Source organism: Dreissena polymorpha, unplaced genomic scaffold (assembly GCF_020536995.1).
Source record: "Dreissena polymorpha isolate Duluth1 unplaced genomic scaffold, UMN_Dpol_1.0 chrUn131, whole genome shotgun sequence".
Classification (NCBI taxonomy): domain Eukaryota; kingdom Metazoa; phylum Mollusca; class Bivalvia; order Myida; family Dreissenidae; genus Dreissena; species Dreissena polymorpha.
The window spans coordinates 1-53,916 of record NW_026273445.1 but is presented as its reverse complement, the minus strand read 5'-3'; the positions used below and the strand labels follow the sequence as shown (position 1 = coordinate 53,916).

The 53,916-nt window shown below is 36.0% G+C and overlaps 3 protein-coding genes and 2 long non-coding RNA genes across 18 annotated transcripts; 4 read left to right on the top strand and 1 right to left on the bottom strand.

Moving 5' to 3' along the window:
• The first annotated feature begins 112 nt into the window (after nt 1-112).
• On the top strand, nt 113-1,998 carry LOC127864125 (uncharacterized). Its single transcript, XR_008041499.1, has 3 exons — nt 113-324; nt 806-906; nt 1,414-1,998. It is a non-coding gene; the product is annotated as an uncharacterized LOC127864125 (long non-coding RNA).
• A 214-nt stretch (nt 1,999-2,212) lies between these two features.
• On the top strand, nt 2,213-6,051 carry LOC127864124 (uncharacterized). The gene is made up of 3 exons (XR_008041498.1): nt 2,213-3,299; nt 3,781-3,881; nt 4,389-6,051. It is a non-coding gene; the product is annotated as an uncharacterized LOC127864124 (long non-coding RNA).
• Nucleotides 6,052-8,402: 2,351 nt separating this feature from the next.
• Nucleotides 8,403-14,354, top strand: LOC127864122 (uncharacterized). Of its 3 annotated transcripts, none has more exons than XR_008041496.1 (5): nt 8,403-8,777; nt 9,603-9,776; nt 10,377-10,667; nt 11,529-13,377; nt 13,690-14,354. XR_008041496.1 is itself a non-coding variant. In XM_052403819.1 (4 exons), the coding sequence occupies exons 1-4, from the start codon at nt 8,554-8,556 to the stop codon at nt 12,283-12,285; spliced, it is 1,446 nt and encodes a 481-aa protein (XP_052259779.1). In that variant the 5' UTR covers nt 8,403-8,553; the 3' UTR covers nt 12,286-14,354. The 3 variants fall into 3 exon arrangements, 1 of the variants encoding a protein (XP_052259779.1); XR_008041495.1 differs by having other exon boundaries at nt 13,534-14,354; XM_052403819.1 differs by having other exon boundaries at nt 11,529-14,354.
• A 2,231-nt stretch (nt 14,355-16,585) lies between these two features.
• Nucleotides 16,586-34,051, bottom strand: LOC127864123 (uncharacterized). Its single transcript, XM_052403820.1, has 6 exons — nt 33,444-34,051; nt 20,690-20,782; nt 19,901-20,172; nt 19,113-19,324; nt 18,220-18,406; nt 16,586-17,811 (listed from the first exon to the last, which is right to left on the bottom strand). The coding sequence occupies exons 3-6, from the start codon at nt 20,118-20,120 to the stop codon at nt 17,375-17,377; spliced, it is 1,056 nt and encodes a 351-aa protein (XP_052259780.1). The 5' UTR covers nt 20,121-20,172; nt 20,690-20,782; nt 33,444-34,051; the 3' UTR covers nt 16,586-17,374.
• Nucleotides 34,052-38,998: 4,947 nt separating this feature from the next.
• Nucleotides 38,999-48,199, top strand: LOC127864120 (uncharacterized). Of its 12 annotated transcripts, none has more exons than XR_008041489.1 (8): nt 39,117-39,132; nt 39,915-40,060; nt 40,924-41,233; nt 41,352-41,530; nt 41,829-42,128; nt 42,527-42,756; nt 46,195-46,343; nt 48,078-48,199. XR_008041489.1 is itself a non-coding variant. In XM_052403818.1 (6 exons), exons 1-4 carry the CDS (start codon nt 39,079-39,081, stop codon nt 41,396-41,398), a joined length of 522 nt encoding a protein of 173 aa, XP_052259778.1. In that variant the 5' UTR covers nt 39,064-39,078; the 3' UTR covers nt 41,399-41,530; nt 41,829-42,128; nt 42,527-42,620. The 12 variants fall into 12 exon arrangements, 4 of the variants coding, with proteins under 4 accessions (XP_052259778.1, XP_052259777.1, XP_052259776.1 ...); XR_008041492.1 differs by having other exon boundaries at nt 39,118-39,132; nt 39,915-40,039; XR_008041494.1 differs by lacking the exon at nt 39,117-39,132 and adding an exon at nt 39,141-39,155 and having other exon boundaries at nt 39,915-40,039.
• Nucleotides 48,200-53,916: the final 5,717 nt, after the last annotated feature.

Sequence of the window (53,916 nt, the reverse complement as noted above, 5' to 3'; positions counted from 1 at the left end):
GCTAAAATAGATGAGAGGTGTCAATATTTTGGTCCAAATGGATGTTTTAGGTGGTTTTTAGACGGTTTCCGGATGGGTGGGGGACCTGGTATGGACAAGTAAGGGTAACATTTCCAACAAATCTTAAATGTAAATATTATTATGTCCATAGATTGAAGTTTCAGGTGGAGAGCAAGATGAAAAATATGCAAAATTACATGCATGCAACCCATTTATGCCATTTTTCTCTTTGTTTGTAGGCCTGACCGTTTGTCCTTGAGCCGTAGATGGTCAACAATCCGCTAGCTGTCTTGCTCTGACTGGTGCACTGGACATGATTTCAATGTGAGTCATCATACTGATTGTTTAATTAACACATGAATTTCAGTTTGTTCGTTAAAGTACTAACTTAGCTGTGTATTTTTACAGTGGACGTAGTGGTGCGGTGCAGGTGGTAGACTAGGTATTTCCATATATACACTATGTTTACAGAATTGCGGCCAGTGGAGCAACATAGCTGATGAGTTAATAGTACTAGTTCTTCAGACAAATAACTTTATTTTCAACCTATAAAGCATATTTAGCTGTAGGTGGGGCCAATTAGCTGTAAGATCTGGCTTTTGTTCTGTTAAGCCCTTAGAGTAATGAATTTCAGAGTGAAGACCATAGCGCCTTTTCCTAGTCAAGTATCGGGCAGCTGTATGTCTTTTCAGAAATGCACATGTCTTTTTAAGCATGTCATTGTGTTTGCTTTTAATAAGATAGGCAATAAACTCATAACCTTTAGACAAATGAGCATCTGTAAATTCAGATTTCACTATTTCAGAGTCAGCCAGACCATGATTGAGCTTAAGGATTGTGCTGCGGATGCAGCCTGTGCAGTTCCGGGAGAAAGTCACTGTCTCGGGCAATGCGGTCTGGTATCAGGTAAGCACTATTGAAAGCCTCACACTTTTGGGGGGTCTGAAGCCTTGTGCTGTCAATGCGATCTGGTTCAAGTACAATAAGAATGCATTCTCAAAGCAGTACTTCATCAGATATGGTTATCTCAAGCTTACAGTTCGCGGGCAGATATGACTTCGATTTGTTCTTGCTAGCAGAACCCCTACAGGCCAAACTATGCGTTAAGCACTACTTTCCACAGCAACCCTTGCAGACAGAAAAAACAATACTTAAAATTACTTCTGGCATTTAATTTCTAATTTCCTACATATCTCTTTTGTATGTTTGTTTGCCCTTTTAACTCTGACATGCCATCTTGCTCACATTGATGGAGCATACCTGTTTTTGTTTAGAGCCAAGTCCCCGGCTGCTCGAGTTTGCCGTGTCAATAATGAGAAAGCCATGGCATGATGTCTCCTCTATGTGTATCCTTATCTCAGTGTTGAACATAATTGCCAGTTTCAGGGGCCTAAACATTTTATTTTATTAAAGGTCTGGATGATCCTTGCCTGACTGCGGGTTTGTGTACACCTCAATCCGACTCTGTGTCCTGAACAGAGGCCGCAGTGGGTGCAGCGCTTGTGGACGATCCATCAACATCCTGAAAGGTCAACACTACACCAAGCTGGGAAAATTGATCCTGATAGTCATCCCCAGGTAGTGGAATGAATGTTCACTGAACTACAGAGGAATCACATCCAAATGACTTTCCTGCCACGACATTAGTGTGGCCACTCGCGTAGGAATTCCTTAGCAAACATGCTCTTTTGCATGGTGACTGTGGACATTTTTGCAAAACTTACGCTTTCAACACTGGATTTTAAAGAGAATACTTAATAAAATGTCGCTAACAGGACTTATTTATATGAGAGAGACTATCTGGATGCGCATTAAGTGTCACTTTGTGTCGTAAGCTGTTGAAGGAGCGATTTGCGCCTTTTTAAGTGTTAATTTTGGGTAGCCGGCTTGTATCAGCTTGAAAGCTGAAAATTATGCCTCTCATCATAATAGCATTAATTTTTGTAATTGCAGTGTGTATGTTTAGATTGTAAGTGAAGCTTTTAATAATAATTTTCTTAAAAACATGATTTTATATGCTGTCAGTGAGTTTTTTATTGAAAAAAGTGCTTAAAATTAAAAAAAAGTCTCCTATTTCATCAAGAAAAGTACACTGATTCACAATAAATACATTTATATGGGCCTTTTGCTGATATATTGGTGAATTTCGCATGCAATGATACCAGTTTTTGCCATGAAAGTTACGCGTAACAATAATTGGAGACGCAAATCAGCTGTCGTCACTTAGACTAAAAATCATGCATTCCGACTTGACTGCGGCCAATATAGTCACCGCTTTAAATGGCCATTTTAAGGCCTTTACCCCCATCCGAATGCACTGAAATTGCATATTCATTGTGGAAATAGTTGAAATCTCATGTGGAGAAAGTTTGAAAAAGATAGGACAAAGTTGAGTTCCCTTAAAGGTTACATTACACTAAATCATTGTGTATCCCTCCGTGGTCCATTCGAAAGTAGTGCCTATTTCTAAAGAGTTCCTTTTCTCTTCTTGAATATAAGCCATTTAACAATGTGAGACATGACTTTTGTGGTTATTTGTAATATCCTGTATGTGTCTGGAGTACTTTGATGCCTTGGATTGGAAGCTAACTTAAAAGATGAACTTTTGAGGGTGTGTTTTCTATTGTGTGGGGCTTTTGTCGAAATTAGGATTCCGAAACACGTTTTTCTACGGTGGGTTCATTCGACAGCGATTTACTTTCTTAGAAGTTGCGAGACGGTATGTTTTTGATTGCAATTATTGGAAGATGACAGATCCATCTTTAAAATGATACCAGGTTCGGAAAAATTGATACGTCGGAAAGGCAAGAAAAATGCTGTGAAAGTTGTCAGTTTATAATGGGACCCTATGGGAATCGGAATTAGTGTAATATAACCTTAAAAAAGCACATTTACTGCAATGTCAAGGTCACATGGATTCGTCTGCAAGCGAGACAAGTAGAAAATGAATTTTAATGAATGTTTTGATGATTTGGGTGCTAAAATAGATGAGAGGTGTCAATATTTTGGTCCAAATGGATGTTTTAGGTGGTTTTAGACGGTTCCGGATGGGTGGGGGACCTGGTATGGACAAGTAAGGGTAACATTTCCAACAAATCTTAAATGTAAATATTATTATGTCCATAGATTGAAGTTTCAGGTGGAGAGCAAGATGAAAAATATGCAAAATTACATGCATGCAACCCATTTATGCCATTTTTCTCTTTGTTTGTAGGCCTGACCGTTTGTCCTTGAGCCGTAGATGGTCAACAATCCGCTAGCTGTCTTGCTCTGACTGGTGCACTGGACATGATTTCAATGTGAGTCATCATACTGATTGTTTAATTAACACATGAATTTCAGTTTGTTCGTTAAAGTACTAACTTAGCTGTGTATTTTTACAGTGGACGTAGTGGTGCGGTGCAGGTGGTAGACTAGGTATTTCCATATATACACTATGTTTACAGAATTGCGGCCAGTGGAGCAACATAGCTGATGAGTTAATAGTACTAGTTCTTCAGACAAATAACTTTATTTTCAACCTATAAAGCATATTTAGCTGTAGGTGGGGCCAATTAGCTGTAAGATCTGGCTTTTGTTCTGTTAAGCCCTTAGAGTAATGAATTTCAGAGTGAAGACCATAGCGCCTTTTCCTAGTCAAGTATCGGGCAGCTGTATGTCTTTTCAGAAATGCACATGTCTTTTTAAGCATGTCATTGTGTTTGCTTTTAATAAGATAGGCAATAAACTCATAACCTTTAGACAAATGAGCATCTGTAAATTCAGATTTCACTATTTCAGAGTCAGCCAGACCATGATTGAGCTTAAGGATTGTGCTGCGGATGCAGCCTGTGCAGTTCCGGGAGAAAGTCACTGTCTCGGGCAATGCGGTCTGGTATCAGGTAAGCACTATTGAAAGCCTCACACTTTTGGGGGGTCTGAAGCCTTGTGCTGTCAATGCGATCTGGTTCAAGTACAATAAGAATGCATTCTCAAAGCAGTACTTCATCAGATATGGTTATCTCAAGCTTACAGTTCGCGGGCAGATATGACTTCGATTTGTTCTTGCTAGCAGAACCCCTACAGGCCAAACTATGCGTTAAGCACTACTTTCCACAGCAACCCTTGCAGACAGAAAAACAATACTTAAAATTACTTCTGGCATTTAATTTCTAATTTCCTACATATCTCTTTTGTATGTTTGTTTGCCCTTTTTAACTCTGACATGCCATCTTGCTCACATTGATGGAGCATACCTGTTTTTGTTTAGAGCCAAGTCCCCGGCTGCTCGAGTTTGCCGTGTCAATAATGAGAAAGCCATGGCATGATGTCTCCTCTATGTGTATCCTTATCTCAGTGTTGAACATAATTGCCAGTTTCAGGGGCCTAAACATTTTATTTTATTAAAGGTCTGGATGATCCTTGCCTGACTGCGGGTTTGTGTACACCTCAATCCGACTCTGTGTCCTGAACAGAGGCCGCAGTGGTGCAGCGCTTGTGGACGATCCATCAACATCCTGAAAGGTCAACACTACACCAAGCTGGGAAAATTGATCCTGATAGTCATCCCCAGGTAGTGGAATGAATGTTCACTGAACTACAGAGGAATCACATCCAAATGACTTTCCTGCCACGACATTAGTGTGGCCACTCGCGTAGGAATTCCTTAGCAAACATGCTCTTTTGCATGGTGACTGTGGACATTTTTGCAAAACTTACGCTTTCAACACTGGATTTTAAAGAGAATACTTAATAAAATGTCGCTAACAGGACTTATTTATATGAGAGAGACTATCTGGATGCGCATTAAGTGTCACTTTGTGTCGTAAGCTGTTGAAGGAGCGATTTGCGCCTTTTTAAGTGTTAATTTTGGGTAGCCGGCTTGTATCAGCTTGAAAGCTGAAAATTATGCCTCTCATCATAATAGCATTAATTTTTGTAATTGCAGTGTGTATGTTTAGATTGTAAGTGAAGCTTTTAATAATAATTTTCTTAAAAAACATGATTTTATATGCTGTCAGTGAGTTTTTTATTGAAAAAAGTGCTTAAAATTTTAAAAAAGTCTCCTATTTCATCAAGAAAAGTACACTGATTCACAATCAATACATTTATATGGGCCTTTTGCTGATATATTGGTGAATTTCGCATGCAATGATACCAGTTTTTGCCATGAAAGTTACGCGTAACAATAATTGGAGACGCAAAATCAGCTGTCGTCACTTAGACTAAAAATCATGCATTCCGACTTGACTGCGGCCAATATAGTCACCGCTTTAAATGGCCATTTTAAGGCCTTTACCCCCATCCGAATGCACTGAAATTGCATATTCATTGTGGAAATAGTTGAAATCTCATGTGGAGAAAGTTTGAAAAAGATAGGACAAAGTTGAGTTCCCTTAAAGGTTACATTACACTAAATCATTGTGTATCCCTCCGTGGTCCATTCGAAAGTAGTGCCTATTTCTAAAGAGTTCCTTTTCTCTTCTTGAATATAAGCCATTTAACAATGTGAGACATGACTTTTGTGGTTATTTGTAATATCCTGTATGTGTCTGGAGTACTTTGATGCCTTGGATTGGAAGCTAACTTAAAAGATGAACTTTTGAGGGTGTGTTTTCTATTGTGTGGGGCTTTTGTCGAAATTAGGATTCCGAAACACGTTTTTCTACGGTGGGTTCATTCGACAGCGATTTACTTTCTTAGAAGTTGCGAGACGGTATGTTTTTGATTGCAATTATTGGAAGATGACAGATCCATCTTTAAAATGATACCAGGTTCGGAAAAATTGATACGTCGGAAAGGCAAGAAAAATGCTGTGAAAGTTGTCAGTTTTATAATGGGACCCTATGGGAATCGGAATTAGTGTAATATAACCTTAAACCGTTCCATAATTTAGTAATTACCCAATTATCTCCCCTGAATACTCTCCGCGTCCGCCATTACACTACTGCCAAACAACCGGTAACATATATAAGAGAGCACCGATTATTCAACGGGTGAATTTCTTTCTTTTTGTAAAACTTTTTTGTTTGTCATGCAAATTGTATGAAATAAAGTTTTTCTGCTAGAGGAGATGTTAAGCTAGTGTTATAACAGAAAAATGTTTGAAAAACGTGCATTTTTTAGGCATTTGTCTAGGAAAATAAACACGTTGAAACATAAAAAAAAAACATTTAATTAAACTAAATGCAATATTTATCATTTGATTATATGCATCAATCTTAAAATCGCGTAATCCTTTGCATTCCAGTGTTGAATTGCCCGTTTGTTCTGCATAATCCGATTATCTCGTTTTGATCAGATATTATCCAGACTAAACTAACAACATGGCGTCATCCCGGGGTGTCATAAACCACACTGGGTGGCAGATGACAGTCTGGTCATTAAACACAATTGATGATGCCACCATGTCTTCTATTTCTGGTAGTATTAAGCAGTCCTTTGGTTTAATATTTTACCCCCGACATACTTAACAGTTGCGTTCATTAGATATGTTACATATTGTACAAATTAAAAGTTATGTCCAATATAGAATATCAGAAATTGTACACCGTACTAGCCCGTTTAATCCCTGGTTTAATTTATGAAAAAAAAGTATTTGATAATTATAAAATTTACCTAAAAACAACATTTAACGTATTTAGCGGGTATCGGTTAATTAAAAATACGTCATTTCGTATGAAGATTTAATGTTACGGCAATGCACGAACGACATCATAAAAACAAGAAATTACATTTGACATGAACGGAGGTAAATAATGTTTAAAAAAATATTAATATAGATATATGTGTGTTAAAATGTTAGATATTTGCCACTCATACTCACTTGTAACGAGTTTTCAATATACATGAATACACAGTTCAAATTGCATCATGTAAAGTTGTGTTTTTCAGTTGTATGTTAATATTCCTCAATAGCGTCATTCTCTGTACAAAACCCATCAAATTAAAATTACATGTAAATACTTCCATGCACTTTGTAGTACGTTTATTTTCAATGCACCCCTTACACTTTCTATTACTCACGTGTTTATCACACTAACGTACTCATGCCATTCATAATTATATTTTTTATAATAAGATGTATTACTATTGTAATTTATTGAAGCTTTTCTGCAAAAAATATTACGGCTTATGCATAGAGCCCTTTGTTGTGTCAAATTGTTGGCCTTTCAGTCTTCAGATAATCTTTAATTTGATGCTTATGCCGCGTTTTTAAAGTTGCAAATAAATGTATTAATAAATTCGTTTGGCGCTTAATAATATATTTTTGAAATATTATTTAGGTGTTTTTTTCGGAGTTTTTTTGTATGGATTAATTGACTAAACATTTGGTGTCGTTATCCATATGTTTTGCGTTACTTCAAAGACCTATAAAATACATTTTTTAGTATTTTTTAGCTTTATAGCTGTTAAATGATTCACAGATGAAAATATAGATATATCACATAGACCTCATTCTCTTCATCTTCCGAATAATCACATAAAAGGTCGTCAAGATCAATATCACTCTCTCATGATAAAAAGCTCGTTTTTTAACGTGACAAAATTTCATCTAAAAAAAAATAAATATAAATCCAAACCACAATTTTTTTATCTTTGATATCAGTTAGAACAAGAAAAATAATGGAAGGCGTATCCAAAATATCATTCCGTACCTAATATAATAATTTTATGTTATGATTTTGGAATGTAGATTTTTACCAAATGAGACCCATTACAAACAATTAGCGGTAATTAATTGCGCGAGAATCTTTAATAAGTATTAATTAAAATATAAATTGCTTGATGTTGCGGCTATTAACATCAACACAACAATACATGCGTGAATTGTTTGTGAAACGTTAAAAGTAACAAGTCTAATCAAAGACATAGTATGAGCGACTGAACCGGCACATTTTCGCCGATGATTACCACTTGATTACAGATATAAAAAAAAAACAAATACACGAAAGCATTTTAAAATTTTATTTGTAACAATCAATCTCAACTTCAAACAATCATTTAAACAACAAAAATGTGATAATCGCCTCACATTAATTCATTAAGTTATTTATTTATCCGACAACGGTAAAGCGGGTATTCTCTACGTCTTTGGTATGGCGTACCATTTGGGTCAAAAGTCAACAAGACCAACTAGGTTAAATGAAAATGTACGTCGACGTACAATATGTACGTCGACGTACATTTTTTTGTACGTCGACGTACAAAATTGTACGTCGACGTACAATTTGTACGTCGACGTACAATATGTACGTCGACGTACAAAAAATGTACGTCGACGTACATATTGTACGTCGACGCACATATTGTACGTCGACGTACAATTTTTCTGAACAGCCAATCAAACCACTCGTCTCTTGAGCCGCTTTTCCTTCAGACTTATTCATAATAATCGTTTTAAAAAAAACTTTTTAATTGAGGACAAAATGGATAAAAATATCAAAAGTGAAATAATAAAAAATAAATAAATAAGTATCTATACTTGACGGTATTTATTCTAAAATCGTTTCAAGTAATAAATATTATTAAGTCCTAAGACCGGTCTAGTCCATATCCGGTTTCCAAAAAAATATGGCGGACGTCGAAGGTTTTCGAGAAGAAGCAACTCGCATTATTCACTCTTTATGTAGAAATTTAATGACGCAAGATACAGATGCAAATTTGTGTGAAGCTAGTCTTATCACTTTGACAGCATTAAGTCGGAATGCACGACGTATGTGTACCCGTTATCCCATTTTTGAACGGTTGTGTGAGATTATCGACTCGTTGATGTCGACAATTGAAGAGCGAAAGAGGTTAGTATTTTCCCTGACCATTTAAATAATTTTCGATCCAATTACTTGCGGACTATTTGTTTCTATTGACCGGCTTTCGCGAAGCCTGCAATATCTTAAACCAATCCTCGACCAATTAGGTAATAAGATGAAATAATCCAACGTACATTGACTTTGAGTCGTAGGCGGTGCTCTTGTTATTACTATTATAACTAATCATAATATCAACAAAAGTGATTATCTTGATACAGTTAATATTTCTATGCACTTGTTAACAGGAGCATTCAGTTGTTGGTTGGTTAACAAAACAACAAATAATCAGACAAAGACTGGTTCGTTGCTTCGTGTTTATTGTCACACAATTGATTTCCGTCATCATTGCGGCATGCTGTTTTAGTAGGCGAAAGCGTTATTTGACACAATGTAGTGCGCTTAAGATCGATTTTGTACGGTTAAGTCCATGGAAAATGCATTAATAAACATGTTTTTGGTAATTCTTTAATAGTTTTTTCCCCGTAATTTACATTATACAGTGCGGGTTCGGTACTGACATTGCTCTTTCTGTACTTATACAGCGTTAGTTGTCATAATGTTGCGCGCTTGAGAACAAATTTGTACGAAATATTCCATGAAAAATGCATTTATACACAAGTTTTCAGTTATACTTCAATTGGAAATTTAACTGATTTACTGATTATTTCCATAACATACATTTTACAGTGCGCTTTCGGTAATGCTTTTGCGCTTTCGGTACCGATACCGAAAGCGCGCGCTTTTGGTAAATCTAGTAACCGCTATAATATAATATTATTTGTGTTGTAACTTTTGTTGATTTTATCTTTTCAGGACGCTGCAGCCTCTCGTTGGTTTCTTCGCCGCAAAACAGACTACAACCAGAGGCAGACCACTTTACGTCATTAGTCGAGAGCAGCTGGAGTATCTAGTTGAAGCAGGCTTCAAACGAAGAGCTATTGCTAGTCTGGTTCAGGTGTCAGATTCTGTTATTAAGCGCAGCCTCAGGTATGTTATCCAGTCAATTGAAAAAACATTGTGTATGCAGGGTGTCCCAAAAAACCGAAACCACTGGAAAATGTTTTAATATACAGATAATATTATGCCCTTTTGACACATTATTATTGAATGTTAAATGGGTATTAGTTAGGTTCATTAATCACAAGGTGGCAATTTTTAGGAAGTGATTTCATTTTTTTTATAAAATGAAGTCATTAAGTACTTCTTTTACGAATTAAAATCAACCTAAAATTCAAAATGAACAACTGCAAGACAGTTTCTCAGATAATGCAAGTGTTGTATAAGGCAACAATGTTATATTATTGAAGATACAGAAGTGCAGTTGAAACATGTTATTTAAATGAATACTTGTATAGCGATTTGGTAAAACTGATTGTTTAAAATAGAAAAACAATCTCAACTCAAGATCTGGACGAAGGGAAAATCGAGTACTTTAGTCAGATTGCACTGCATGGGGAGCCACAACACAAGATCTTGATTGCTGCAAAGGCACAAACATACAGCAAAACATATTTTCTCCCTTCTCAGTGAGGTATATATTTCATATTCACTCAAAATAAACAAATATTCTCTATTATATATTTTCAGGTCATATGGTATAAGCATCAGAGGAAGGTACTCAAGCATCTCCAACGAGGAACTTGACAATCTGGTCCGAGAGATAACAGATGGCAATCAGACACTTGGGCAACGAATGGTTCAGGGACATCTTCAGAGTCTAGGACATCGGGTTCAAAGACAACGTGTTGCTGACAGTCTGATCCGGGTTGACGAAGCAGCTGTAGCCATGCGATGGTGTCACTCGATTCGGCGAAGGGTGTACAATGTTGCTGGTCCAAACTCATTGTGGCACATAGATGGAAACCACAAATTGATAAGGTACAAAATTACTATGATTCGTATTTTTAACAAATTAAGATTAAATAGGTTGATTAAATAAATACCTTTGGTCAAAATGTTAACCTTGGTGATATCTTATTATCTAAGTCAAGTTAGAAGTAAGGTCACTAGGTTAAATAATAGAAAAACCTTGTTAACGCTTTAGAGGCAATATTTTTTCTTAAATCATCTTGAAAGGGGTGGGGACTTGAAAGGCTGTTTTTGGCCCTAATATCAAAAATCATGTGAGAAAGTATATAAACCTTTTATATTACCGTTAACCGTTACCTCAATGAACTTAGAATATTTATAAAAAAAATCTTTGCTGTTTCCATATTGAACAAGCATCTAAAAAAAAGCTGACATAGTGGAATTTTGGATAATTTTCAGTCAAATTTTGGCAGAAATTGTGAAAAATAAATGACATCAAACTAAATTTTAAATGTTATCTAACACATATTTTGTGCAATTTTGGTGTTGTTTGTTGATTGGGGAGGCATTTAAATATTGCGTTATATGCCAAAAAGATGCATTAAATTGCTCTAATTGCTCAAAATTCCATTTTCCTAATTTCAGCTTTTTTTAGAATGTTGTGGAAACTGTGTATCAGTTTTCTTCAATTTCTGCCTAAATTGTATAAGATTAAAAACTTAAAATTTGGGTTACAGTTAGATAAGAAGGTATATTCAACAGATTTGAATTTTGTGACTAATTTGGGCCCAATTATTTTGGTTTGACTTGTTACCCCATTCCACTTGAGGCCATATATAAACACCAAATCAAACAAAATACTTTGCAATTTTAGTACATTTACATTGTAATATCTATTCAAGTATGTACAATTTTTTATTTTTTTTTCAGATGGGGTTTTGTCATACACGGAGGCATTGATGGCTTCTCGCGGATGTGTGTTTTCCTCCAAGCTGCAACCAACAACAAGGCTACCACGATGACAAAAGCCTTCATGACAGGCACCCAGTGCTATGGTGTCCCATCAAGAGTCCGCAGCGATCACGGGCTGGAAAATACCGGCGTTGGGGCGTTTATGATAGCGCATCGTGGACCTCGTCGGGGTTCTTTCATCACGGGAAGGAGCGTCCACAATCAGCGGATTGAACGCATGTGGCGTGACCTGTTTGCCAGTGCAACAAACGTGTTTCACGGATTGTTTTCACATCTTGAGGAGTCTGGACAGTTGGATTTGACAAATCCAGTGCACATGTGGTGCCTTCATCACGTGTTTGTGCCTCGTGTCCAGCGAGCGTTAGACATATTCCGTGAGGGCTGGAACTGCCACAGGTTGAGCAGTGAAAGAGGTAGAACCCCCACACAGCTCTACATTGAGGGCATGATGCGCCAAGCTGGACAGGGTCATAGGGGCATCGACGACATGGTGTTCCGTGCTCCGGAGGAAGACATCCAAGACCATACTGAATATGGTATTGACGATGAGGTCGAGGTAGCCCCCCGAGAAGACATGATCACCAATGTGTCAAATGTAGACTGTCCTCTGAATGAGCAGGACTTCACAAGACTAACACAAACTTTGAACATTGAGAGTGACCACCAGGGTGTGGATTGTTTCTTGGCATGTGTTGAGTTTTGCAATTCTGTGTAGTGACCAAGCTATGATTACATGAAACTGCTTATATGGTGACCAGAATCAGATAGTGAATTATCGGATGATGATTGTTGTGGCAACTAGTCTAGTTGCCATAACAATCATCATCCGATAATTCACTATCTGATTCTGGGTCATATTCTAATATAGTTTAGATTAGAATCACCTGAAACTGTTTTATATTCTGGAAAATTTACTATTTAAAGTCAAATTGGTGTTAGTACATGTTTTAATGTTTTTTAATACATGTATATCTGTTATTATCAAAATCTTGATAATTGAGACTCTCATTATCTCTCAATATTCTCATTTGGTATTTTATTTGTGCTTTTCATAACATGTACACTTCTTTTTATCAGACTTTTATTAATTAAGTTATGTACATGTACTCATTTGTTAATGTCACTTAAAGTGCCAGACATATACTCATCTGATATCAGACTGTAATTTATTAAGTAATATACTCATTTGGTAATTTCATTTGAAGTGCTAGTCATAAACTCTTGGTAAAATGTTATTGTGTTAAGTGGAGGTTCATTATATTGAGATTGTTCTTTGTCAGTCTGACAGGTCAATTTTTGCAACTGTTTAAATGATCTCATGTGCTAAGAGTTAAACACTGTTATTGTACTGTTTTATTGTGTACTCTTAACACAGTATTACTTATAAATGTTCTAGTATTTGCTCATAAAATGCTTCAGTATAATTGTTTTAATTCTTGTGATGTTTATCAGACTTTATTTTTCTTAAGGTAACTTACTCCTTTGGTAATTCTATTTGAATTGCTAGTCACATTCTCTTGGTAAAATGCGATTGTGTTAAATAGAGGATCATAATATTGAATATTATTGTTTGACAGTTGATAAAGATGTTTACAGTTTTTATACGCCCGTATAAAATACGGGACGTATTATGTGAAACCCCTTGGCGGCGGGCGGGCGGCGGGCGGGCGGCGGGCGGAAGGCATCACTTTGTCCGGACTCTAATTCAAATTGTATTCATCCGATCTTCACCAAACTTGGTCAGCAGTTGCATCTAGTTGATATCTAGGCCAAGTTCGAATATGGGTCATGCCAGGTCAAAAACTAGGTCATAGGGTCAATAAGTGCATTTTCAAAGGGGCCACTTTGTCCGGACTCTATTTCAAATTGTATTCATCCGATCTTCACCAAACTTGGTCAGCAGTTGCATCTAGTTGATATCTAGGCCAAGTTCGAATATGGGTCATGCCGGGTCAAAAACTAGGTCATAGGGTCAATAAGTGCATTTTCAAAGGGGCCACTTTGTCCGGACTCTATTTCAAATTGTATTCATCCGATCTTCACCAAACTTGGTCAGCAGTTGCATCTAGTTGATATATAGGCCAAGTTCGAATATGGGTCATGCCGGGTCAAAAACTAGGTCATAGGGTCAATTAGTGCATTTTCAACGGCGCCACTTTGTCCGGACTCTAATTCAAATTGTATTCATCCGATCTTCACCAAATTTGGTCAGAAGTTGTGTCTAGATGATATGTAGGTCAAGTTCAAATATGGGTCATGCCGGGTCAAAAACTAGGTCACGAGGTTACTTAGTGCATTTCAAGCATTTAGCATGGTGTCCGCTCTCTAATTGAAGTAGTTTTCATCTGATCTTCACCTAATTTGGTCAGAAGTTGTGTCTAGATGATATGTAGGTCAAGTTCGAACATGGGTCATGCCGGGTCAAAAACGAGGTCACATAGTGCATTTCAAGCATTAAGCATGTTGTCCGCTCTTTAATTGAAGTAGTTTTCATCTGATCTTCACCAAATTTAGTCAGATGTTACATCTAAGTGATATCTAGGTCAAGTTCAAATATGGGTCATGCCGGGTCAATAACTAGGTCTTGAGGACACTTTCAAGCATTGAGCATGGTGTCCAAAACCTTCGAACGGGCGTACCTTGTGACAGTTTGGCACTCTTGTTACTGTTTCTTCTTATTTGCAATAACTACTTGTGGACTAGTCATTTAAATTAGTTTAGTTATATATTTTGAAATGTCATTGTCATTATTGGAAGTTATAACTTATTAAAATGTTAAAACTTCCAGTGTTTGTTTAATTCAGATTGTCATTAATACTGTAAAGAATACATGTTATGTACTGTACAGAAATTATACATAAAGCTAGGGCCCGGTCCCTTCGACCCCGACTTTATTTTCAGGATTTCAAATTTGGGACAATCGACACCCCGGAGAGTTGATGTAACCTGAGGAATTTATTTTTTCTTAACAATTCACATTAATATCCTCTTTTTTAACTGGGGAAATACATGTAAAATATGTGCCAAAAATCGCTCGAAAGCCACGATTTGGCACCTTTATTTTAAAAAAAACTTGGCCTCCTCAAATAATTCAAAAGACTGCTACAAAGAATTCTAATGAAAACCCTGATGTATGTCAGATATATGAAGTTTTTATACTCAATGTCATGTTTCAGCGATTGTGTTGTTTTAAAAACATAAAGTTGATTTTGAAAGTGATATTTGATGTTAAGCTCACCTGACACACAGTGACAAGATGAACGTTTGTGGCCGTGATTTTGTGACCATTAAACATTTCACCCTTAATACTCGAGTTCTTTCAAATTCGCTGATCAAACTTGCCAGAAGTTGTATCTCAATTAAATTTAGGTCAAGATTGAGAGTCATGTTGGGTCAGACACTAGGTCACTAGTTGATAGTATAGGAAAACATTGCTCTAGAGGTCAGGTTTTTTCCTCATCAAACTTGTTCAGAATGTTCACCTAAATGATATCTTGGTCAAATTTAAACATGGTTCACTTGACTTATTAAAATAGGTCAAATTAAAGAAAAACAACGTTCGCACTCTAGTTACTGTTTCCTTCAGTTTGTTAGTGCAAACAACATACATGACGAAGTACCCAGCCTTACTGAGGTACACCAGCAGAATGTTATTCATAGGTATACCCTACACCAACCTTTCAATCCAGATTCTTATTTACTGTGAGTTCAATGTATAACATACAGAGGTAATGGAAAACACTACTCTGGTACCTTCGAAGTAGGTGTGTTATCCAATGAAGTACCTTGAGACGGTATATCAACACAAACACTGAATTCAATAACCAATGACTGCCTATCAAAATCGAAGGTGAACACGAAGCCAAAATGCGCCTTGCACTTAATATAGCCAAAGAAGAAAAAAAATAAACTAACATGGAGAACTTATATAATTAAAAAAAAAACATGATAGGTCAATGTCTAGATCACTAGGTCAAATAAAGAGAAATTTGTAAACTCTTTATCAAAATAGCTAGATGTATACATCTTGATGATTCAATTGTAAAATTGTACATGTTGTGCAAGGTCAAACACTAGGTAATCAGGTCTAAAAGTAACACTCTAGTCACATTTTTGCTGTTAGTAATAGTAATGAGTGTTGGTCAAAATATGTGACCTCTGAAGTGTTAACAGTATAATAGTTGATATTAAACAAGTGCATCACAATTATGGACAGCAGACACATGGCGATCACAATAGCTCACAAACCAAAAATGACCCTATTCAAACTTTACCTATATAACAGAGGCATATTTAGTGATCAATATCGTTCAAAACTTGACCTGTAGAGCATTGGCATGTTTTTTTGCTCACATGTCTCATAGAGACAATCACTATACCAGTCATATCGGCATCCAACATTCCTTGGTAAACAGGTCCTAGTTGTGAGGACATCTTTGCAAAACCAGGTCACAATATGTATGAAGATGGTATAAAGGTGGAGTTTGTGTATCCTAGTTGTTTGCTTCTTATTTGGTTTTGACTATTTTCGAATAAGTTATAGCCCTTTTTATATATAGTATAGAGAAAATATTTTGTTATGGTTACTCTTTGAAAACTACCTGAGGATTAACATTTAAACACTACAAGGTTGTCTAATGGTACACTAGCTGTGTCCCATGAATTTAATTTATTTCGGAAAACTTTTAGGGTGTTATGGATATTTGACTCTTTTCCTTTTTACATACTCTGGTACAGGACTTGATGAACTGTCAGTTCTTGCTTGTTATTCCTTAAATATCTACAAAATATGGTTGTTAAAAGATGATGTTTGTTTTTGGCATCATCAATAAGGTCTTGCACACATAACTTTCACACAGGCACCAACATCTGAGTGACTGCAATAAATATCAATACCCTTCAAATAGGTCAACATGCATTTTCATGAACAATATGTCGTGCATTTTAACAGGAATGACTTTATTTTCGATTGAAGGAGAAGCACATGATACAGGAATAAAAATAAACACAATTCATTCAAGAGCAACAGTTTATTTTGATAACAATCTCAAAAACTAATAGACACAATGTCAAGTCTAAAACTAATAGACACAATGTCAAGTCTAAAACTAATAGACACAATCTCAATTCTCAAACTAATAGAAAAAAAATATACATTAGGTAAGTTACAGATCCTGTACCATTCTGGGCCCGTATTCACCAACCCATTCTTAGACTTAAGAATATACTTTGAACCAAGAAAATTATGCCCATGGTTTGAAAACATACAGGCAACCAGTGATGGTTATGTCCGTAAAGGAAATTTCTTCATTACGAATGAATTAGATAGAGACAGTTAATGTCAAGTTTGACTTAATATTAAAGCAATTTTTTAATAATCCTATTTAAAGAATATTCTTTATTCTTAGACTTAAGTCTAAGAATTGGTTGATGAATACGGGCCCTGGTTTAATATTTATGTTCGCAAGAACTTTTTTTGAAAGTCGGCACATGTGCATAACTTTTTAAAGCTTGTTTACTAATACAATATTGCTAAAGTAATACGGAAAAACTATATTTGGAAACATGTTGATAACTGTGGCTCAGCAACTTTAGTTAATGAACAAATTGTTTAACTCCAGTATATATTTATACAATATTTACAAAACACTTAAAAACAGTAATACAAAAACGTTTTTTTTTTTTTTTTTTTATTTCCACAAGCAAATAGACATCGAGTTTGGTGAGGAGTTTTGTCTTGTATTTTACAGAGCGATTGATAAACTCATCAACATTAGATCTTATCTCCATAACATAAAGAAATATCACATATCACCGAATGTTGATGAGTTTATCAAACGCTCTGTAAAATACAAAACAGGGTCCTCAACAGCAGGCGTCAGATGCTTTAACGTAACACAAAGTGCACAAGTGTTGACCCTTTCCTCGCCACCAAACTCAATGTCAATCTGCTTGTGGAAACCCACAGCTGGGATTTCTGTTGAACCCGACATCCACATGAGGACATCCTTCGGCTTCAGGGTAATGCCGTTGATGGTGGCGCCATCACCCTTTGTCGCCTGAAGGAACCGAACAAACTGCTGGCCAGTTTCCCGGTCAGCCTCCCGGTTGATATCTTCGCGATATTTAAAGTTCATCAGACCTCTTACATCGGCAACAGTGACTGGCGGCTTACCACCACTGAATAGACAGGTCAACTTCTCCTGTCTCACTATGGTCAGAACATCATGAGTTTGTAGACCTGGAAGGATAATATCAAATTGAGTTAATGCTACAAACAGTCATTTAATCATCACACAGTTACATGTTCAAATGAAACATAGTGTCTAGTCATATGAAATTGATTCATAAAAAGCATGTTATTTAAAACGACCCAGTAATGAATATAATGCAATTTAATAAATTATCAAACACACATCTTATTTAATGGCACTAAAGGCAGTTTAATCAAAATGTTTGATTCATACATGAAAGCTTTTAGATTTTGATCAGCAGCAATTTCACTATTTTTTATTTTTTATTGAAAATAACTTGTATCATTGTGTGTTTAACTTGATGGAAAATCTATTGACAAGCCAGCTTGCAAAAACATCTCATTACATTTGGAGGAGCTAAGTTACTCAATATAATAATAATAATATCACATTACCTTCAATGAACTGGTCCAGTTCATCTCTGCAGTTCAACACCATGTTGTTAACAAGGGCCGACTGCAGGAGGGGGATGTGGTCCTTCTTGAAGATGTTAGATGGCAGGATAAACCCTGCTGCCTCTCGCTCGTCATAGATGCTAAAATAAAGGTCCTGGAGCTCACGTTCAGTCGAAGCATCTGTCATCTGAAATTATACATCTTTATTATATGATCCGTTTACCCGAGTCAGATGGACTGCATTTAACTCCATTTCAGCACAAACAAATCAATTTTCATCAAGAATTGACTATGTCAAAAAAAAATAATTATGTTGAGCTATTACTCATGCAAATAATATTTGCTACTTGGATAGGGTGTGTGAAGTTGGTTGACTATATAACATTGCATGTCTTTTCCTTACATATTATAAATTTCAGTCACTGGTTGTAGTTCAGGATCTGAATTTCAGGTCCGAGAGTATCTGTTTTGGCGGGATCAACTGCTAGCTGAGTTCCCGCCAAAACAGTTACTCGAGGGCCGGAAATTCTGGTCTGAGTCTAAAACTAGTGATAAATATTTTTTCTTGCATACATATTTAACAAGTTGTAAAATGGAATGATTTACGGCTGAAATGGAATTTGTTAAAGCTTTCTTTTTATTACGGACGCATATTTTAAGAAGCGTGGTATTATGATATCATTAAGAGAAAGTGACGAAACGCCATAACATTAACATCGAGAACAATGCACTGATGTAATTTTAATGTTTAAATTGCATGCCAGTCATCTGGCATCCCCCTGTGCCAGAAGGGGTTTCCTGGCATGAATGAAAGCAGGCAGCAGAAATCTCAGTCAGATATGCAAGAATCATAGGTCTTATTTTATGTCATTAACACATATTATAATATATACCTCTTCAAGTGTTTTCACCAAGTCTGGATTGAGGTCATTTGGATTGACACCATTTGTGATGTTGAGTATCTTGTTGACCACACAGTCGGCAAACACTGGCAGACCTGGACCATCTTGAAGAATGGAGAGAGCCACAAGCTGACCAAGGTAGAAGAAGGTGTTCTTCTCACGCTCCACAAAGTTCTTTCTTAATGTGAGGCGCCCGGGAGAACCTGAAACACCAAATACAAATAAGGAATTTGAATACACATAAGGGAATAATGTTCTGTGGTTACCCATTATAGTTCTCTATCTTATTAGTTCTGAAAGTGTCTCCTTTGAAAGCACAAAATGCATCCTAGAAATATAATAGCAGACCCGGTTTAATTCGGTCTGTTCTGGTAATGGAGAATGCATCACCACTCACGCCCATTAGCACCGGCTTAAGAGGTATTCTACTATAACAATAATGTTTACATTCTATAATCCCAAATGACCAGAAAATACAACTAAATCAACAGGCCAATTATAATTGATAGATGTACAATACTAGAGGTCATTTCATAATTCATGTGACACATACTTGAATTTTTCAAGCGAATTTGAGTTCAGTATTTCTTGCATTACACTTTTATGGATTTTTAACTTTTAACTTTCAATGACAGCTTGATATTTTAAACCTTATTTAGATGCCAACAAAAAAGCTGGTCTCTAAGAATATGCAAAGAATACTATAATAAAAAATATGGCTATCAAGTTGTTCACTTGGCAGACATTGTATGGTTCCAATGCTAGATGATAAGCTTTACCTGATGTAAGCGCTGAATGGCTGAACTGGTATGCAAGGAGGGAGAAGAACTCGCGACGGAGACCACCGAGATCAACACCGGCCTCACCAATGAACTTGATCTGCAGTTTGCTGCTGAGGTCACTCTGTGAGTACCGTAAGGTGCCTAGGGCGTCTTTCATGACGTGGTTACGTCTCACCTCCAGGAGCAGAGGATCTGTAATGGGACCAGTGATGCACATGCTCGCTTGTTGTTTGAGCTGCTCTCTGGCAGTATCTGTTATACGGCTTGGTCTGCAGAAACATATTTTTTATTTTAAAAAATATACAAAATCTCATAAAAATATCTTTATTCAAAATCTCAAATAAAATTACATTTTGATAGAAATAGAAATTTCTATTTTGACAAGGATCTGGTAAATTTCAATACAAAAAATCAGATATTTTCTAATTTCAGTGTGGTCATCCTAGCAAATTTTACAAAGGTTCTTCTGCATCAAAAATATCTAGGTTACCGGTATGCAGTGTGTAAAGCACATTGCTTATTGATTTTTGAGTTTAAATCCTGGCTTGGTCTGTCCATTTGCTTGGTAGCTCATACATGTATATAATTAATCTGCTTTCTTTTGAAATTGATAGCCTAGTGTTTATTCTACAACAAGGATATGAAAAAAAAAGCGAAAGAAGCCTCATTGCAAGATAATGAATTTAAAAAACAATGTCTTTAATCAAAACACTTCATTCAAAAATAAAGATTATTTAAGATATCATGCATAACATTTCATGCACATCAAAAATCTTATGCTCTTACGGAATGGGTTGTGCTGTTTGAACCGCAGGGATGTACTCATTCAGAACGGCTGATGACTGGTTGGTTGTCTGGTCAGCAGGCTGGTCAATGTCTCTGTAAGGGCAAAGTCAATTTTTTAATACTAATAACAGTACAAAATGGAAGCTTGAGATGCCAATTCTGGATATAGAAGCAAAGAGTAAGATCACATGCCATCTGACCAGGCACTTCAACTGTTGGATATCAAACAATATTACCTAATGACCATTCTGTAGCTAACAGTAACTGTTAAGTGCACTGTCAGGAGGCTGGTAACTGCTTAGCCATCAACAGTATTTATGTTACAGTGTGGATATACCACATGACTTTTGCTTCTTGTTTTGCTTCAAGTCTAAGACAAAACAAGAGATGTTTTTGTCAGAAACACAAAGCCCCCTACTGCGCCGCTTTGAAATAATATTTCTATTTATCATTTGGCAGGTATAGAAATTATCTCCCTTTAAAGCTTAATACTTCCCTTGGATTGTGTTTTTTTACCTTTGAGCTTGAAGGATGACCTTGACCTTTCACCACTTAAAATGTGCAGCTCCATGAGATACACATGCATTCCAAATATCAAGTTGCTATCTTCAATATTGCAAAAGTTATGACCAATGTTAAAGTTTTTGGATGGACGGACAGACAAGACGGACTTACAGACAGTTCAACTGCTCATTTCTACACCGATTCACTTCAAATTGATACTGAACTTCTCGTATGACAATTCGGTCAATCTCAACTATGCATGGCCCCATTACCAACCCTGGGGCGCCCTGCCCACATAGGTCACACCCACCCAAACGCCTTTTACTATAACTTCTTCATTTCGACACCAATTCACTTCTAATTGATATTGAACTTCTCTTATGACAATACGGTCAATCTCAACTATGCATGGCCTCATTACCAACCCTGGGGTACACCTAGGTCAAACATTCGGCGTGGGGATATGCGTCGGCCTCGTCCGCGCCATTTCTAGTTGACATTGGTTTCACCCAAAAGCTTTTTTTTTTTAATTTTGGTCACCATGAATATTGCTTTAAAACTGAGTGAAAGTTAATACTGCTTTAAAACTAAGTCAAAATTAATTCTGCTTTAAAACTGGGTTGCCATGAATACTGCTTCAAGAGTTACAATGAATACTGCTTTAAGAGTCGCCATTAATACTGCTTTAATGACTGAGTCGCAATGAACACTGCTTTAAAACTGAGTCGCCATGAATACTGCTTTAAGAGTCACAATAAATGCTGCTTTAAAACTGAATCACAATGAATACTGCTTTAAACCTGAGTTACCATGAATACTGCTTAAAGAGTTACAATAAATACTGCTTTAAAACTGAGTCACAATGAATACTGCTTTAAAACTGAGTACAATAAATACTGCTTTAAGAGTAACAATGAATACTGCTTGAAAACTGAGTCAAAATGAAAACTGCTTTTAATCTGAGTCACAATAAATAATGCCTTAATCTGAGTCACAATTAACAATTAATACTGCTGTAATTGGTAGCAGGCTCTTAGTCTTATTAAGACCCAAGCTTTTTTGGCCCAGTCCTAAAACCTGGACTATATTTAATTACACTCATTTTTTTAAACTTACTTAAAACACCATTATCGCTTAACAAACTGTTACCAATTTATGTTTTGGTTTAGAATTTATGAAAGCAGTTATAGAGCGTTGGATCGTTGCATTTTATTATAATTGATAAAAGGAATTTAAACTGAGTCACAATGACTAAACAAGAGCACCGCCTAGCAGGTGCAGACCGCTCATCTATTTGTCAAAGTATGAATCAAATCAGATCATAAATAAAGAAGTTATGGCAATTTTAGCAAAATTGTGAGTGTGTGGACATTTATTACATTATCTTTCAAAAATGATTGTTTTACTTTCTTTTTTGGGGGTGGGGGGGGGGATTCTTGGGTGGGATGGTTGGACAGTCTTTAAAAGAAAATATATAATATTTTTTATGGGGGTCGGGGGGGGGTGAAAGGGGGGTATAGTGTGGTCATTTATTACATGATCTTTCAAAAATAAGACGAACAAAATGGGGAAAAAAATGTTGGGGGGGGTTTCTGGGGGGGGGCGTGGGGAATAGTTTGGGTGAAGTCTATTGTGGTATGTCTGGTAAGTGTTGTTTTGTCAAAGTATGAATCAAATCTGATCATAAATAAAGAAGTAATGGAAATTTTTGAAAAATGTAATACTTTGACCTTGACAGTCAAGGTCATTCAAAGGTCAAATTCAACTTGCAAGGTACAGTACCCTCATAATAGTTAGAAAGTATTTGAAGTTTGAAAGCAATAACCTTTATACGTTAGAAGTAAAGTGGATCTAAACACACAATTTAACCAAATATTCAAAGCTACTAAGTCAAAAAAGGGCCATAATTCTGTCGAAATGACAACCATTTGCCAGGTACAGTAACGTCATAATAGTAAGAAAGTATATTAATCTTTAAAGCAATAGCCTTGATACTTTAGAAATAAAGTGCATGTTCATAAAAAATTTAAAAAATATTCAAAGTTACTAAGTCAAAAAAGGGCAATAATTCTGTCAAAATGACAACCAGAGTTATTCAACTTGTCCTGTACTGTCCCCTTAGGATAGTGCGGGAGTGTTCCAAATATGAAAGTAATATCTATGATACTTTAGGAGTAAAGTGGACCAAAACACAAAAGTGAACCAAATTTTCAATTTTCTAAGTATAAATGGTCCATTATTATGTGGATTGGGTGGAGTCTATTGTAGTATGTCAGGTAAGAGTTGTTTTGTCAAAGTATCAATCAAATCTGATCATAAATAACGAAGTCATGGCAATTTTAGATAAATTTTGTTATTTGACCTTTAGGGTCAAGGTCATTCAAAGGTCAAGGTAAAATTAAACTTGCCAGGTACAGTACCCTCATGATAGTATGAATGTATTTGAAGTTTGAAAGCAATAGCCTTGATACTTTAGAAGTAAAGTGGATGTAAACACAAAATTTAACCATATATTTAAAGTTATTAGTCAAAAAAGGGCCATAATTTCGTCAAAATGACAACAAGAGTTATGCAACTTGTCCTGTACAGTCCCCTTATGATAGTTTGTGAGTGTTTCAAGTCTGAAAGCAATAGCTATGATACTTCAGGAGTAAAGTGGTACCACGAAACTTAACGAAATTTTCTAAGTATAAAGGGGCCATAATTCTGTCAAAATGCCAGTCAGAGTTACATAACTTTGCCTGCACAGTCCCCGAATGATAGTTAGTAAGTGTTGCAAGTATGAAAGCAATCGTTTGATACTGTAGGAATAAAGTGGACCTAAACACAAAACTTAACCAAATTTTCAATTTTTAAGTATAAAAAGGGCACATAATTCTGTAAAAATGCACACCAGAGTTATCAAACTTTGCCTGTCCAGTACCCTCATGATAGTTAGTAAGTGTACCAAGTTTGAATGCAATAGCTTTGATACTTAAGGAATAAAATGGACCTAAACACAAAACTTAACCAAATTTTCAATTTCTTACGTATAAAAAAAGGGCACATAATTGTGTCAAAATGCACACCAGAGTTATCAAACTTTGCCTGCCCAGTCCCCTCATGATAGTAAGTAAGTGTTCCAAGTATGAAAGCAATATCTATGATACTTTAGGGGTAAAGTGGACCAAAACACAAAACTTAACCAAATTTTCAAGTATAAAGGGCCCATAATTCCGTCAAAATGCCAGTCAGAGTTACATAACTTTGCCTGCACAGTCCCCTTACGATAGTTAGTAAGTGTTGCAAGTATGAAAGCAATGGCTTTGATACTTTAGGAAAAAAGTGGACCTAAACACAAAACTTAACCAAAATTTCAATTTTCTAAGTATAAAAAGGGCACATAATTCTGTCAAAATGCCAGTCAGAGTTACATAACTTTGCCTGCCCAGTCCCCTCATGATAGTAAGTAAGTGTACCAAGTTTGAATGCAATGAATCCGGGTCCGTTCACCCTAATTTCAGTTCGCCCTTATTCCCCTTCGCCCTAAATCCTGTTCGCCCTGGGTCCGTTCGCCCTAAATTTTATTATCAAAGCAGGGGAAATATCAAACAAAAAAGTGTTACCGAAATATAAAATACGACGTTCTTTAACTTGTAAGCGTGTTTGTAACATAGGCCAGTAATGTTCACTAATTGCTTATTATATTAATTAATGAAAACTTAGGGTACAAACTTGGTTACTTGTGTGAAAAATCAAGATGGCGCGTTACATGTGTGAAAAATCAAGATGGCGCTCTTTAACTTGTAAGCGTGTTTGTAACAAAGGCCAGTAATTTTCACTTATTGCGATTTATATTAATTAATGAAAACTTAGGTACAAAATTGTTTACATGTGTGAAAAATCAACTGTTTATACCCCAATATGCAAATGATAATATAGGGCGAACGGACCCAGGGCGAACGAACCCAGGGCGAACGAACCCAGGGCGAATGTGTAACTATAGGGCGAACGGACCCGATACCGAATGCAATAGCATTGATACTTTATGAGAAAAGTGTACCTAAACGCAAAACTAAACCGGAAAAAAAATAGATGAGCTAAAAATGTCTCAATAGACAATGATTAAACCCTTAAACACTCAGATCAATTTGGAAGCGTGTTTTTTTTTTCCCTTAGAAAATCAAATATTGTAAATTTTAGGCTTCATTCCCAACCTTAAGATACTGATGAGCAGGAAACAGTGTAAAACAAGAACAGACTTCGAGTTACTTGCATGCTGTTCTGGTTGCATATAGCCATTTTCACTTTGCTTCCAAGCAGGAAAGGGTTAAACTTATTTCCAGTGCACATTGATATATAACTGAGTATCATGCAATTCATACTGATATAAAACTGCATCCCAATTAATACTGATACAAAACTGAGTAACAAAAAAATTCTAATATAAAACTGCAAAACAACAATTAATACTGATATACAACTTAATAACTTATTAAATTAAATGTATGATAAATAACTCCTTAAAAAAGACATTAATATTAAGTATTAATAAAATCAATATCCAGTCCATGTTCTTTTGCAAAAATGGTATCATTTCAATGTGAGTCACAATGACTCAAAACTGAGTCTCAATAAATAATGATTTAAACTTATAATTTCCAATGCATATTTATATAAAACTGCATGCTTATATATATAATGAATACTGATACAAAACTGAGTCACAAAAAATACTTATATAAAACTGAGTTACAATTAATACTGACATACAAATTAATAATTAATTATATTAAATGATGTACGCACATAATGTGCTATGTTATAACCTTATTAAGCATAAACTTTTATGATAATAACTCCGTAATAAAAATATTATACGCTCAATGTTCTTTCCTAAAAATGGTAACATCATTACAATGTCACAGTAAATTGGAATAAACAGAATATTTGAAGTAAATGAATTTATATAAATAAAGAATTGCTTATAAAAGAATTGTTATTTTAATGTAAAGTTTGAAATCAACTTACATTTTGTTTCTCAAATCTGTGTTAAGTATAGTTCCTCACACGAACACAAAACACAACTGTTGGGAAAAAAGAAATAATGTTATAGTTCCTCACACGAACACAAAACACAACTGTTGGGAAAAAAGAAATAATGTGAGTTTAAATAAAAAAGCAAATAACCATAATCCAATCAAATCAAGTTGAATTCGGTATCCGGAGAAGCGCCCCCCCGGAGAACTGCCCCCCGGAGAACTGCCCCCTTATTTTAAAGGTGGCGGAGAGGTGCCCCCCCATCAAATTGGTAGGGGCGGAGAACTGCCCCCCTGTCAGAATTTAGTAGGCGGATATCTGCCCCCCATCAAATCTGTAGGGGCGGAGAACTGCCCCCCGGTGTCATATTAGTTATTAGTTACGTAGTGAAAACAATACTTACGGGTAATTTTACGTTATCGCCGTACACATTTTATCCGGTAACAATTGAATTTCAGTACAAGTATATTACCATTTATCGAACTGAATAACACAAATTGTCTAGAGGCATGTGATAATACTGTTTAAGGCCCTTAGTGCGCATCTGCACCACTCACTATACATGAATGCCATGTAAAAGTCGTGTTTTAATAAGAGCGCGAAACATAGTCGAGATCCACACAGGAAACGCGTGCGTGTTAATACTGGCCAAGTGTCGCAACTAAATATAGACGTGCAACTCAGTACTTATGGAGGAAAAGTTACATCGGAATTAATTTTCATTATAAAGATAGTATTGACCTATGGAAAAAAAACGTAAATTTACGTATAAAAAAGGAAATTAATAGGCAAAGCAAAGGCATTAATTTAGCTGACTTGAAGAAAAAAATAGAGTGAAGTAGAATTTATAATCAATTTATTTATGTTGTTTAGTTTATTCATGTGTCATACAAAATGACATACATAAATACACACATTACACATATTACGGCAACAGTTTGCATTTTGAGCAGATCATGTCGACATGCCAAACAAACAAAATCGGTAACAGTTGCTTTAATTAGCAGCTAATTAGGCAGGCAGAGAACTTGTTACCGTTAACGATAAGCACCGCGATCTTTTAATCTTTTAATTGGTAGACCGGACCGACCTTTATTGTTAAGAACTTGTTAGCTTTGAATAAAGCCGCATACGGGTTTATTATATTGAACCGTCCAAATCCGTAATTGGCGAAAACAAACAAATAAATTATTGTTTTCAGCTTGCATAAGGATGGATTAAATTGCATGCTAATGGTTTGTTTTACTTACGGGGAAATATCAAATAATTCAGCCGAGAAAACTTTTTATTAGCAAAAAGTGATTTGTTTTTCTTTGTTCACATAGAAGAAAATCACGTGATTATCAAGATGGCGACGTCCATGCCGAGGCAGGTTTTTTTGCCGTTTTATAACTTTTATTACTTGTACAACTTTATATTACTTTTGAAATTTCACTCAATTTCCAGACATAATAGCAAGAAAGTTACTGGCGTTATTGTCATTATAATACTCGCTTTATATATCGCCGCGAAATTTCTTTAATTAGGGGGCACTTCTCCTGGTCATCAATTCTGACAGGGGGGCAGTTCTCCGCCCCTTATTAATCGGCAGGGGGGCAGTTCTCCGCCCTATAAAAAACAGTGAGGGGGCAGTTCTCCGCCCAGTGAAAAATCTTTGGGGGGGCAGTTCTCCGGGGGGGCACTTCTCCTAGAGCCGTTGAATTCATACGCTTATAAGAAACCTTTATTAAAAACATCCCAAATACCATGTATATTCCAGTGACACGAAAGGACCCATGTCATTTTTACCTGGCTCCTAAATTTTCTGGCTCAACCATGGTGTCTTAAGCTGTGGCAAGAGGCAAGCTCCCTTAAATGGCATTTGACACCTCTGGTCCCTATCTGCCTGTTTAATAACAATAGTGTCAGCAGTTTCACACCTACCAATACACAAGTTTGTATTTAGACAAAGTCCTTATTTTAAATAAAATAATGGCTAAAATAAAGATAAAATTGTGCGTTAAAACAAGGCTTGTCATTATAGGATGACATACACATGTATGCCCTCTTTTTCCACATTTTTCGAAACCTAAACGCAAACTTTAAGTGTGACGGAATTTCAGATGGACAGTGCGATCACTAGTTATATGCCCACCCTCGGGGGCATAAAAATAAGATATATATAATAAAACATAAAATTTAAATAAGATTATGACAAACAAATGTTAGTCATAAAACAAATAGTTATTTGATAAGCCACTAACTTGAACTTTAATAATCATTTAACATTGTCAATACTTACAATTTTGAAAATTTTAAATGTTTAATTTAAGTAATGATAACATTTGTGTGATCTGAACTTTAAGCACATGCATAAAACCATCTTTTTACAGAGCGAGGCACTTTAATTTATCCCACCTCTGAAAGTTGTAATTCTGTTGCTGTGATAGCAATATTATACCCTTGAGTATTTAAAATGCAATAGGATATATCTATATTCTCTTGAATTGCTTTTTAATTTGAGTTACCAATTTATTGATGTCAATGTTTGTTTTTTAGTTGAATGTGATTTATGTTTTGTGATTTATTCTGGGCGAGGTGTGAGGCTTGACATGTATTTTAGCCGGTTAAAACTGCTGCCACTGAAACAAAAATGAATATTGAGAATATGGCGACATGTACCAGTGTCGTTCTTTTTCCAATCCCATACCATAATATTTAATCTGAAATCACCGCTTTGATGGCTTTGAAACTATCAATTTAAAGATGTCATAATTTGTCCCCTACCGGTTTCACCGGAGGGGACTTATGGTTTGCGCTCTGTGTGTCTGTCCTTCAGTCACACTTATCTGGATCCTGCGATAACTTTAAAAGTTCTTCATATTTGTTCATGAAACTTTAAACATGGATAGATGGCAATATAGATATTATGCACGTCATTTCATTTTGTTCATACGTCAAGAATTCTGGTTGCTATGGCAACAAATACTTAAAAAAAATCAAAAAAATCTGACAATGGTGGAGCCGGTAGGGGACATCATTGCTTGGCAATAGTCTTGTTTTGAATGTTTGACTTCGTGTTGTATGTATTGTCCTTTATAGTATAGGCAATTGGTCACTAGCCTTCAATAAATACTAGACCCAGTCGCGATGATCGGCTTGATTGTCGAAAAGGTCCATGAAATTTCGGAAAGATATCAGACAGAATCTATGCCGATCAAGCAATTGTAGAGCTATGCATGTATATCGAATAGTTCTAGTAATTGGGGTACTCGCTGGTAAAGCGTTTAACTGCATGCATCTTTTATAACATATATGTATATAAATGTTTCTACCGGCAATATATATATTTCACGCGATTGCCTTGTCTTTAATATAACTATAATCCATTTGCGATGAGAAATTCGCCTCTCAAGATGATCTTGAACCATCATACAAATACAATACCGTGTGCATTGGATGATACAACTAAACAAGAAATATCTTTAAAAAAGATATACGGCGTATATCCTGACTTGGAAATAAAGTAAGAAAAAGTATGTTTTATTTGATTCTGTAGTAGAAACAAAGATGCAAACTTGCTGAAAACAAACCCTTTTCTTTTTAAAGTAAAAAGGGGTTATAATTATGATAAATTGCCAGGACAGAGTTACGGGCCTTTGTTTTTGACATCTTATATGGTGTGAAGCTAATGATGGTGCCCTAATACTAATGATACACGATATAAAGTAAAACAACATGCAATTACTGTGTATGTATGTGTGTGATAGAGAAAATTTTCCAAACTGTATTTTTTAATATGAATATTAAGTAACATACATTATGACAACACAAAGTCATGTTTGTATAATTTATATCTGCATTATGTGAGTTGCTGCTTATATGGGATCCCCACCAGGATTTGAACCTGTATTTCCTCTCCATATGGAAAGGTGTGTTTCCTTACACTATAAGGATGTTCCCATTAACAGCAATATTGGTTACAGCAGTTATTACAATTTTATCTTTATTTTAGCCATTATTTTATTTAAAATAAGGACTTAGTATAAATACAAACTTGTGTATTGGTAGGTGTGAAACTGCTGACACTATTGTTATTGAACAGACATGGGCAGGGACAGTGTACTGACTGGTAGGCCGGGCCAAGAGGTGTGAAACAGGCAGACAGGGGCCATAGGTGTGAAACAGGCAAACAGGGACCAGAGGTGTCAAATGCCATTTAAGGGAGCTTGCCTCTTGCCACAGCTTAAGACACCATGGTTGAGCCACGAAATTTAGGAGCCAGGTAAAAATGACATGGGTCCTCCCGTGTCACTGGAATATCCACAGACAGAAAAAAAAAAAAAAAAAACTTTCTGCTAGAAAGCTGAGTGTTCATATGTACATGCAACTAAACTATTTAAAAAAAATAAATATTGGTCACGGTCTGTTAGTCAAATTTCATATTTTTCAGACAATGTAAAAGCGAAAATGTAATGACTGAGTGCTTTATTAAAAAAAATGCATTTGTAAAATGCAATGCCACAGCAATGAGTGTTTTGGCATAGAAATGTGAGTGGGTATGTGAGTGGGTACAAGCCTTTTCTATCATAGACCTAGTTTCTGACCCCATATGACCCAGATTCAAACTTGACCTTGAGATCATAAAGATAAACATTTTGATATATGAATGAATTCCATTCAGACATGTGGAATTATTACCACATATCGCCTTCCCCTGAATAATAAGACCCCCCTCTCCCCCTATACACAAGGGAGGATGTGGAATTGCCGCATGATTCTCCTGTTTAAATACAAAACTTAACTTGTGACTTATTGCTCGGACCCCCTTCTGCAATATTTGATTAGGCCCTCTTCAATATTTAATCAGAACCTCTTTACACAATTTCATCTGGACCATCTATATAATTAACTAGACATCTGTTTAAAAACTTGGAATTTTGATTTGGCTCCCTGTGTATTGACCCCTTTTGGGTATCTTATATAACCGCTTTTGACTTTCAGAATCCTTCTTTGGTGCCAAGTTCCTCTACGCAACTTTTATCTCCTGGTATACATTTAAAATAACATATTTGTCCAATTCCAAAGGGTCATGGCCCTTACCCCTCTGGATCTCTGTGGCAGCTATATTTAACTGCTTAATGATGCATGAATGCACGAAATTCTTACTTTTTAATTGAAACATAAGAAACTGCAAAAAATTAAGTCCACATATCTGATGAAGTAATGCCAACTTTTCGTATACGGAGAGGGCCCCCCCCCCCTCGGAGAAGTGCTCCCCGGAGAAGTGCCCCCTAATTTTAAGGGGACGGATAAGTGCCCCCCCTGTTGGAATTAAGTATGTGGATATCTGCCCCCTCACAATAATTCAAAGGGCGGATAAGTGCCCCCTTTGGGACTATCGTCTGTTCCAGGCAGTTCTGTAACCAGAAATTCCCGAAAAGTTGACAGTTATATATATCGAAAAAAACAGCGATACGACAGACATTGCTTAAATGAAAATCTCATGAGATTCCACAGTCATACATGTATGACTTTATTTCTATTTAAAGTAACCTACCATGTGCTCAAGTGTTTTCAATTCAAAATGACATTTCCCTGTATTTTTAATTATTCCTGCTTGTTTTGCAAACAAATTGTGGTGTAAATACAAACTCAAAGTAAAAATTAATTAAAATTACCTGATTCATGTGACAAAGCGTAAAAATTGTGAATTACAAGCTGATGGCTGATGAGAGTTATTTAAATCTATTGTAAAATGCATTTGAAATATTTGAATCTTTGATACATAGCGTGAATAAATATCTTACGACTAGTCGAATTGGTTTCCTTTTTCTTGGTGAATGAAAAACCTTTGTAACAAAGCTTTGCAACGCCTCTCGGACTTCAAACGAACTCCATATTTGATGCAATGGTTATGGTAATATTCAACAGTCTATGTTGTATTTTATACATTTGACAGAAACACTTTGCATTTTGAGCAGAGCATGTCAACATGCATCTGCTTTAATTTGCAGTAAATAAGTAAATTTGCAGTTTATTAGGATGGAATCTTTTAATTGGGAGACCGGACCGACATTAATTATTGAGCATGTTTTACCTTTGAAGAAAGCCGCAAACAGGTTGATGTCACACATTCAGCTCCCGCAATTATCAATAATCGGATTAAACATGCCATAAAGGTGTCAAGTCTTTACCGCCCTATTGAAATAATGTAAAACAAACTGTGAATGTCTATTACAGAAGTGCGGTAACACCAAAAAGTGATTGACGCGATCATTTGAATAAGTTCTGATAAACAATTTAATCCGTAATTAGTGAAAACAAACAAATCAATTATTGTTTTCAGCTTGCACACGATTGTATTAAATTGCATGCTAATGCATGGGCTTTTGGTTTGAATTTCGGTGGAAATATGAAACAATCCCAGTCCCGAAGCCTTTTAATATTAGCAAAAAAGGATTTTTTTCTATTCTTAATATCGCAACATCCGGGCACTTGCGTCAGTTAGAGCTACATGCCCTTTGACGACAGTGAAAACAAAAGGGGAGGGGGGCATCCTTTCATCAATTTTGTGGTCTTAATTTGTTGCAATTTCTTGTGTTTGAAAACAAAAGTAAGATTTTCATTTAGCAGTTAAATATAGCTGTCACAATTATATATAACTGTCAATTAAATCTAGCTGATACTCATACTTGTCAAAACTCATTGACGAATTGGTTGAAGCATCACAAAAATAATAACTTCTCTAAAACAAACCACCCAACTTTCACAATCATTAAAATACTAGCGAGTCTTTACAGAGTAAATACGCAGAGAAATACAGAACATGTACTAGAGTGGACAAAACAGCCTTTAGAATGCTTAAATCTGTCACTCTACCGAACTTATGCGGGATTGGTTAAAAGATGTGTGGCGGCCCGGTAAACTCAGTCGGGAGAGCATTCGCCCTGTAAGTAAGTGTCCCAGGTTCGAGTCCCGGACTGGCCACACATTTTTCACCACCCGGCGACAAATCGAAATGAATGCTACTTTTAGATTAGTCTAACTAGATTGACGTGAAAGGCAGACCCATTTTATAAGCTGATATTCATTACTGTCAGCCTTCATGTCTAACTTTAAAATGCATGTAGCCAAGCAGGGTTGATGTAGATTCCTATAATGTTTTAAGCTTTACAACCTTTGACTACCAAATATATTTAGCTATTGTTGCTTGTACAAAGAAGTAACAAATAAAACAACATAAACCTACCTAGTTATAATACATCAAGAACAGTTTTATCCTGCCTCCAATATCATGTTTTGGTCATCTGCCATTTTCGTCCGACGTCATAGTATGCTATTCACCTAGTTCTTCTTGTATGCTCTGAGATTTTATGAGTACATTCATACAGCTCAGCGACCCGGAGGGTCAATATAGCTGGGAGTTGGATTATTGCAACTAGCTATTCACCGAAAGTCGGCGTCCTCCGGTCGTGTGAGCAAGTCCGCACGGGGAAAGCGACCCATCCCATACCGTACAAGCTATCGGGTGGTGTCTTATCAATTTCGATTAAAATAAATAAATAAAAACACAAAAGGATGAAACATCTGGTTTTACAGTACTCGAGTAAACGATTTCGGATAGGGAAATTTTGGACGAAGGGGAATTTCGTAAAATAGAGCATTATTTCAATTGAAAACCACTATGACATTACTGATAAGTAAAGGAAACCGATATAAAGAATAATTCCTCATGTTCTCTTTGACTGACATTAGTTTTTTGGACAATAATTGTTGTCAAACAGGTGTTTTTTTCCAGAACCGAATGATTGTATGGAGGCCGCCATTTTTTACAATTCCACGGTGAATGTTTAATATGCGGATCAAAGCAACAGATGTAAGGCGTCTTCTGATTGGCTAACACTCAAGGGTCGATAAAATTGTACGTCGACGTACAATTTTGTACGTCGACGTACAATTTTTGTACGTCGACGTACATATTGTACGTCGACGTACATTTTCTTTTAACCTAGTAGGTCTTGTTGACTTTTGACCCAAATGGTACGCGATACTTTGGCTTTTGGAATCGCAGACTCGCACCAGTTAGCAGCAGTGTAATGGCGGACAGTCATGTGACTGACAATATGGCGGCGGTCAATTTATCGATTATGGAACGGTCTATAAAAGTGTTATTATCAAATAGATCTACTAAATATCTATAAACGTGAACATTTCGCGATATTCAACTGGTAAATCATGTAAATGTACTTTATTATAGAAACAATAATGTTCTATGAACTGTGTGGACGGGGGTGATCTTTCCCTCAAATCACGAGAAACAAAAAGTCATTGAATATGACGCATTTCCCCGCAATTGTTCATTTCAAGAAGATGCGAATCTAGAGTGTTAGTAATTGTTATATTAAAAGTTTGCCTTTCGCTATTTCATATTGATCACGCACAAAGACAAACAGTTTTACTTTTATTGAATCCATTGTCTACAGGACGTTAAATGGTATAATGTATAATTATATATAACTCTGCGCACAACAAATAACGTGACATACACAAAAATAACGTCTTGCACTTCTACATGAACAACACTCCTTTAAAGTTTTGTTTTGGTACACACAAAACTATTCTCGACAAAAAGTTCACATGTGAAATAAGTTAAGTATCCAAGATTTGCCTAAATTCTATGGCACAACTTTACTTTAAACATATTTTATTTCCAGATAATGACATTATACAAATATATACATTGGTCCATACATACAAAATGGAAAAAGGGTTAGACCTGAAGTTCTTCAACATTATCGGGGGTCCTTCCCTTGCGATAGTTTTAACATGTTGAAATGGTGACAAATTTACATAAAATATTAATCATGTCATTTACACAGTATATACACTTGGGAACATAAATCTCAATAATTATATTTATTATATGATGACATCAGTACTACTAATAATAACAGTTGTTACCAAAAATAGTAATACAAATAGTAATAATAATAATTAATCAAAAATATAATAATGAGTGTTAAGAAAATATACATATAACTTATACAAAAAAGGATATTAATAATGATAATAATACATATAGTAATAAAGATATTAATAAAGATAGTAATAAGTCCTGTCCAGCAAAATGGAAAAAAGTAGCTAAGCAATGAATCGCTTTGTCGTAATAATATATTTTTTAACTTCGTTAAAAATGATGGTGTTGTTTTCATTATTTAGTGAAGGCTTACCATAGAGGAGCACCTCACAATTAAGCGGATGAAACGATCTTAGCGCAGTGAATAGAGCTATTCGCTGCAAATGGTATGTATGGCAATAAAAGAAGTAATGCTCCGCATTTTCAGCATCATTTCCGCACGCACACAGGGGAGTGTTTTTTAAATGATTAATGAATAAGTCTGAGTTTAGGTTGCTGCAATTATTTCTTAAGCGCGCGTGTAGAATTGATGAGTGTCTATCCCCAATGTAAAAGTATGGGGGATTATCTTCGCATAAATTATATAATTGTTTCAATGAAGTTTTAAATTTCGAAATAGTGTCAATGTTTCTTATTTCAATAGGTAACGAATTCCATAGATTAATGGCAGATGGTAAAAACGAGCGTGAATAAAGTGAAGTTCGTCTTGATAAAATAGTATAGTCTTCCGCGTTTCTAAGATTACGAGAAGATTGTTCATGAACTGTTGGTGGGAGAAGATTATTAAGGTAATTGGGGCACTGACCGTTATGCATTTTGTAGATATTAATTAGTTTTAGATAACTTCGTCGTTTTTCTAGACTTGGCCATTTAACTTCAGTGTAAAGGTTTCTAAGTGAGACGGATCTGGTTAGGCCTGAGACAATACGCGCGGCTTCATTTTGGATTTTTTCAAGTAATTCTTTGTCGTACAATGTACAACCGTCCCATACAACACACGCGTATTCTAATAATGGTCGCAAATGTGTGAAATATATTTGGTTTAGACATTTTCTTGATAGTTTGTACTTAACTTTTCGCATAACGCCAAGGATTTTCGACGCGGAAGTCATAATATTATTGATGTGGTTGTTCCATTTACCATCGCTGCTAAGCGTAAGACCGAGATGTTTGTGTTCATCAACAAATGTTACGGGTACATTACCAAACATTAACTTGGGAAAAGGAATATTCTTTTGTGTTGTGAATAGAATAGCTTCAGTTTTTTGGGGATTAAAATCAACAAGCCAACGCTTTGCCCATACGTTAATTAGGCATAGGTCATGGTTTAAAATACCCTCGAGATCGGCTAATACAGATGTGGTACATGATAATGAAGTATCATCAGCAAACAGTCGGGTAATACTTAAAAGGTTTTCTACAATATCATTAACGTAAATCAAGAAAAACAACGGTCCTAATACTGAGCCCTGGGGGACACCGGCATTTACTTCTAATGACTGCGACTTTGCTGAGCCGACAAAAACTTTTTGGGTACGGTTAGACAAGTAACTCTCTATCCATTGTAATATATTTCCACTTATGCCATTTTGTTTAAGTTTAAATAAAAGACCTCGGTGCCAAACACGGTCGAACGCCTTGGATATATCACAGAATATCATGCAATTAAGTTTCTTGTCGTCAATAGATCGAGCTATTTGATCAAATATATCAATGAGTTGATAAACTGTTGAGTGTCCTCTAAGAAATCCTGATTGTTTGCAGTAAATTAAATTGTGTGCAATAAAATGGTTATATAAGTGTTTATAAACTGCACGCTCCATAAGTTTTCCTATGCAGCTTAAAAGAGAGATTGGGCGATAGTTTGAAGGTATGTTCGAGTCACCCTTTTTGAATAAGGGCATCACAATTGCATTTTTCCATGATGAAGGAAATGTGCATTCTTGTAGTGATTTATTAAACAAAAGGCATAGCGGTTTTGAAATTGACTCGCTAGTACGCTTAAGAACAAGATGACTTATTAAATCTTCCCCAACAGCTTTGTTAGTTATTAAAATTTTGATTAAATCGATAATTTCAGTTTCTGTTATGGACACATTTTGCAAACTGGCAAATGGAAACTGAGTAGGGACGGGAAGAACTCCCGAAGATGAATCTAAAGTTGAAATGGAAACAAAATAATTGTTTAAGCACGTTGCACAAAGCGCACAATAAGATATCAATATGCAAAACAATAACACCCGAAACTTTAAGTTAGTATTTACAAAATATCTTAATAAAGTTTCATGTTAATAAGCAGAAAAATGAGAGACATTTTCACGACGCAAAGTACACATATACATACAATGATACAAGTATCCAAAAGTGTCCAATTGTCAATAGCAAATAATAATTCACAAAAATAACGTTTTGCACGTCACATAATATAAACAACATATTTATAAAGTTTCACGTTCAGACTAACAAAACTGAGAGACGAGACGAGTTCACGACACCATGAAAGAACACATGTACATACGGAATACAATTACGCTAGTCAATTGTTCCAAGAGTTTGTATCACTCGAGTGGCTTGTGTGATGACGTATCACACGAGAGGCGGAGTCTCAAGTGTGATGCGAAATAGCACAAGCCACGAGAGTGATACAAACTCTTGGAACAGTTTACTAGCGTTATATTCCTTTTAGTATATACAACAACTAACGAAAACAGTTAACAAATGTATTTTTTACTTTAACAAAACTGACAAAACAATGACTAAACGGTGCGCCATAGTTCATTTAAGACGCGTATGAATACAGTTTATGTAAATTAACGTGTAAAAATTCGAACCGGGAAAACACAGATTTCCGACAAGCTTACCTTACTGCCATCGTTAATCCAATTTTCATAACAATTAAGTTGACAATTTTAATCCGATGTTTATAATAAAAACGTTTAAACGATATGCGCTTCCACTTTTATCTTCCATGTCTTTATCGAAACTTAGTTTAAACCACACTATTATATATTATTATATACAGTCGATTGGTGTATAGCGGATTTTAGTGAGTAGCGGATAGGTTAAACTTTTTTTGCAAAATACATTCATTTATGTTAAGATTTATAGTTTTCTATTAATTGAATACAAAAAGCCTATCATTGTTAAGTCGATTCATGTTTTTGCTGATGTGTGTCAATGTTTACAACTGTTCCTATTTTCGAAAGCAAAACAAGGTCACGTTATGTACGCACCGTTTTTGTGACGACAGGAAAAGTGCAGACGAATGGTTTCTTGAATTTTGCAGATTTTGTTTGGTAAACATAATGTTTATTGATGTAATATTTTAGTATTATATGTCCTTTACAAAAGTAAGAATGCTCAGAAACCAAATTGATGCGTACCATATAAAATAAGCATGAAAGCTGCAACTCGGGATTTAGTGAATAACGGACATGTGATGACCCATATTCAGGAATGTGGGGATTGTCTCAAAATAAATATAAACTCAATTGAAGTTGTCCATGTGGTAAGCGTGTGGCTATAATATTAATAAGTAAAAACATAATTTTTAATGAAAAACAATCAAATCATAACGAAAAATCGATTTCTCTGAAAACATATTTCCGCTATCAAATCTATATATAGATTCAACTCAAAATGACCCGAATATAGGGTGCATCGCTTTGAACAGCAATTACTTCATCAATTGTGCAGCGATTTCCATGAATTTGGTCTTATTAAACGCAAAAATGAATTTTCTTTCTGGAAATGTACATATATTTCAATTATTTTTACAAATGCTGTGTCAAATTTCAAGAAATAACACGATACACATGTAATCCGATAAAGACCTAAGCGATCCGGTAATGGCTGAATCAGTGTACCATGAAATTCGCGCTCTGCATATGGACGATGGTCCACCGTCGCCCAACTAAAAATAGCATGTAAAACCAAGTATGCGCATGCTCAGTGGCGGGCGCAGTAAATGGTTAAAGTGAAAGTAGATGTCGCCGCCATTTTGAGTGGTTGGTAAACTGTGGTTTGTGTCCAAATAATTAGACGGTATCTTTTGTATATTGACCCCATACTTATGTTGTCATTGCATATATTTTTATTAATGGGTTTCGACCCGTAGCCTTGTGTTCGCACTACATCATGTTCGCCTTGGGTTCTGTTAACCCTTCCCTTCGATTCAGTGAAAGTAATAAACGGAGAAAAAAAACATTTTTTTAAATTGTATTATTCATAACAGTAACACAATTGTATTGGTTTTGTGTTGTACATATTTGATATCTGATACGCAAACATATTCTTGAAGTGAAATATTTTGCCAACAATAGTTCTTCCCCATAGTAAATACTGGAAACCATACATTATCCTACCGCACCCCAAATTCGACGATGTTCTATTTATATTGATTAAATGGATGATTATTGTCTTTGAATCATTTCAAAGTAATACAGCCGAGTTTAAAATTATTATTTTCTGCTATTAAACATTTCATTATTTCTTTCATTATTTGCTAAATATTGCTTCATGTAACCGTTACATCGTCGAATTTCGGTCCATTACATTCGATTCTTTACACCCTTCGAATTTGGGTCACACTGGGATATTGCATACATGCATCTAGTCCAAATTTTTGACGCTCTTAAATATTAAGCTACTTTTTATATGGGTAAAGTATCTCGCGCGTCTTATAAATAAGACTAACATGCATCATGCAGAGATCTCCCTCTGGTTTAGTTCAAACCTGTATATTTTAGTTTGATTGCATAGGACTTATTTGAAAAAGCTGTAAATTTTGTTTCCGGTGCCTAGAACCAGTACTTAGTGTCTATAGGGAAGATCTAAAGAACGCTTTCACAGTGGGGATCGAACCCGTGACCTCCTGGTTGCTAGGCGGACACCATATCCTTTACGCCACAGCTACCTCAGGGTTTGGGGTAACGGTACAGTTTGTCAAGGTATTCCGAATCATTAGGCATTCTGAATCCACATTTTCATTTAAAAAGTCTTAACGTTTGGTATGCGATTTGAAAGGTTATTGTTGTTTCTAAAAATTTAATCCCCCAGCCTGTAAAGAATGAAGAATCATTTTTTTTGATGAAAATTTTGATTCAGAATGCCTAATGATACCTGTACCCTGAGGCGGGGGAAATAGGGCATCATTAAAAAAAAAATTTGGACTTTAAACCAAACATGAGAAACAATATAATATGTTTTTTTAATCACCGCCAAATTAAATACATAACAATTCTATTTAGTTTTAAACATTTTAAACTTGACAATTCTGGGTCTAGGGCAATTAATTTGCTTGAGTGTCGGGTGAATTTTTATCTGGGGAAAAATTAATACTTTTTTGTTGAGGGAATGGGGCCTTATTTTGGCCAAGTCTTGAATCGTTATAAGACGGTATATAATATTATATTTACCTGTCAATAATATCTGCAAGGGGGGTTAGACAGTATAGATTGATATATACATGTACATGGTCACTCTTAATGTCACTCAAATAGATAAAGTAATCAGTATTGCTATTTAATGGTATGTTTTTTTCATGAGAATAAACTTAAGGTTAATAGTGATTACTTTGTAAAATAAAACAAAGCATGTGCAAATATTGCAATAAAATATTTATTTTTAACACCATTAAAAAAAAGTTAACAATATCTATACACATTCCTTGGTATTTTACCCTAGCATAACAGCTTCAATCACATAATCATTATTTCAATCAATTAACTGGGTCCGTTATCTCATCATCTCTTAATGAATCATATATATTGATAGCCACCTGCTTCGTACACATTTCAAACTAATATTTCAGACACCAAACGCAAAGCCTATCCCAAGGCAATGCCCCATTTGCGTGGTAAAAGGCAACACGACTGTGTACCTCCGGGTAACAGACCACGTTCGCTGGGTGCAAGCGCTGACGGCAGACCCCATGAAGCCGTTGATGTCAGAGGCACGTGCTAAGACCGGTCGGAAAGTGAAGAAGACAAAGCCGAGGAATTACTACTCTTGCTGGCTGTGCGACCGGTCGGTGATTGACCGGCTGCGTCATCTAGAACAGGAGCACAAAATGGAGGCTGGGACATTCAATTTTGTTTCCACAAGAGGGCCGTTTCCGGAAAGTAAGTGTTAAATTGTGTTCGTGTGGTTTTTGTATTTAATTTCTCATATTTCTATCAATGTCTAATACAAAACCATACCAGACGATTTGTAACTTTTACATTTAAACGTCATTTACAGGACGCGAAAACTTCAGGAAAGGTGACCAGCAGACTCGCCACTCATGATGACTCGGCATAGGAGGATGAGAAGGTGGAGGATGAGGAGGAGGAGGAAGAGGACTTTTCATTCCTAATGCCGAAATACTGCCTGAGCCTGGAACCCAATGCAAGGGTGATGCATGGTCGGAGAAGCTGCAAGTAACAATATGGATTGCTTATATAGTGTAAAGTTTTGAGTCCGTTTTCGGGGTAGAACCAGTACTTGGTGCATTAAGCCCTGTTTTCCCAGATTTTTTTTTAATTATATACATTTCAATTGATAGTCATTATTATTGTTACATGTATATATATTAAAAACCGTGAGGAAATATATAGTACATTAAAATTTAAGATAAATATTATTTATTTATAATACTTTGGAATTACTGGTTGTTAGTTAAATTATATGCGATTTCACCATCTAGCATAGAATATCATCCAATAATACTTGTTGCAGTTTCAATCGTTGACTCATATGTAGACTACATGTTCCTGCGGAGCAGGCCAGGTGGGTTGGCAAACGAGTCGAAAACACAAGAGGTCAACATGAAGATCAACCGGTTCCTGGCCCTGTCTGGCTACTTGGAAGGAGTGGTGTTGAGTGACATGCTGTTGTGGATGGGCCATATGGAGGTCCACGACAGTTCCTCAACACCACTCACCAGCTGAAGACGGTGCGGAATGCACTAACGGCAATCAAGAACTTCCTGAAGTGGTGCGAGGGAATGGTCTAGCGGACGCCCGCACATTGAACAATGTAAGCGTAAACTTAGGATTTGATTTATGTAAATTATTCATTCTTCTTGGACATCTACTTATTAATGTTTTGGCGTTGGCGTCTTTCTGTCTGTTCTTCCGTCCATCTTTCCGTCCGTCCAGCACTTTTGTGTCGAGAGCCATATCTTGAAAGTGCTTTGGCCGATTTCATTGAAACTTGGTATGAGAATATATATGGATAAGAGGACGATGCACGCCAAATGGCATTGTACACAGTCTGTTAATTACGGGGTTTTGGCCCTTTGTATCTTGAAAAAATGCTTTTTTGAGTGTCAAATATAACACTTTTGTGTCCAGAAGCATATTGGCGGGGGATATCAATTTAACAAATTTGCTTGTTTAGCTTTATTTTTTTTTCGGCCGATCTCCTTCTCACAGGCTTCCTGACCTCAACCTGCCTGGATAAGAGCCGTCGCGAGGTTGTTCGGAGGGTAGAGGAGAGTGCGGCCATCCTGACGGACGCAAACCTGGAGCGCCACTTCACTGAGAGTGAGCATGTAGTGAAAACGATCAAGGTGATCCAGGAGCCCCCAGCTGGCACACCTGAAAGATATTCGGGGAATAATCATTTAACTGATAGCGCTCTATAACGCCTCCTGAACTGGCAAGTATACAAACCTGAGGGTATGTAATATAAATAAGCCTAGTATTGATTCGAAAAGATAACCCTACATTACTTTTCAGACCAGAGTTGTTTTTCAGTAGCAATTGCATAGAATTGAATGAAACTTGAAGTTAATAGGCATTAAAATTGGGTTTATTTAAGTATACAACAAAGCTGTTCGCCTGTTAATTGACCGACTTGTCTTATGTATAATATTTTTACCAGATTGTTACCTTGAAGACAGATAAACTATAATGCAAAAGTTCATTTTGACATTCCAAATTGGGGAAAGGCCTTGAAGCCATTGTAAAATTAAACTGTTATGGCCCCTTAATTGATTGAAAATGTCAAATTTCTGTCTGCATATGTTGGTGTATGAATTTAGTGAAATTCAAATTAGATCAAATTTGTTATCATTTTTCAGTGGTTCTTGCATAAGAGTCATCAGGATGATTTAGTCATTTCAGAGATGTACCCTTTATAGCTCAACTTGAGTTATTGTTGCTGGTCTTTGTCTGTTTTGCGATGTGTGTCTATATGTCAACATTTTTACTTAAACAATATCTCCTACTAAACCTTTGGACAAAGCTTGATGAAACTGGCAGGAATATTCCTGGCATGAAGCTCCTTCAATGTTGCTCCAAGAATTGTTTTCCATGAAATCCTTGTTGCCCTGGCAACCAAAAGGAAAAACTTAAAAAATCTACTCTGAAACTGCAAGGCCTTGGGCTGAGATATTTAGCATGAAACATTGTGTGGTGGACCTTTACCTGTGGGCAAGTCGATTTTTTGTCGAGCCCACTTATGGAGAGCTCGACATATTTGTCACAGTTGGCGGTTTGGTGTATGTGGATCAGTCCGTCAGTATGAAAGTCCGGGTTAGGCTTGTCTGGAGCGTAAGTCTGTTATTGATTGGAGGAATTTCAAATAACTTACAATAAATGTTCACAATCATGACACGGCCGGTCACTGCTCAAGAAAACGTCAATATCTCAAAGGTCAAGGTCACACTTGAGTTTAAATGTCAAAAATGGCCATAAATGACCTTGTCTGGGCCATTATTATGTCATTCATTGTCAGAATTAAATTCAATTTAAAATCATGTGTCACCATAATTTGACGTTGTTGCATGGGAAGGAATAATGTCGAAATCTCGAAGGTCAAGGTCACACTTTTAGTTCAAAAGTAAAAAATGGCCATAAATGAGCTTGTCCGGGCCATAACTGTGTCATTCATTGTAAGATTTTAAAATCATTAAGCACATTTGTTCACCATCACTCGACGGTGTGTCATAAGAATGAATTACGTCAAAATCTCCAAACTCAAGATTACACTTAAGAGTTCAAAGGTTAATTGGTGGGACTTGTACCATGATTGTTCAAACTATGTTCCTGGGGTCAAAATTGCCCCACTGGGGAGGGAAATGTAATTTCCTTATTAGTATATTAAAAAACCTCAAAAACAAAAATTTTCTCATAAATCACAAGGCCTAGAGCAAAGATATTTGGCATGAAAGTTCATCTTGTGGACCTTCACCAAGATTGTTCAAGTATCATTGGATCATATTTGCCCCACCCTCGGATCAAATTTGTTTTCCTTCTATAATATATATATAATGAACACTTAAAAATATTCTTCTCAAAAACTGCAGTGCGAACATACATATTTTGCATAAAACATCATCTGGTGAACTTCTATACAGATTTTTAAAATTATCAGCTGGGGGTACCAATGATAAATTCATTGAATTTACCTGCTAAGATTCATTTGCTTTGTGGAAATGCAATAACTTGCAATGTTTTTAAAGTGATTGAATGGTTCAACATTAACTTAAAATTAAAAAGAAAAAAACTATTTCATACATCATATTATACTTATAAAAAGCCATAATTGTAATGCTTTCATGGAAAAAATGAATGTTTGCTTAATTTTCAAAAATATTAATAAATCTTTAATGTTGAGGATTCTTCATAAAGGTTTTACGTGTGCACAGAATGTTATGGTAATCTCCAAAGCATTCCCATTACAAAATACATCCGATGTCTATGGATAAGTTATTTTTATGCCCCCTTTCGAAGAAAAGGGGGTATATAGTTTTCGCACTGTCTGTCAGTCTGTCACACTTTTCGTGTCCGCTTTCTAATTCAAATAATTTTCATTCGATCTTTACCAAACTTGGTCAGAAGTTGTGTCTAGACAATATCTAGGTCAAGTTCGAATTTGGGTCATGCCGGGTCAAAAACTAGGTCACGGGGTCACTTAGTGCATTTCAAGGATTTAGCATGGTGTCTGCTCTCTAATTGAAGTAGTTTGCATCAACATTCATGCGCCTGTCAAGTATCGGGCATTCAGCGTGAGAGTCGCGCATTTACGCAGCAAAACACCCTCTCACACAGCCAAATCTTATGCTCTCCTTTTTTTATACGCCCGTTTTTAAAAACGGGACGTATTATAGTTTCACCCTTGGCGGACGGCGTCCACAGCAGTGTCCGCTCTCTAATTTAAATAGTTTTCATCCGATCTTCACCAAACTTGGTCAGAAGTTGTGTCTAGACAATATCTATGTCAAGTTAAAATATGGGTCATGCCGGGTCAAAAACTAGGTCACGAGGTCACTTAGTGCATTTCAAGGATTAAGCATGGTGTCTGCTTTCTAATTGAAGTAGATTTCACCCGATCTTCACCAAATTTGGTCAGAAGTTGTGTCTAGATGATATGTAGGTCAAGTTGGAATATGGGTCATGCAGGGTCAAAAACGAGGTCACAAGGTCACATATTGCATTTCAAGTATTTAGCATGGTGTCCGCTCTCTTATTGAAGTAGTTTTCATATGATCTTCACCAAATTTAGTCAGATGTTATACTAAATGATATCTAGGTCAAGTTTAAATATGGGTCATGCCGGGTCAATAACTAGGTCTCGAGGTCACTTAGTGCATTTCAAGCATTGAGCATGGTGTCCAAAACCTTCGAAAGGGGCATATCTTGTGACAGTTTGGCACTCTTGTTTAAAACTGACGATGCATGAAACTATTTTCACTCATATTTTTTATGTAATTTAAATGCCAAAATTTAGAAAATGCATATGAATGTGAAACGAAACTGTAAGTAAGTAAATAGTGTTACAGTTACTGTACAAACAACCCATTTTTCAAAAGAAGCATTTTTTTTTGTAAACTGTACTGATGGTTTTGCTAGTTATGCCATAGGTTGTTGATAACTCGCGTTTGTTCAGCTAATTTCATTATTTCTTTTATAGCCATTAATGTGTTATCATGGTCATTGACGTGAACAAAAGCAAACTGTTATTTTTACAGCATCCAGTAAAAATACCCATATTGTAAATCACACGGGTACTACTGCTCTAATGTTTGATCAAGAATGCATCTAATGGATAATCAAACTAGTGGTTTCACTCAATTGATTTTTGCATATATAGGTAGGTGTACCTAGAGATTGAGCTGGAGACAGTGAAGGTGCTGACCTCTGTGTGGAACACTTAGAAGCTGGCAAGTTTTCATATTGAAGGGTATGGTTCCCAACCGCCCATCACACACAGAATGAAGCTTGTCGTCTTCCGCAGTAAAAACTGGTTAGTGCTCCACAATGCGATACCTGGTTCATATGTTTGTTGCTTGAGTATTAATTATTATTATCAAGATTATCTTGTTTTATATTTCTTGATTATTTGCTATTATATCCCCAGAAACATAGTATAGTGGGGTATATAGGAGTGACCTTGTCTGTCTGTCGATGGCTCTGTATTAAGTGTCCCCTCTCTAATTCAAGGTGTTTATTGGATCTTCACCAAACTTGGTCATAAGTTGTATGTAGATGATGTCTAGGTCAAGTTTGAATATAGGTCATGCCGGGTCAAAAACTAGGTCACGGGGTCACTTAGTGCGTTTAAAACATTCATCATGCTGTCCGCTCTGTAATTTAAGTAGTTTTCATCCAATCTTCACCAAACTTGGTTAGAATTTTATCTAGATGATCTCTAGGCCAAGTTTTAACATGGGCAATGCCGGACTAAAAACTAGGTCACAGGGTCACTTTGTGCGTTTTTTAGCATTCAGTATGGTATCTGCTCTCTAATTCAAGTAGTTTTCATCCGATCTTCTCCAAACTTGGTCAGAAGTTTAATCTAGATGATCTCTAGGCCAACTTCAAACGTGGGCCATGCCGGGCCGAAAAATTAGGTCACATTGATTTTGACTTTAGGTCCTATAACACTGGCTTGCGACACCTGTCGACAGGCTTTCAACACAAATTTTTGGAATAAATAGTGACTGAATATCTATCTAAGTTTGGTTGTGAGTTTATCTGGGCCATAACTATGTCATTCATTGTGAGATTAAACAAAAAAAATGCACATTTGTTTACCATCATTGAACGGTGTGTCATGCCAAAGAATTGTCGATATCTCTGAGGTCAAGGTCACAATTGCATAATAACTCTTAAAATCGCCAAACATGTAAATATGTTTTTCTTATCTTGTGAAGACAGCATGCAAAATATTCTGTGTCAATGCGGTATGTGGGGTTATTCCTGGTATATTGGAGTCTGTATGTTGGTTGGTCTGTTGTGGATTTGTCTATCCATTCAAACTTGTAAATATGTGATCAGCATGAAAAGAAGATTTTTCAAAACACAATTTTTATTTGCATTGATTTCACATCCAAGAGTAATGGTCTTGATTCCTTGATCCTCGCTCATTAACATTCACAGGGACAGCAGGGGTATTTTATTATTGTTTATGACCAAGTTTGTATTATATTTGTTTTGAAAGTGTGAACTTTTTAATGGATAAATAGATAGATTGAACAAAATTAATTTATTATGCCCTCCTTCGAAGAAGAGGGGGTTAATTGTTTTGCACATGTCGGTCAGACCGTCCATCAAATGGTTTCCGGATGATAACTCAAGAACGCATAGGTACATTAATCATGACTGGCAAATGACCCCTTCAATTATCAGTTCACTAGGTCAAAGGTCAAGGTCACAGTGACTCGAAACGGTAAAATGGTTTGCGGATGATAACTCAAGAAAGTTTAAGCCTAGGATCATGAAACTTCATAGGTACATTGATCATGACTGGTAGAAGACCCCTTTTGATTTCCAGGTCTCTAGGTCAAAGGTCAAGGTCACAGTGACCTGAAGCAGTAAAATGGTTTCCGAATGATATATAGATATATATAATTAGCTATTGATACTTAAGTGAGAGTGATTACATGAGTATTCACACAATGGCTGCCACTACAACTGTACAAAAGAATGACACTCACAGTTCTCACCATAAACCCCAATACTCTTCTCTCCATAACAGGGTGCTGGAAGATGCTTACTGCTATATTGACTGCTTCCGAGCGCTTCCTGGACCTAAAAATTATCTCCCAGCAGCAACCTCCCCAAGGTGTGACGAGAGTCTTCAAGGTAATTGAAAGAGGGTGCATGTGAAGTATAAATGCATAACGAGCCAAAATGGAAAGCTTAGGTTTGGAATAACTCGTCTCATGGTCAAAGTCACACTTAATACTCAATTTTCACATACCAGTATATATGCAAGAAAGCTCATTCAACAACTCGCTACAATCAGGTTATATGCTGAATTTATACTTTCAGGTCAAAGGTCCTAGGCCACTAAGAAATATTTCTTTAAATCTCACTCAAATGGTGACCATATTGTTTCAATATGCAGAGTTTGGATTTGGCATCACTCACACTTGAAGATAAATATTCATTTGCCACATTATGATTTTGATTCTTCTTAGTAAATCACATATCCCGTTCATTGTACCAAGAAACAAAACACCAATGCTCACCACTATTAATTAATGCGATTTGCAAAACCAATCAGGTTCAAACAAGATAAAAGGTTTGAACATTCAGTTCTATCCTTTAAATTTGTATCCGCTCATTATTGTCCCCTACCGGTTTCATCGGAGGGGATTTATGATCACATTTGATTCATACTTTGACAAAACAACACTTACCTGACATACCACAATGGGCTCCACCCAAACCATCCCCCATGCTCCACCCCAGAACTCCTCCCCCCCCCCCCGCCCCCCTAAAAAAAAAAAAAGACAACAATTTTTTTTTTTTTTTTTTTTTAAATATCATCTATAAAATGACCACACACCCACATTATACCCCCTCTCCATGATGGCTTACGTTATATACTGTCAAGCACTCGAATAGTCGAGCGCGCTGTCCTCTGACAGCTCTTGTTGCCTTAAATTTTCATTGTTCTTTGAAATTAAATTAATAATGGCCAATTTTTTTCACTGCTCTTTGTTATTATTTGTTTTTGGTTTACAACTTTTTCTGCAATCAATTTAAGGGGGCATGTCAATGGTTTTTCTCTATGCAATGGCAAATATTCAACATTCCACATGTCCGATTTTTATGAAAAATAAATGTACATGTATAAGGAACATTGATGAAATCGTTTAAAAAGATTAGTGAAGGGCCAAAAAAATATTATTACATTATGGTCTTAGTGCTTATGGGGATCGAAATCTTGCCCACAACATTCACAATCTTAATGAATATTTTCTACACAAAACTACTGTTCCATTATTCATTATGGTCAGTGAGCATGCCCATAGCTGGATATGTTAATACTACTACGATTTCCTGCGCCCACAAAAAGTTTCGTGGGGATAACTTTTTTTAGCTTGACTATATATATATATATATATATATATAAAGTGGAGCTATCCTACTCACCCCGGCGTCGGCGTTACCGTGAGCGTTGGAATGTTAAAGTTTGCGTACCACCTCACATATTTCCTATGTCCTTTGACATATTGCTTATATATTTTGCATACTTCTTTACCAACATGACACCAATCTATAAACAGAGCAGACAACTGAATCAAGCATTTTTGTAAGAATTATGGCCCTTTTTCACTTAGAATATGAATATTATTGATAAATATATGTTAAAAATTGCGTACAACCTCAAATATTTTCTATGTCCTTTGACATATTGCTTTCAAATTTTGCGTACTTCTTTACCAACATGATCCCAATCTATAAACAAGATCAGACAACTGTAATAAGCATTGCGACAGAATTATGGCCCCTTTTTCGGTGGAGCATATAGTTGCCAGTTTGTCTTTCCTTACTTCCTTACTTTTGTCACACTTTTGCTACCGTTTCTCATAGCGCCTTCAATACTTACCAATCGCTTTCATATTTGGCATGTATGTACCTTGCATGGACCTCTACCTTTTGATGAGGCTTGAGGTCACTGGGGTCAAGGTCACCGAGGCTAATAATAGACTTCCTTCTTCTGTCCACTTTTGCTCCCTCGTTTTCTCATACGCCTTCAATACTTATACCGATCTCCTTTTCTATTTGCATGTAGGTACCGTTGCATGGACTCTAACCTCTACCTTTTTGATGATGTTTGAGGTCACTGGGTCAAGTCACCGAGGCTAATAATATATTTTTTAGGTGTTTTATTAAGCACATACATTGACAAGCGCATCATCGGGAGTCATCCATCAGTTTCATCACTATATTCTTTTTGTCTTAGTCACTTTTGAATATTTTGTTAAATTTTTTGTGTTTAGATCCACCCTTTACTTCTAAAGTAATCAAGTGCTAATTGCTTTTTTAACTTCATATTTTCTTACTACATATGGTACTGTACCTGGCAAGTTGAATTTGACCTTGACTTTTGAATGACCTTGACTCCCCCCCCCCCCCTCAAATTTTTCTTTTTTTCTTTTTTTTGAATATCTATTAAATGACCACACACACACACATTATACCCCCTCTCCATGATGGCTTACGTTATACTGTCAAGCACTTGAATAGTCGAGCGCTCTGTCCTCTGACAGCTCTTGTTAATTAGTAATGTACATAATTACAATATATAAAGCAAGGTCTGTGCTTTAAGAAACATATAAATAAGTTCATATTAACGCATACATTTATTTCAGAGAATAAAATTCCGTTTTAGCTGTCATATGCCCTTTAACAAATCTTATATGATTCAAGAATCAAATTTTTGAAATCAAAGTGACATTTCATTCTGGTTCTTGCCAAATTCGCCAATATGAATGTATTCAAGAACTATAATAGTATACAATTGTTCAGAGTCATGAAATAAAGTGAAAATGTGTTGGTTCTGGTAGCGATTTTTATTTCACTTGTGAGCATAGACAGTATATATTTTCACTCATTTCTTTGATCATTGTAAATAAAATCACTATGGTAGGTAGAATTTAATTAATAGTTAGCCATGGCATGTCCTTTTTTGTTTGTTAAAAAAATTCCATTTTTGGTAAACCTTTGATTAAAGTCCATTATTAGAAACTGCCTGAGAAGTTTGGTTCAAATTATGTACCAATATATTTTTTATTTACCTAAATATAGCCTTTTTCAACTTATTACATTCATTTCAGTGATGGATAACCTTTGAAATGTCCCAGGTAGAGTCTGAAAGTGATGACACATGTTGTAGAATGCTTATAATTCTTTCTACATATCGCTAACACTTCCATGGATCTGTAAACACTTTCAACACAAACACACCACATAAAATACTTTTGACCCTGACATTAATATGATGTATACCTTCATAGCTCAAGAGTTATGGCCCCTTATTAGACTGACATTTAAGATTTTTTTCCATTCGGAAGCCGTTTCTTCTCAGTAACTATTGCATGTGAGTTAGCTTAAAATAAATATGATTCCATTGTACCAATTTTAACCAAAACAAACCATTGAGATTGAATCATACAATCTGAATTGATGGTAATATACAGACAATGCACTATTGTTAATGATGTTGGGGGGGGGGGGGGTCACCAGCAGGCAACTTATGAATTGCTTGCAGTATAATGTGAGCCTTTTTAATTTATTTTTGTACAAAAATGCAAATAATTTGTTTTTCACCATAACTTAACAGAGTATACATTGCCTTTTTTCAGTGTTCCCAGACGGCTGGTGATGCATTTCAAGAAAAAGCCATCAGAATCTTGCAATGATCTGTATACTTAATAAGATGACAAAACAACAACACTGTATTGTTATATTATTATTAATACATAACTTCCATATTGCCAAAAAGGTATATGATGGAAGTTCAACGCTTGTTATCGATGTGATTTGATTGCCTTGCTTTTTATGTCCCCCACTATAGTAGTGGGGACATATTGTTTTTTGCCCTGTCTGTTGGTTGGTCTATTGGTTGGTCTGCTTGGTTGGTTGGTTTGCGCCAACTTTAACATTTTGCAATAACTTTGCTATATTGATATAGCAACTTGATATTTGGCATGCATGTGTATCTCATGGAGCTGCACATTTTGAGTAGTGAAGGGTCAAGGTCGAAACGTCATATAGAGGGGGACATTGTGTATCACAAAGGCATCTTGTTATTTCTATGTCCCCCTCCACCTCCACTATAGGGGGGAGGACATATTGTTTTTGCCCTGTTGGTTGGTTGGTTGGTTGGTTGTGTTTGCTCCAACTTTAACAATTTGCCATAACTTTTGCAATATTGAGGATAGCAACTTCATATTTGGCATGCATGTGTATCTCATGAGCTGCATATTTTGAGTGGTGAAAGGTCAAGGTCAAATATATAGCTTCAAAGCGGCACAGAAGGGGACGTACTGATAGTGTTTCTGACAAACAAATATCTTGTTGTTTCATGAATTTCACACTAAAGTGTTAAGAAATACGACGTTTACATCAAAATGACTCTTTATGAATCATCAAAACTATGTATTTTATGAAACAAGAAATTAAACGAATAAGGCTTTTTGTAAATCTGAATGTTGAAGGAAGTACTGGTGTCAACATTGATCCTCATGAACCTAAAATTATTCCAATCAGATAGTTGTCTAAATGAATTTTGCTCTGTGTAAGACTGGGACTTTAGAAAGGCAATGGAAAAGCGTTTGACCTATTAGGTATTCTTATCGTAAAACAATCGCATTCAATATACGGAGAACTAGACAGAGAACACTTCATTATTTGAACATAATTTGATACCTACAGAATTTTTTTTTGCTTGTAAAATATAAGTACGAGTCTATTATTTCAACTTGAAATGTTGGTGAAAATGTGCTTGGTCTTAGATTACTTCAAATCAGGGATACATAATAAGATTATTTATTTTATAGTACACTATTGTGTGCGAATATTAAGAAGAGCTGTGTTTTTAAAGTACTCGTACACGCCTGTAGATATAGAGTTTAAGGATGTGTCTGTATGCATACAGTCATTGCTTGGCAGCATGAAGTATCAATGCAAAAATAGCGTCATTAACCGTTTCTGACGAACTTCCTACATACCCAAACGCTTGACACCCGTATAGAAAACTAAGTTTTCGTAGCTGATGATACATCCACAAGAAAATTGAAATGCAAATGGTACTACACAGTCAAAAGTATACCAATGGAAAGATCTAGGATCCCAAAAGGTGCCTGGTGCTGCTAAAGAAGTGAGCAGTGTGGAAATTCGGAACAGACGATGACATTTTCTGATTATGTGTTATATCAAGGTATTTGTAAGTAAATGTATTTAATTACAGGTGTAAGCACATGTGCTTCGTGAGTGTTTTATCGAATACTTGACAAAATTAATTAAAGTTTGGAGGATATTCATCATTTCAATGTTGATGCCTTAAAGGGACAGGAGCGATGAACCAAAAAAAAAGGAGCTGGGTGAAGCTACCTCCTATTTTGCTCTACGTTTTCCTCCCTAAGTTTCCAAGTTTGTTTGAGCCTATACATTGTGAAATGTGTTTTGTATTATGAAACCGGTTAACGTCGAATAGACGCGATTTATATGGGTAATGATTTTAGATAGAAACGAATTGAGCAAATTACAAAATTACAGGCCCGGTCAGACCGACTTACGAATATGCAACGTAGAAAAAACCGCACAAAAATGCAGATTTTGATTATCCGGTGATGAATTACCTGCTTTGCCGCTCAAGATTCTCGCAAACGGTGTGTGAAGCGTAGGAAACACACAATTACCGCACAAGTACCGGTGCTATAACGGGAAAAAACGAACGTTTAACGGAAATGTACCTGATAATTAACGGTCGGCTAACGGATATAACTGTGCGAGTAAAGGACTTTCTACCGGATAAAACGGCAGTGAAATGCATTAGTACCGGACAAAACGTTTCGCCC

Bases quoted from the DNA above. Each gene is read 5' to 3' on its own strand.
- LOC127864122 (XM_052403819.1), top strand. From the start codon at position 8,554: ATGGCGGACGTCGAAGGTTTTCGAGAAGAAGCAACTCGCATTATTCAC. The intron at 8,778-9,602 runs GTTAGTATTTTC...TTATCTTTTCAG, and splicing joins ACAATTGAAGAGCGAAAGAG to GACGCTGCAGCCTCTCGTTG. The intron at 9,777-10,376 runs GTATGTTATCCA...ATATATTTTCAG, and splicing joins GTTATTAAGCGCAGCCTCAG to GTCATATGGTATAAGCATCA.
- LOC127864123 (XM_052403820.1), bottom strand. From the start codon at position 20,120: ATGTGCATCACTGGTCCCATTACAGATCCTCTGCTCCTGGAGGTGAGA. The intron at 18,407-19,112 runs GTATATATTATA...GTATAATTTCAG, and splicing joins TGGTGAAAACACTTGAAGAG to ATGACAGATGCTTCGACTGA. The intron at 17,812-18,219 runs GTAATGTGATAT...TTATCCTTCCAG, and splicing joins ACTGGACCAGTTCATTGAAG to GTCTACAAACTCATGATGTT.
- LOC127864120 (XM_052403816.1), top strand. From the start codon at position 39,079: ATGGTTAAAGTGAAAGTAGATGTCGCCGCCATTTTGAGTG. The intron at 39,119-39,914 runs GTTGGTAAACTG...TCCGGTGCCTAG, and splicing joins TGTCGCCGCCATTTTGAGTG to AACCAGTACTTAGTGTCTAT. The intron at 41,234-41,351 runs GTAAGTGTTAAA...CGTCATTTACAG, and splicing joins AAGAGGGCCGTTTCCGGAAA to GACGCGAAAACTTCAGGAAA.